Source organism: Adiantum capillus-veneris, chromosome 13 (genome assembly GCF_014529385.1).
Source record: "Adiantum capillus-veneris isolate H3 chromosome 13, ASM1452938v2, whole genome shotgun sequence".
In the NCBI taxonomy this organism is placed as follows: Eukaryota; Viridiplantae; Streptophyta; class Polypodiopsida; order Polypodiales; family Pteridaceae; genus Adiantum; species Adiantum capillus-veneris.
This window is the reverse complement of record NC_140943.1, coordinates 153,424,457-153,478,608: the sequence shown is the minus strand read 5'-3', so window position 1 is coordinate 153,478,608 and position 54,152 is coordinate 153,424,457. Positions and strand designations below refer to the sequence as shown.

The 54,152-nt window shown below is 41.6% G+C and overlaps 1 protein-coding gene across 6 annotated transcripts; it reads left to right on the top strand.

The window, feature by feature from the left end:
• Positions 1–25,701: 25,701 nt before the first annotated feature.
• On the top strand, positions 25,702–46,225 carry LOC147445112 (uncharacterized). 6 transcript variants are annotated; one of them, XM_086527590.1, is made up of 10 exons: positions 25,702–26,104; positions 26,184–26,296; positions 35,452–35,620; positions 36,284–36,894; positions 37,032–37,111; positions 44,943–45,036; positions 45,186–45,209; positions 45,575–45,611; positions 45,682–45,722; positions 45,795–46,225. In XM_086527590.1, the coding sequence occupies exons 1-10, from the start codon at positions 25,795–25,797 to the stop codon at positions 45,927–45,929; spliced, it is 1,614 nt and encodes a 537-aa protein (XP_086383716.1). In that variant the 5' UTR covers positions 25,702–25,794; the 3' UTR covers positions 45,930–46,225. The 6 variants fall into 6 exon arrangements, 2 of the variants coding, with proteins under 2 accessions (XP_086383716.1, XP_086383715.1); XR_015190085.1 differs by having other exon boundaries at positions 25,707–26,104; positions 45,154–45,209; positions 45,575–45,722; positions 45,795–45,932; XR_015190087.1 differs by having other exon boundaries at positions 25,705–26,104; positions 44,952–45,036; positions 45,154–45,209; positions 45,575–45,932.
• The last annotated feature ends 7,927 nt before the right edge of the window (positions 46,226–54,152 follow it).

Sequence of the window (54,152 nt, the reverse complement as noted above, 5' to 3'; positions counted from 1 at the left end):
TGTGTGTGTGTGTGTGTGTGTGTGTGCGTGCATGATTTATGAAAGAATTGTGTAGGTTGTAGCTTAAGATTAAGTGTGCGCAAATGCATATCCTTCTCTTTGCTTGCTTTTTGAAGAAGATGAGAGGAGGATTAGAGTGAGCTTGGTTTCAAACATCAAGTGTGTGTGTGTGTGTGTGTGTGTGTGTGTGTGTGTGTAGAGTCTACCCAATACTTGGTTTCATGCATCAAGTGTGTGTGTGTGTGTAGAGTCTACCCGATACTTGGTTTCAAGCATCAAGTGTGTGTGTGTGTGTGTGTGTGTGTGTGTGTGTGTGTGGAGTCTACCCGATACTTGTGGTATGGTGCCTCCATGCCCTAGTTGAACGATGTGCTCCATGGAATGACATTCATGGTGTCAATCTTGTGTGTATAAGTCACCACTACACTGCATTTGGCTACACAATTGTAAGGGGGTTGTCACACATGTGGCACTCATTGAAATCATGCAAATCTAACGATATTTGTTAGTGTGAGGTTAGCAACCCAAAGACTAGTAAACCTAAGTCCTCTTCTCTAGAATGAAGGGAAGGATACAAAGTGAAGCTCTACATACATAATACTCAACATTATCCCGCTATCTGTGTGTCACTAAAGCATGGATTTCCCTTGTCTACCTATCTTTCCCACACAAGTATAGCATGTGAGAGGGAAAGAATGCTTCAATCCTAGATTCTTTTAAGTGATGTAGCACCAACCTCAACCCTAGAGAAGCACTCAAAGCACTCAAAGAAAGTAGATTCTTTGAATGATGTAGCACCAACCTCAACCCACTTCTTGCACTCAAAGCACTCAAAGAAACTTTACACACAAGAGAAAGTCTTTAGGAATCACTTAATTAATAAAAATAAAAGAGGTATTACTTTCAAAACTTAACCCATCAAGCCAAAGGACTCCACCTGAGAAGAAGAAGCCAGAGAATGGACCTCCAAAGCTTGTTGCTTATCTTTCCCTTTAGCCATAGCGTAACACACGCAAAGTATAGTCACTCAAACAACGCTACCTCACCACAACAACTATTGTGGTAGAATGTACATAAGCCTGCTAAGTGAGGGAAACCCTCACCTTTATATAGGATTGAATGATCAAGGCGAGAGTAAACCACAACTCATACATCCGAAATGCAGCTCCACCGCTCTTCCATGGACAATCATCAGTCGAAAGGTGTTTTGCAATAAATGGGGCCATGTGTAATGCCATTAGAAGAACTCTAGAATAGGGCGGAATCAACCCACTTGCAGATCCACCTCATTGCGCATAAATATGCAAGCCAGTAACACTACCAGCTTCGACAAACTAACACTACTTCTACACAGAGCCATAAGTTAAAACCAATTAAGTGAGGTCAACATAATGTAAACCCAAAAAGGACCATACACATGTGGCCATGAAAAAGGTCCAAGGCAAGCCACAAACTCAATGTAATTACAAGCTGCTCTAGATGTGAACTAAGCAACCCCATGAATAAGATAAGGCTAAAAATTTCTCCCATCCAGACATTTGTGTGTGTGTGTGTGTAGAGTCTACCCGATACTTGGTGTATGGTGCCTCCATGCCCTAGTTGAACGATGTGCTCCATGGAATGACATTCATGGTGTCAATCATGTGTGTATAGCTCACCACTACATTGCATTTGGCTACACAATTGTAAGGGGGTTGTCACACATGTGACACTCATTGAAATCATGCAAATCTAATGACATTTGTTAGTGTGGGGTTAGCAACCCAAAGACTAGTAAACATAAGTCATCTTCTCTAGAATGAAGGGAAGGATATGAAGTGAAGCTCTGCATACATCATAACATTATTCCGCTATCTGTGTGTCACTAAAGCATGGATTTCCCTTGTCTACCTATCTTTCCCACACAAGTATAGCATGTGAGAGGGAAAGAATGCTTCAATCCTATATTATTTTAAGTGATGCAGCACCAACCTCAACCCTAGAGAAGCATTGTCCCCACTTCTTGCACTCAAAGCACTCAAAGAACCTTTACCATTAATCTACACACAAGAGAAAGTCTTTAGGAATCACTTAATTAATAAAAATAAAAGATTAAACACTTCAAGGCTAAAACATAATTCACAATTTAAGCATGCATACTCAATGTATGACAAGAGAGAAGAATAAGGGAGAGATGAAAATTGTTCCATTAAAAACCACCGTCTCTCAAGCTCAAATGGTTGGGAGTAAGCATGTGTATAAAAGCTTCTTTTTTGTTATGTGTTTGAAGACGTTAAAAGATCCATCTCAAGTGCTAGCACCTTGAAATGACAAGAGGGAACCCTAATCTCCTATTGTACTTTTCCCTATCATATATGCATAGAATCGTCCATTAAAATTCACATTTGGCAGAATAACATACATTCACCAGATAATGAGCTACAAGGGGTAAGCTTGGGGTGGGAAAACCATTTTCCACTATTTTCCTAGAATTATAATGTAAAAACATGGGGGAAATTCTTCTTAGATTAATTCTCAACGGAAAAAAATTAATTTCGTAAATATTGTCAATTCTAATGAATAATCTTACGAAAAATTTGGGGGCATCCAGTACATAACTATAGCTCCAGAGACCTTGATAGCTCCTGTATGTCTTGAGATTGCACAATCCTTGGATGGTTCAGGTAGCCATTGTTAAGATGTTGGTCAACCTTGTCTAAGCTATTAGCCCCTATGTTCATCTGGCATGTATACTGGTCGTTGGGAGTCCACATGATCCACCCAATAGTCATAGATTTCTTTCCTTATACTTTCTTCATTTTTCTAATTTAATATTGCATTTCCAAATCCATGTAACATTATCAAGCTTATTTTCTTGCTACTAGGATTGGCCACTGTTGGATAAATTATTTCTTGCATTTTCTTTCTGGTCTTACAAGCTTACTATTCATGCTCCCTTTTCTTATTAAGGTGTTTAGTTTGATCTTTAGACAAAGAGCTACACCTAGCTCATTTTATCTTAGCTCTAATTGGTTTAAATTCTTGTTTGATTGTAGCTATAAGAGCGTGGAATCCTAATGAAGTATTTATTGCCTGTGTGGATGCATAGTTGCATTTATTTCCCAACTTCTCTACATCTCTATAATGGCTATTATGTTTTCATCTTCAAGAGGGAGCTCAATGATTAACCTTTGTATTTGTGGTAGTAGAGGGGTTGCCTCTTGAGCTTCATGTATCCTCCACATAGGGGGTCATACCCTAAAGAGTGATTTCAGGACTAGATTTTTCCTTCAATATATCCTAATGTGGTTTCTTTGTGTCTATATTTTCCTTTTAATGTTGTTTCTTGTCCCTTGGCCTCTTGGATCTTCTTGTCTAGGCATAAAGGCTCATTGCATGTTCTATTCCTTCTTTAGCTAAAGCCTTCCACTCAATTTGTATCATCAAGCATAAGTTAACCCTAAACTTACATAAAATAGAGAACCTTTTATTTTGCTTAAGTTCTTCCATGTTCACATTCCAATATTCAAGTGTTTAAAATTCAAGGAATCAAAAAACAAGATACTGTCTTATTGCATGTTGCAAGTACTACAAGAGAAAGCGCGCATAGATAGGTGATTGAATTCTCTTGCATTCAATTTTGAATACGATGACCACAACCTTTCTAGGACATAAATACATTTGACATGTAGGTTCCATGTCACAAAATTTAACCTTTGGTCTACTTGAATGATTTTCTCTCTCTAGATTGTCATTCTACTAAGAGAAAATAAGTAGAGTGGAAGGGATGCGGTAAAGATTATGCAAGAATGGTGCACCTTAGGACCTTATAGTTCCAAAAGTTGATGCTACCTGGAGAATTGTGTAAGGGTTCATACACATTTTTACATGACCAAACGAGTACACTAGAGAGAGAAAGCATGTGTTGAACGACAATGAGGCATGCAAAGAATTGCACCCATGCCTAAGGAAGTACCAAATGATGAATGCCACTTTATAAATGAATGATAAATTTTCATAAGATCTTATTTGAATTGTATGAGGTTCAAAACAACAAAATACTCCTTATTGAGTGTGGGAACGAAAGGCACAATGTGTAAAAGGGCATGTAAAAGGGCAAGGGGGCTAGAAAATTCATTTTCTTCTTCAAAAGTTCCGAAAGAGGCCAGATCCACATGTTCATACTCTCACAATTTGGACTGTTCCACCTCCTCCAAAAAATTCAAAGTTACTATTTTTGAAAGGGAGGTAAAAACAGTTTTCATTAAATCGGACAAAACTCGCTAATGCAAGGTGTACAAATTCATCAAAATTTGTCTCTTTTCAAGCTCTACAACTTTGTAGAAGAAGTCAAAATCTAATTCAAAATTACAGAGGTCATCCAACAGGATTATCAGAGATTGTTTGAAATTTCAAGAATCTTTGATAGTATTCCATATACTAATACACTATGGAGCTTCTTCTTTTAAAAATCATAACCAAAAGCCCTAAGAATTCCTCTCATTTTCTTTATAATACACTTGTATTGATTATTCATTGATGTTTGGAAGAAGACGAGAATGACATATGATGATCAAAGAAGCGGCTAAGTTGCTTGGGTCATGGAGATTTTAGCTTTCACGGTCCTATGTATACTCAAGATTCTCTTTGTTTTGAAGAGCTCCAAGAGAAATATAAAAAATGAAAAGCCTTTTGATGGGGGATCGATCTTATAAAATTTGGCCCTTAATCTTGTGTCACTTCATGTTGATAATCATCTCCTTAATTTTGATTATAAGCATGCTAATTTGAATATATATGTGTAAATGATGTTTACTCATGCACCTAAAAATTTACCCTCTACTAAGGTGAGTTTATGCATAAAGCAAGCTAAAACTAATTGAGATTTCATTCGTATCAGAGCACAAGGATGACCTCTTCTTCTATTGAGCGGCCCGCTCTAAGAGACTTTACTATCACAAGGCAAGAATAAAAAATGTCAATGGTTTCTCCCTTTCTCAATCAATAGACTATTTGATATAAGAAAGAAAGAAAAATATGTAAGATTTTATTCTCTAGTGATTCTTAATAGAGAAGGAGAGTTCTTACTTTTATATTTCTCAAGTAGTCTAGATAGCATGAGTAGCTCAAATAACACTATGGGTTTTTGTCAAGGAGAGGAAAGAGATTCCCAAGAGTTGTTATGAAATAGGGAAAGAGATTCACACACTGCATGTTTTCATGAATCTCTTCCCAAAAAGAGCACTCATTTTCCTCTTTGGATGTTATGTTTAAGCAAGCAAAGATGAGAGTCGCAAAGTAAACATTAAGGGAGTGCAATGCAAAGTATCCATAGTCACAAGATGGAATTCAAAGGAGAGAACTCTAAGCACAACCTTGAACATCTCATCAAGGAGTTGATCATAAAGAGCTAGAATTTCTCTATGCACGAAGATTAAAATCAAGGAGACAATTCAAGCCATGATACTTGCTCTTCTTTCAAAGAAGGAAGAATTTTTGGGGAAATATTTGCTTCTACTCAAAAAAGTATGCTCATTTTTTTAAATAATGTATTTATTTTTTCATGTTGCTTACATTTTGGGCAAGCAAAGCTATGTAAGTTATGCTTTTTCATAATGCACAAGGATCCAAATCATTTCAATAGCATATCTCCATGGCTACATAGCATGGTAGATGAGATGCTACTATTATAGTTGACACGCAAGGTTTCATATTGCATGAATGATGAGAGAGACAATTGTGCTTTAAGCCCATCTCTCTCGCTAAAGGACATTGTGGCATTTAAGCTCCATTTGATGTTGCGATGACAAGGTTTCAACATATAACACTTGAGAACAAGACATATTCTTGATTATGTTTCTTAATATTTCAAGTAATTAGATGTTATTGTAATGGGTTTATTTAGCCTTTGAGTTTACTAAGAAATTTTTCTTTTATGGTTCATGAAAGAAGTTATTACATTTAGTAGACCAAGAATATCTCTACTATAAATTATTGTTTTGACTCCTCTCATGGGTATCAAAATTTTTGCCCAAGTTAAGGATATATTGTACAATGTTTGCTGCAAAAGAAAGTGTGGGTGATATATTTTGACTTGATGTAATAAATATAAGAGGCACCATCACAAATTGGAAGCAAAAGAGTAAGTAACAAGCTTACAGATTGGACACTTTTCAAAGTTTAAGATGATGATTGGCTACTACTTTTGACAAATAAGTGTATAATCTTCAATATGTTATCTAGATGTGTGATCTTTTAGTTATTCTAAAGATAAAAGCACACCATACTACATGGTATCAAGAACAAAATCTTTAGCTAATTGATTAAAGACCTTTTAAGATTCATTCAACCAATGTTCGTTATGCTATGTCCAATAAGGCTTGTAAATATTTCAACCAGAGCAAGGATGGCAAGCGTGAGAAATGCCTACATCATCAACCTCATGCAAAGTTAATGGTCAAAAAAGAAGCTAAAGATAATTCCTTGTATCTCCTTTGCTTCATGGAGATGTAATTCTAGGAGTACCGTGGTTTCATCGTATGGCTTCTTAACTTAAGTTTCATGATAGAGTCACATGTTTTCATCATAGAGTTGGAGCTATGAGTCTTAGTAATGAGAGGAAGGAAAGTACAATTCCAATGGTGTCACATGTATCTCTTAAAATACCAAATTCTTCTCTTTTCTCATCAATGGCTTTTGTTAAAGATGTTACCATATACATGTGGCAGTGATGTGTGTGAACACATTAGGACTGCCGAGGTATTTTTTCCCTCTTTAGGAGGTTTTTTCCCCCGAGCATTGTATATACGCCCATCACTCTAGGGCTATCAATCTTTCCATTGCACACTAAGTAACACACTCTCTATTGTGTGCCTTGAGCTTCCTTCGTCTTCTCCAAGTTGTGTGTGTTTCTTTGCAACCCTAATTCCAACAATTGGTATCAGAGCAGGTTGCGTCCTCCCGGGCTTAGTCACCAGCTACTCCAGCACACGCCTGCTCACTTTCTCTGATTTCAGTGAGGTTTGGCAAGCGTTCCCATGTTGACAAAAATTTCGGGAATGCTCATAGAGCTACGTCTGCTCAGATTTTCGATTCGGGCTGATTTCGGCCTCCATTTCCACTACAGACAGTACTGCAAAGGCTATTTCGTCATTTTGTGCTGAATTTTTGTCAATGCCGTTTTTTGCATAATAGGTGCCTCATAGTCTTCTACGGTTTGTGCTATATAGCACGTGTTGTGTTTTCGGGCAGTTTTCACATCAGGTGCATCATTTACCATGGCTGACAACAACACAAATGTGTTCAAGATGTTTGCTCTGCTAAGGACAGCTTGGATGGGGACAACTACCCTATGTGGGCTTATATGATGCAACATGTTCTTGTGTCAAAGGGCGTCTGGAACATTGTGCAGGGCATTGATGTACATCTTGGTTCTAAGGATGTAGGTGATGTTGAGGATGTTGCAGGTCTCGCTGCAAGGATTGGTGCTATTAGAGTTGTTTTGCCTACAGCAGAACAAGCTTGTTGGGATGTAAAGGATGCGCAGGCTCATGCATTGATTGCATTGTCTGTGAAGCACACCATTGTTCCCCCCATCCGTTCAGCAAAATCTGCAGAACATGCTTGGGATATTTTGACTGGTCTTTATGCAAGTCGCAATGAGGCTAAAATTGCTTTGGTGTGTAAAGAGTTGGAGTCAAAGATTATGCATGAGGAAGATGATATGGACACTTTCCTTGCGAGTGTCAAGGATATCAATGAGCAACTTATTTTTGCAGGTGAAGTCATTTCAGACAGTTCCCTTGTGCAGACTGTTCTTGATGCCTTACCAGATTCTTATCAGACTTTTGCTAGTACTTGGAGACTTATGACCCAAGGAAATCCAGAAGTTGTCAAGTTTGATGCATTATGCACATTGCTGTTGCAAGAGTCCCTTTCCAGAAAAAACAGGACTAGATAGCGTGCAGTTGAACAGGCTTTTATTGCTTCTCAAATAAAGGGTGGTAACAGCAATGCAGCCACTTCTTATGGTTCTACTGCGAGTGGCAAAACTTATGTTCCCAATGCTTCTGTTGGCAACACTTTGTCTGGCAATTCTGGTGATACAGGCAAAAAGAAGATGCATTGCCATTATTGTAAAGCTAATGATCACTTGATCAAGTCGTGTCCTAAGTTGAAGGCCAAAGAGGCTAAGAAGAAAGAGGGTGATTCCACTGCAAATGCTGGTTCCACTACAAATGCATCCATTGTTGAGTCTTCTATGAAAGGAGATTGTGTTGCTGATGTTGATGCAGAATGGGCTTTTAGTGTAGAGTGTACTTACAATCCTGTTGTCCATGATGCATGCTTGTAAGTTGTTGCAGATTCACATGTGTGGTATTTTGACAGTGGTGCTACAAAGCACATTACCTCACATCGTGAATTGTTCACGTCTCTCGAGTCTGTCCCTCATGGGAATTTAGTCACTTGTGCCAACAATGCCTCTTATCGGGTTCAGGGAGTTTTAAAGATTGTGCTTACTGCTGCTAATGGCAATTCCTTCACACTTGTTGATGCACTTTATGTACCTGGGATCAAGAAGAATCTCTTGTCGGTATCCGCACTCGCTAGACTTGGACTTGTAGTCAAATTTGTGGATGACAGATGTACAGTTCATGATCTCAGTTTTGGTGATGAAATTGTTGCATCTGGCCTTTTCTGTCGTGGGCTGTATAAGCTCACTTTGTATGACAAGTGTGGACAAAATTTTTCAAATATTGTTGCAGATTCAAAGGGCTATTTCAGATGCAAAACTTTGGCATGCACGTTTTGGTCATCTGAATTTTGCCAGTTTGCTGTGTTTGCAGAAATCTGATATGGGTTGCTTTTTGCCGCCTCTTGAAGCACCTGTCAAACATGTTTGTGAAGACTGTATTTTGGGTAAGATGCAGCGTTCTAAGTTTCCAAAGGATGGTTCAGTTCGAGCCACATGCAGGTTGCAGCTTGTGCATAGTGATGTTTGTGGGCCCATGCAAACTCCATCCTTGGGCAATTACCTTTACTTCGTGACTTTCATTGATGATTAATCCATGCATGCATGGGTATTTCCACTTAAAGCGAAGTCCAAAGTTTTTGTGTCCTTCAAACAATTTCTAGCTATGGCTGAAAATGTCTCGAAATGTACTATGGGCACCCTCCGTTCCGATCGAGGGGGGGAGTATATGTCTCATGAATTCAGTGCATTTCTGGCTAGTCCTGGGATAAAACACCAACGTACAGTGCCTTATACACCTCAGCAAAATGGTGTTGCTGAGAGGAAAAACATGTCACTGATGGAAATGGCACTATGTATGGTCAAAAGTCAAGCTTTGCCGCATTCTTTTTGGCTTGAGGCCATCATGTGTGCCACTTATGTACTAAACAGGTGTCCTACGAAAGCTTTGCAGTCTATTAATCCATATGAAGCATGGCATGATAGAAAGCCTTCTATTGAGCACATGCGTGTTTTTGGCTGTTTGGCATATACTTTGGTGCCACAAACACAACGCAGAAAATTGGATGATAAGGCTGTCAAATGTATTTTTGTTGGTTATAGTGTTGAAAGGAAAGGTTACAGGTTGTATCATCCGCTAACAAAACGTATTCTGGTTTCATGGGATGTAGTGTTTGTGGAAGATTTTGTTCAGCCCTTGCTGTCATGTACTAGAGACAGTAATGTAAGCTCACGGGACATTTATGACACTTTGTTGCCTTCTTTCAGTGGTGGAAATACAAATGCAAGTTTCAATGAGGCAAATGTACAACCTATGGGGGTTTTTGAAAATGTTACAGATCAGCCTATTACTGATGCAGATGTACATGATGTACTTGATGAGGAACGGGCTGAAAATGAGCAAGCTAGAGGTATGCCAAAATGGCTGCTGCACACTTTTACGTGACAGTAAATTGGATGCACCTTTGTCTAGTCGTACTCGTTCAGGCTCTCGCCATGCATCTTATGTATCAGATTGTTATGCTTTGGTTGTGTCTAGCTTACATGATGTTGAAGAGCCTCTATCTTTTGATGAAGCACAGAATTCATAAAATTGGATGGCTGCCATGCAATCATAATATGATGCACTTATAGAAAATGACACATAGACTTTAGCCATAAGGCTTGACTTGTTGCAAAGGGTTATGCATAGCAAAAAGACATAGATTATGAAGAGACTTTTGCTCCCACTTGTCGTATGACTACTGTGCACTTTCTATGTGCACTGGCAGCTCATTTTGGTTGGGATGTACATTAATTAGACATTGTTACATCTTTCTTGAATGGTGACATATTTGAGGATGTTTATGTAACATAGCCTCGCAGTTTTGTCATAAAAGGAAAAGAGGACAAAGTGTGCAGATGTAAGAAGGCTTTGTATGGGTTGAAGCAATCTCCTCATGCTTGGTATGAGAAAGCTGACACTCAGTTGGTTAACCGAGGCTTTACTAACAGTCCAACAGAAAGCACATTGTATGTAAAGCGTGATGGTGGTGAGAAGCTTGAAGCTTTCCACAAAGCTTTGGGCTTACTCCACTTTGTGGATTGATCATGTCCTTAGGGCATGGCACTTCCCTTTACTCATGTGCCAGCTCTCTCACTGCATCACTCCAGGGGGGATTTGTTACCATAAATATGTGGTAGTGATGTGTGTGAACACGTTAGGACCGCCGGGGCATTTTTTCCCTCTTTATGAGGTTTTTCCCCCCGAGCATTGTATATACGCCCATCACTCTAGGGCTATCAATCTTTCCATTGCACAGTAAGTAACACACTCTCTATTGTGTGCCTTGAGCTTCCTTCGTCTTCTCCAAGCTGTGTGTGTTTCTATGCAACCCTAATTCCAACAAAAGACTCCTCTCCCACCACCATGGGATCTAATACCAACTCATGTCTAATCATGAAATGAATCAAATGTCTTTCCTTCAATCATTTACTGATTGTTTCTTTGACTCTATCCCAAGTTCTAATAAAATCCCTTATCGTGTTTCTCGCTCAAAACAAGAGGAGATTATCTCCCAAGTTAATAAGCTCATAGAAAAGCCAATGATACATCCAAGTTCATTTTCTTTCTGCTCACTTGTGCTTTTAGCGCAAAAGAAAGATATATTCTACCATATGTGTGGGTTTGCGTCATGAAGTACTTGAGACTTTGGTGGTCTGTTCGTAAAATGAATGGAGTCCCCAATAAATAGTGCTTCCATGTGTCTAGGCCATGTAGAACAGCTAAAAGCTCTTCCTCATAAATGCCCGAGACCAGTTCATCCGTATTGAGCCTTTGGCTCTCATATGCTATGGCATGCCCTTCTTGAAGCAAGACTACTCCAAAGTAATCACCACAAGCATCACATTGGACTTCAAATGGCTTTGAGAGATCCGGAAGCATGAGGACTGGTTGAGAGGTAAGCTTCTCTTTGAGATTGTCAAAAGCTTTGTGCTCCTTATCAGTCCATGAATACTTAACATTCTTCCTTGTTAAGTCATGTAACGGTCCCGCTATTTGAGAAAATTTTGCTATGAAGCGTCTATAGTATGCACACATACCAATAAAGCTTCTTAGCTCATGTAGATTCCTTGGATTAAGCCATGCTTTTATTACCTCTAATTTCGATGGATCCATACGAATACCATCTTGAGAGACAATATGACCTGAGTATTGAATCTCTTGAAGGAAAAATTTGCTTTTCTTATGGTTGAGAAAAAGCTTGTTCTCCCTCAATGCTTGAAAAATCACTTGGAGATGTTGCTTGTGTTCCTCCAAGGACTTGGAGTAGATGATGTTATCATCAAAGAACACTCCAGTGAACTTGCAGTAGGGTTTAAATATTTTCTCCGTCAAACGATTGAATGTGGCTGGTGCATTGGTCAAGCCAAAAGGCATGACTAGATATTCATAAAGACCAAATGTTGTACGAAACGCGATCTTTAGGATGTCTTCATCCATTATCCTTATTTGATGATAGCCACTTTTTAGGTCGATCCTACTAAAGTAGGTAGAGCCTTGTAGCTTATCAAACAGATCTTCTACCCGAGGCACAAGAAATCTTTTTTTGATAGTGATATGGTTTAGTGCTCGATAGTCCACACACATACGGTATGTACCATCTTTCTTTTGCACTAAAAGGATTAGAGAACAAAAGGGAGAGGAGCTAGGCCTCACCATCCCTTTGTCTACCAATTATTGTACTTGCCTCATAATCTCCTCTTGTTGAGCTTGGGAACTCGATAAGGAGGCTTGTTAGGTGGTGAGCTCCCTGGTAGGAGCTCAATTCGATGGTCATCATCCCCTCGTTTTGGAGGTAAGTCCATAGGTATATCATCAATGAAAACATCTTGGAATCCATTTAGAAAAGTAGACAAGTCTAACTCTTCTTGATTCCTACCATTTTCATTTGATAATTCATTAGCGTCATTAGTGGATTCTTTGACAAAAATCATGTACGCAAAAATCGAGCTTTTCTTTGACTTATCAAAAGCTGGTGAATTTACAAGTGGTATAGTACAAACAGACTCATTAGCATTTATACACACGTTCTTTTCCTTGTAGGTGAAGTAGATTCTCCTTTCAGGGAACTTCATGTTGGCAACCATGCGATCAAACTATGGCCCCCCCATGATAGCATCCTCATGTTGGAGAGGGGAGATGAAAAAGTCTTCTTTGTCAACATAGCTTTGGACATGAAGCCTCAACTTCCCAATCAAGGGAGTAACGGAGGCTTGTTGTCTCTTGAAACCTGTGTCAGCCATTACAATATCGCCCATCTCGAAAGCTTGAATGCCCAACTTGGTGGCCAACTCCGTTGATATGAAGTTGTGAGTAGAGCCAGGGTCAAACAAGATGAAGGAATCATGCTCCCTTACCTTTCCCCAAGCATTTTTCTTGGGACAAGAACGATAGCCATGTCCTTGCTCCCCACACTTAAAACGCTTATGGTCCTTGCAAAAATCTTCAAGCTCTTCATGAGAGAGTTTGTTTTCACCTTTGTAAACTCCCTTCTCCTTGAACCTATTGTTGTTGTAGGAAGTGCCTTAGGAAGAATTTTGGGCATTGGTTTTCCCCTTTGCATCATTTTTGTCTTTGTTTTCCATGGGTTTGACATTACGTCTAGCCCCTTTTTGGAAATTGATGCGGGAAGCAACCATGGTGTGGTGGATTACTTCGGTGATAGAACCAGGCTGTTGGGAGTTGACATACTCGGTCATTTCTTCAGGTAATCTTGCACAAAATTATTGCTTTTTATCGGCAAAGTCTACCTTTTGGAAGACAGTAGCCTTGAGATTTAAATCCCAAAACTTTTTGATATATTTGTGAATAGACTCATGTGAGAGAAGCTTCAAACTTCACCATTCAATAAGTACTTTGTCCTTTGCATCACTTGCAAGGAATTGCTTCATGATGGAAACTCGTAGAGTTTTCCATGTCTTTGGGGATTCACCGTTGCCACGAAGGCTAGCCCATCATTGACGAGCCGATTTCTAGAAGTGCATAGCTACATGGCGTAGCTTGGAGGACTCTGTGACGCCCTCCTCTCCAAAGGCCACATCAAATTGTTGGATGAAGGCCAATACTTTGTTGGTGGTACCAAAGGTGCCATCATAGGTGAGAAAAGAGATACTTTTTCCTCCCTCTTTGAACTTCTTGAGCTTTTGTGATCTTGGCCATGCAGGGAATGATTTGCGATGTCCTCCCCTCTCGTATTCTCTAGGAGAATAGCCATAGCTTTCATCGGGAGAGGAGGAAGGTGAAGAAGAAGGAGAAGAGAGTGACCTCTTTCTTGACCTTTTCTTCCTTTGTTTTCTCTCTTCCCTTTCGGAGTGATGAGGAGAAGGACTATGTTGATTGTTTCCTTATGGGAGGAGTTGGCGATCGTCTAGACCACCGTCTTCATGGAGCCACATCTTCAAAGGAACTTAGGGATTCATTGCTTTCTTGCTCTTTAGATTCCTCCTCTCGTATGGGAGAGAGTCTTCTTTTGGGGGTCTCATCAAAAGGCCTCCTAAGCTCTCTCTCCTCTTGGAGAGGAAGGGAAATTCCATAAGCACGAAGTTGTTGAGTAACTTCGACTTGCAAAGTAGGGTTGCCCATAGCTTGATGCAACCTAGTAACAAGATAATTGGTAAACATGAGGGCATCATCATTAGCACCTTCATGTGCAAAATCAAAGTTATCAACGTTCATTCTACTCTCTTGGTTATTGTCAGCCATGCTAATTATACGTATGTGTTTACTTAGTGTATTCTTCGGCAAATCAAAACCTTAGTTGCTACTTCTCTTAGCCTTTGAAAATAAGCACTTAAGTATCTACACCCACGGCTTGAATTGCTTAATTATAGAGAGTAGTGGGGTGGGTCTAACATAGCAGAATTGCCGAGGGATATCTCCTTTCGGACTTTTTATGGCTCAATAATGGTAAAGCCTTAGGCAAGTCTAAAAAGACCCCATTATTAAGACCAAAGCTCCCGAGGTGTGCACCATATCCCACATAGTGGGCTCAACAAAACCGATAATAGATTCCAGTCCCACTTACCCTAATATAATTAACAAAATCAACCATTAATAGGCTACTTAAGGACCTCTGTTCTTAAGCAAGAAAAGAGAAACCAAAGGCTTTGATACCAATGTAATGGAAATGGCCTATGAAGATGGCAAGCTTAAGCATTGAAGCATGGCTCTTGGTTGGATTTGCATTTCATAGCCAAGAGTGTTGGTGTAGGCTCTCCACTTCTCAACAAGCTTGGAGAAGGAGATGGAGCTCTTGCACTTTGCACTCCACACAATGAGAGAATGTGTGTGTGTGGGGGGGGGGGGGGGGGGGGGAGTATACCCCCCTCTCATGCTTGGTCCACACCTCTCTCTCTCTCTCTCTCTCTCTCTCTCTCTCTCTCTCTCTCTCGTATTATTTAATTAATTCATTTGGACATGTGTCCTCTTTTTCCTCTTTCAGCGAAAGAACTTAATTATTTATTTTTATGTATCTAAATTCTCATTGGACCCCTTTAAAACCTATCCAATAGCATTCAAGCACATCATGATGGCCACATGTGGAGGATCATTTGAACATGTGTCTTTTTATGCTTATTAAGTCATCTGCTTTGAATTGAATACTTCAAGCACTTAGTCAATCAAGCATGGAAACTTTGATGCCTCTTGAGAGTTTATCTTTGAATTGAACACTTCAAGAACGTTAGTCATTTAAGCATGTGAGAAGCACCTCAAGCTTTTGGGCAAGGTTCCCACTAACACTTAGCAAGCCGACAAGCACCTCATGCTTGGGTAGGATTCCCACCTCAAGGTTAGTCCTAGCTTGTTGGAATTAGGGTTGCAGAGAAACACGCACAACTTGGAGAAGACGAAGGAATCTCAAGGCACACAATAGAGAGTGTGTTACTTAGTGTGCAATGGAAAGATAGATAGCCCTAGAGTGATGGGCATATATACAATGCACGGGGGGAAAAACCTACTAAAGAGGGGAAAAATGCCCCGGCGGTCCTAGTGTGTTCACACACATCACTACCACATGTATATGGTAACAAATCCCCCCTAGAGTGATGCGGTGAACGAGAGCTGGCACATGAGTAAAGGGAAGTGCCATGCCCTGAGGACATGATCAGTCCACAAAGGGGAGTAAGACCAAAGCTTTGCAGAAAGATTCAAGCTTCTCACGAGACAATGCCTTTGTGAAAAGATCTGCAAGGTTGTCATGTGTTGGCACATAAGCCAAGCTGATCTCTCCTGCTCTGAGAGCCTCTCCCTGACATAGTGATAATGCACCTCGATGTGCTTTGTGCCAGCATGAAAAACTGGGTTCCTCGCAACTTCCAATGCGCTCTGACTGTCAGTGTAAATAGTGTTGGCAGTGTCATGTCCAACACCCAAATCATCCATAAGGCGTCTGAGCCATACACACTCAACAGTAGCTGTGAATACTGCCCTGTACTCAGCCTCACAACTCGAAGTGGCCACAGTAGGTTGCTTCTTGCTCAACCATGATATACATGAACTGCCAAGCATGAAACAAAAACCACTTGTGGACACTCGCGTGTCAAAACAACCAGCCCAATTTGAGTTCGAAAAAGCATGTAAGTTTGGCGGCAATGATCCCCCCTTGGGATAAAACAAGCCAAGATGTAAAGTGCCACTAAGGTAGCGGAAAATCCTCTTGACAGCCTGCCAATGCTTAGACCCTGGGCTATGCATAAATCTGCTGACCTGTGAGACTGCAAACTGAATATCCGGCCTAGTGTTGCATACATAAATGAGGCAGCCAACAACAGTTTGGTAAAGAGTGACATCAGCAGGATCATCAGCATCATGTAGACTGAACTTCAAACCTGTTTCCATGGGAGTGGCAATAGGTTCGCAACCCTCAAATCCAAACTTACATAGCAATGTCTCTATGTAACTTTTCTGACACAAGGCAATACCACCATCACACTACTTAAACTGTATACCCAAGTAATGATGCAATAGCCCCAAATCTTTTATCTTGAAAGTAGCATTCAAATCAGCCTTAAATTCAACAATATGTCACTCATTTGGTCCAGTGATCAGCAAATCATCAACATAAAGAACCACAATGAGAAGTGCATCACCCTCACGCTTTACATACAATGTGCTTTCTGTTGGACTATTAGGAAAGCCCCGTATAACCAAATGAGTGTCAGCTTTCTCATACCAAGCACGAGGAGATTGCTTGAATCCATACAAAGCCTTCTTACATCTGCACACTTTGTCCTCTTGTCCTTTTATGACAAAACCGCGAGGCTGCGTTACATAAACTTCCTCAAATATGTCACCATTCAAGAAAGCAGTAACAAAGTCTGATTGATGTACATCCCAACCAAAATGAGCTGCCAATGCACATAGAAAACGCACAGTAGTCATACGACAGTGGAAGCAAAAGTCTCTTCATAATCTATGCCTTTTCGCTATGCATAACCTTTTGCAACAAGTCGAGCCTTATGGCGATTGATCTCGCCATCCGGCTTGCGTTTCAACTTGTAAACCCACTTCGTACCAATGGCCTTTTTGCCAGGAGGCAAATCACATAAAGTCCATGTGTCATTTTCTATAAGTGCATCATATTCTGATTGCATGGCAGCCATCCAATTTTATGAATTCTGTGCTTCATCAAAAGACAGAGGCTCCTCAACATCATGTAAGCTAGACACAGCCAAAGCATAACAATCTGATGCATAAGATGCATGGCGAGAGCCTGAACGAGTACGACTAGACAAAGGTGCATCCAATTTACTGTCACGCAAAGTGTGCACCAGCCATTTTGGCATACCTCTAGCCTGCTCATTTTCAGCCCTTTCCTCATCAAGTACATCATGTACATCTGCATCAGTAATAGGCTGATCTAAAACATTTTCAGAAACCCCCATAGGATGTACATTTGCCTCATTGGAACTTACATTCGTATTTCCACCACTGAAAAGAGGCAACAAAGTGTCATAAATGTCCCGTGAGCTTACATTACTGTCTCTAGTACATGACAGCAAGGGCTGAACAGAATCTTCCACAAACACTACATCCTGAGAAACCAGAATACGTTTTGTTTGCGGATGATACAACCTGTAACCTTTGCTTTTAGCACTATAACCAACAAAAATACATTTGATAGACTTATCATCCAATTTTCAGCGCTGCAATTGTGGCACCAAAGCATTTGCCAAACAGCCAAAAACACGCATGTGCTCAATAGAAGGCTTTCTATCATGCCATGCTTCATATGGAGTAATAGACTGCAAAGCTTTCGTAGGACACCTGTTTAGTACATAAGTGGCACACACGATGGCCTCAAGCCAAAAAGAATGCGGCAAAGCTTGACTTTTGACCATACATCGTGCCATTTCCATCAGTGACATGTTTTTCCTCTCAGCAACACCATTTTGTTGAGGTGTATAAGGCACTGTACATTGGTGTTTTATCCCACGACTAGCCAGAAATGCATTAAATTCATGAGACATATACTCCCCCCCTCGATCGGAACGGAGGGTGCCCATAGTACATTTCGAGACATTTTCAGCCATAGCCAAAAATTGTTTGAAGCACATAAAAACTTCGAACTTCGCTTTAAGCGGAAATACCCATGCATGCCTGGAGTAATCATTAATGAAAGTCATGAAGTACAGGTAATTTCCCAAGGACGGAGTTTGCATGGGCCCACAAACATCACTATGCACAAGCTGCAACCTGCATGTGGCCCGAACTGAACCATCCTTTGGAAATTTAGAACGTTGCATCTTACCCAAAATAAAGTCTTCATCAACATGTTTGACGGGTGCTTCAAGAGGCGGCAAAGAAGCAACCATATCAAATTTCTGCAAACGCAACAAACTGGCAAAATTTAGATGACCAAAACGTGCATGCCAAAGTTTTGCATCTGAAATAGCCCTTGAATCTGCAACAGCATTTGCAAAATTTTTTCCACGCTTGTCATACAAAGTGAGCTTATACAGTCCACAACACAAAAGCCCAGATGCAACAATTTCATCACCAAAACTGAGATCGTGAACTGTACATCTGTCATCCACAAATTTGACTACAAGTCCAAGTCTAGCAAGTGCGGATACAGACAAAACGTGCATGCCAAAGTTTTGCCTCTGAAATAGCCCTTGAATCTGCAACAACATTTGCAAAATTTTTTCCACGCTTGTCATACAAAGTGAGCTTATACAGTCCACAACACAAAAACGTGCATGCAACAATTTCATCACCAAAACTGAGATCGTGAACTGTACATCTTTCATCCACAAATTTGACTACAAGTCCAAGTCTAGCAAGTGCGGATACAGACAAGAGATGCTTCTTGATCCCAGGTACATAAAGTGCATTAACAAGTGTGAAGGAACTGCCATTAGCAGCAGTGAGCACAATCTTTCCAACTCCCTGAACTGGATAAGAGGCGTTGTTGGCACAAGTGACTGAATTCCCATGAGGGACAGACTCGAGAGAGGTAAACAATTCACGATGTGAGGTAATGTGCTTTGTAGCACCACTGTCGAAATACCACACATGTGAATCTGCAGCAACTGACAAGCATGCATCATGGACAGCAGGATTGTAAGTGCACTCTGCGCTAAAAGCCCATTTTGCATCAACATCAACAACACAGTCTCCTTTCACAGAAGACTCAACAATGGCTGCATTTGAGTGGAACCACCCTCTTTCTTCTTAGCCTCTTTGGCCTTCAACTTAGGACACAACTTCATCAAGTGATCATAGGCTTTACAATAATGGCAACGCATCTTCTTTTTGCCCTTATCACCAGAACTTCCCGACGAATTGCTGCCAACAGAAGCATTAGGAACAAAATTTTTGCCACTCGCAGTAGAACCATGAGAAGTGGTTGCATTGCTGTTACCACCCTTTCTTTGAGAAGCAATAAAAGCCTGTTCAATTGCACATTGTCTAGTCCTGTTTTTTTCTGGAAAGTGACTCTTGCAACAGCAATGTGCATAATGCATCAAACTTGACAACTTCTGGATTTCCTTGGGTCATAAGTCTCCAAGTACTAGCAAAAGTCTGGTAAGAATCTGGTAAGGCATCAAGAACACTCTGCACAAGGGAACTGTCTGAAATAACTTCACCTCTGTAGAAATAAGTTGCTCATTGATATCCTTGACAGCAAGGAAAGTGTCCGTATCATCTTCCTTGTGCATAATCTTCGACTCCAGCTCTTTACGCAACAAAGCAATTTTAGCCTCATTGCGGCTTGCATAAAGACCTGCTAGAATATCCCAAGCCTGTTTTGCAGATTTTGCTGAACGGATGTGAGAAACAATGGTGCACTTCACAAAAAACACAATCAATGCATGAGCCTGTGCATCCTTAACATCCCAATGAGCTTGTTCTGCCGTAGGCAAAACAACTCTAACAGCTGCAATCCTTGCAGCAAGACCTGCAACATTCTCAACATCGCCTACATCCTCAGAACCAGGACGTACATCAATGCCCTGCACAATGTTCCAAACACCCTTTGACACAAGAACATGTTGCATCATATAAGCCCACATAGGGTAGTTGTGGCCATCCAGCCTGTCCTCAGTAGCAAACATCTTGAACACATCTATGTTGTTGTCAGCCATGGTAAATGCTGCACCTGATGTGAAAACTGCCCGAAAATAGGAGAAACGGAGCGGGATCAACATGTGCTATATAGCACAAACCGTAGAAGACTATAAGGCACCCGTTATGCAGAAAATGACATTGATAAAAATCCTGCACAAAATGACGAAATAGCTTGTGCAGTATTGCGTGTAGTGGAAACGGAGGCTGAAATGAGCCCAAATCAAAATTCTGAGCAGACCATGCTCTACGAGCTCTCCCAAAATATTTGTCGACCTGCGAACGCTTGCCAAAGCTCACTGAAATCGGAGAAAGTGAGCAGGCCTGTGCTGGAGCAGCTGGCGACTAAGCCCGGGAGGACGTGACCTACTCTGATACCAATTGTTGGAATTAGGGTTGTAGAGAAACACACACAGCTTGGAGAAGATGAAGGAAGCTCAAGGCACGCAATCGAGAATGTGTTACTTAGTGTGCAATGGAAAGATAGATAGCCCTAGAGTGATGGGCGTATATACAATGCACGGGGGGGAAAACCTCCTAAAGAGGGAAAAAATGCCCCGGCGGTCCTAGTGTGTTCACACATATCACTACCACATGTATATGGTAACATAGCTTGCCTAAGATCAAAGGACTTTTTAGCACTAACGTTTAGGGGTCTTTAATGAAGATAACCCTAAGGTCTTTAAGCTCCATTAGGTAGCATTGCTCTTTAATAGACCATCTCTCATTTGGACCCCTTTAACCTTGGCCCCGTGTTGAGACAGATCCTTAAGCACATGTCTATATTCTAACCCTTGTTCCCGTTTATTCTCCCACATTAAATGATCAGTTTAATAACAAAAAATCATTTGGATTGGTTAGATATTAGATTTTATGACATGTCTTGCTTGGTCTCTATTGCTAAGGCTTCTATTTTGATACAATTTGCTTGATTGAAAATACATGAAGAAAACAAAGCTTACTAAACCTTGACCTTTTACCTTTTATGGTGTATTTAGTCTTTTGACCAAAGGTGTACACCTCCACGAAACTTTGATCCGCTGAACCTGTTCAAAATTCACTTGGTGGCGATAACCTTACAACTGCTGGGTTAGTCAAAATCTACAGAAGTCAAAATTTTATCAAACTTTTGATCCAACTCCTATTTTGCTTGCAATTTGCACAATACAATTCCAAACTGGATTTAGAAAAGACCACTGTGCTTACCAAGACTAGGGCTTGCTCTGGTATTAATCTGCGAATTTTCTGTGTCAGGGGATCATGGATCAAGATCCATGTACCCCAGGAAAGGATTACTTGAATTTTGATACACAGGGTTCCCACAGTATCTTGGCAATTGCTAGGTGACTTTTAGATGATTTGATGACCTTTAGCTCCCCCAAAAGTCTCTTGATTAGTTTATTTTGTGGATTTTGGAATTGATTATCTCTGGCTTGTTTTGAGCCTCCTTTGAGTGTTTCTTGCTATCCTTGTTTTGGAAAAAGCGTTTATTTTGGTCACTGCTACAAATCTGTGAAGTTACAGTCCCAAAATCTAGTAGGGGGTCATGGATCGCGATCCATGTTCCTCCATGTCTGGACCCAAAACTTGGTCAGATGATTACTTGAAGTAGGTGGGATTCACCTATCTACATCTTTTTGGATTTAACTTTTACCTTGATAGAGGTCAAGTTTTGAGTCTACTTGCGGTTTCTGACTTACAACTTGTTTTTGGGTGTTTTGGTCAACTTTTAATGGTTTTGTGCTATGAAGGTTTTCACAACAGTTGGTCCAAATGGTATCAACTTCTCAATGGTCAATTCTCAGTGTCAGATGTCACAAGGGGTCATGGATCGCGATCCATGTTTCATTGCATTTGGACATGAAATTTTGTCAGTTGTATATCCAGACCATGTATAAGTCAGATTTTCACTTCTTTTTGAATTTGGATACTCAAAAGTTAAAAAACCCCAATTTTAGTCTATTTCTAAGGTTTTTGTGTTTTGGCCCAATTGCTTGGATTGGTTGAGTTTTTTGTGTCAATTTTTTCACCAAAAGTGTATAGGTGAAGCTTTGGAATCACTTTGGACCAAGTGGTATCAGTTCCTGCAAAAATGTTACAAGGGGTCATGGATCACGATACATGTTCCTCCACCGCATGGAACTTTCCAGATTCACTCTCTGTGGTTTAGTCATGATTTTTTTGCACTTCTTTTTTAGTTTTTATTAGCTTTGGAGTTCTGACCATCAAATTTTCAGTAGTTCAAAGTTTATGGTCGTATCGGCTAAAATATGGTTTTCGACAGTTTTTGCCCTGGTCTTTCAGCCCAAATTCGATGGTGATAGTTTCTGCTTACCCGACTCCTAAGTACTAAAATGAAACATGAAAGAAAAACAAACAAAACGATACAATTTAAATTTGAAACAGAAAACAATACAACACTCTGTAAGTAAGAGAAAATCGGAGAATGAGATGCTTTTGGCTATCTCACTCACAACCCTCTTACCTCTCGAGAATAGATCTAGTGAGTCCTCGACTCCTAGACTCTACCAAGCATTAAACCCCATGTTTAGCTACCTGACTGCTAAAGTGTAAATGTAGTGGAAATCAAAATCAAAGTTTCTAAGTAAAGCTGCGACTCGATCGCTCACCACCTAAGGATCACTTTCCTCGATAGTGATGGACGTCTATAGTATAGCTTTCTGACGGTAGCATAATGTCAATACTAAGGGAATCGACTCGTATGGGGCACAAAGACTCTTCAAGGGTGTCAATCTCGAGAAGGGAATGACTCTATCTCTAACACATGCAAATCTCTTGCTCTCAATCTTGGCAATGTACTTATGTCCTACGTCACCGCACTCGGTCATCAATCCGTTTCGGCACTCGAACGAAGTCCAAATGGTACAAAACTTTAGGAGGAGGTTAAGGATACTTAGGACACTAACCTACCAAATTTGATCGCATTTTGAGGAGGTACCAAAATAACGATCCATCATAATCAAGGTCTCAAAAACTACAGCAAAACACATCAAAAACGTCGCCCTAGGGTCTAGGAACACTCTCCTATAGTTGTAATGTCATAAAACACTTATTAATGCACTCAAATTAGTAGATTTAACCTACTAACTTGTAGTCAAAAATCATAGCAGAATCGACAATGAGAATACTTGAATGAAAGAGCATCGAACAAGGAACACATTGCAAGTTTCAGAATTGAAATGTCATTACCAGAGCTCAAGATATGAGGATTACAAGTTGCAGGAAAGAAGTCACTCTTAGCCATACGCTTCAAACTCTTCAAAATTTGATAACGATAATAATGTGTTTTCCCATTTTACAACTTAGGCTTTATACCTAGGGCTCTCTTGGCCAATGGCCGACTATAGACTCTATAACTCAGATTCTCAGAGCTTGTCCATCTTGAGTCAGAGATAATCAAAATAATTACAAGACTTCCAAAAAAAGAACGGGAATACATCAAAATTTTAGGCTTAAGGAAGAAGGGGTCGACTTGAAGGGCGCTCTTCTGGCTTGTTTGCTAATAGCGTGTGCACTTTAATTGAGTGTGTGTGCACTAATTTGTCTTTGTGTGTGCCCAAAAAATTAATGTGTAATTAAGGATTTGACAAATGTGATTGTTGGCTTGTGATATGAACATGACCAATTAGACATTTGTATGCTTAATTTGCAATTTTGACACGATTAACACTTCTTTGTGCACACCTAAAAATTGGTAAAAAAATTGTCAATCATTAGCATGTATGTGTGCATAAAAAGTGATTAATGTGCATACTTAATTGGATGTTTGACAAATTCAATGTGTGTAATGACTAATTGATGTGTATTCAAGCTCAAAACTAGATTTACACACTCTAATCGCATCAAGTTTTGACCTAATTTTGTTGATTTTACTTGCTTAGTTTTGATTTTCATTGGTTAAATTAATTGGAAATCGAATCGATGTGCTAATTGAGATTTGGTTCAGTTGTACCATTCACCTATGTGTGTGAATTTTTTTTTAAAAAAAGGATAATTTTTTGCTAATTTTTATATCAATTTATAATTAATTTTGTAAAAAGTTGATAAATTGTGATTTTGACAAGCTATTTTCAATGTGCAATTATGGCATGATTTGGAACGCTTTTTGTGCCCTCGTTGGTGCGTTTTGCTATTTTTGAGGATCAATTTAATGATTTTGTTGTAATGGGTATTTTCGATAAAAACTTTGGCTTGCCAGACCTCTTGGGACAGATCTGAAGTCTTGTTCCTACTTCTCTGCCTCTGGTACTGCGTTCCAATGGACGTCTTGTTTTGCAAATGCAGCTAACAAGACGTTCTAAGGTAAGGGGGCCGGTATTAGAGCGGCCCTCAAGTGTGTTTCATATTATCTTCAATAGTAATACATTTCGGGTATGTATCGTGTGGTTGAGGTAGGCAGACTAGTAAGTGCCTTGGCTAGCCGTCGCGAGATTGTGAGTTTGATAATGTATTATGACTGGCTCTCGCTTGTTGTAGTATTTTATTGTTGTAATTTTGCAAAGGAGGTTTGCACTCGTAGGGAATGTGAGAGGAGATCTTTTTGTTGATGGTTTACCACATCGGTAACTTTTATGTTTATTCGTTTTTTGAACAGATTCGAAGAAATTCCTCCACACCTACGAGCATTGTGTAGTACTCATTACAAAAGTATGATCACAATTACGAACCTCTACCGCTCATCACAATAGAGATAACAGTTCTCGCCCTAAACCAGCAATGCAAGATCTCACTGTGTACAAAACGTCGCTCGTAATAGTTTAAAAAAAAAACATTCTGCTTGCACTCCTCCATCATCTGTGATGATAGACCTGCGCAACGGCTCCTCTCCTCCTCGTTTTGCCCTGCTCTGTGACCCTTGCTCGACGATGGCCTTACTTTTTTGCTTAAGGGACTGCGAGTCTTTTCGACAATAATTAATAATGGAGTGCACATCCTCTAAGATTCCTCCCAATTCAGGATTTTTTAAAAATCGTGCGGACATTTTGGAGTGAAGGTGAAAACGTAGGAGATTGGCCTCGTCACTCTATGGCACAGCTCCAGTCTCGGGGGGGATCTATAGTGGGAAAGAGAAGCGAAAATCGTAATGCAATCTTAGCCGTCCGTCAACTTGGTGAACTAGGGAGTGAACTCGGGGCAAAAATGGCGCCCCTAGTTCACCCCCCTAGTTCACCCATCTCGTAGGATGTGGATCGAACCCGAGACGTCTCGATTGCCACACGAATGTCCTACCACCACACTAGCACGCGTCGCTACCCATGTTGGCATGTCACATGATCACACCTTAGTTTACTCGTCCCTAGTTCACCCCTAGTTCACCCGCCTCACGGGGTGTGGGTTGAACCCGAGATGTCTTGGTTGCCACACAAATGTCCTCCCACCACGATAGCGAGCGTCATTGTCCATGTTGACATGACACATGATCACACCTTAGTTTACCCGCCCCAGTTCACCCTTAGTTCAAATTTAGATCCCCTCTGAACGCCATATAGTGACAAAAACGTCTTCCTTCGGTTTCTCGGGACATAGTCCTGGTCGTTCTTCTTGTTCACTTTTTACGGTGGATAAGGGAAGCGGCCGGACTTGCCTCGCCCGACTCCGAAAACAAAAGAAGTGACGAGGGGAGATTGGCAGGTCGAAGTATCCAGTACGATGCCCTAGTATTGGCCCCTCTACCTTAGACTGACCTCCATTGCAAGACTGCAACAAGAAAATGGCCTCGCGAGGGTACGAAAGGGACTACAGTGTGTTTGGCGAAGAGGAAGGCGGCATGGAGCAGAGCCAGGTGGAAGAGGAGGAGGACGATTGGGGTCTCTTCTCTTCCTCCTCCCCGTCGTCTTCGTCGCCAGCCCTTCCCCCCCCCTCAACCTCCAAGCTCAGGCCTCCCACCACAACTATGCCAAGCTCTCCAGAGTGCAGTATGGACGATGACTCCTCCACAGATGGCGAAGGCTTGGAAACTTCCCATGCCAAGAGGCGCGCGACCACGCTCCAACAGCATGCTGACCTTCATGAATCTCAAGGTTAGTCTATGAGACACCAAATCCGTTCTTCTTCACGCAGTTTCTCATGGCTTATGTATCGGGGCTGTGACTATTCCAGCCACAACAGCTCAACAAAGGAGAATTATGATCAAGGAGCTGCAATTGAAGACCCAGCAGGAGTGCTTGGCACTTTGCCGTTCACTGCTGCCTCTGCAGAGACAGTGGCGTCAGGTTTGTGCTTGCTTGACCCTTGTCCCTTGTCCCTTGTTAACACTCACATGAAAAAATGCGGAAGGAAAGTGCAAAGCTTCAAAAGTAATCAGATTACTCAGAAGTAGAAGGCCCTTATCTAGAACATAAATCTAGCATCTTTTGAAGGGTCCCTTACCAAGCAACATTCTCCTTGTGACTTAGATGGCACCATTTTATTAGAGGTCACCTTTTACACGCCGACTCTACTGGATTTTTGGATTGGAAGGATTGTTCTCTGCTTGAGAATGCATGTAGAACTGTAGTGAGTATCTGCCACAGTAGGAATAGTGAGAACAATGTGCACAGTGAGAACAATATGCACAACTGTTGAAAGTGAACTTGAATAGCTGAAAGAGATGGTTAGAGAATTTGATCAGAGAGCTAGATTGCTACTAGTCAAAGGGAGATAGGTGGCCTTGAATCCCTAGTGTCTGCACATCACATGTATTTAAAATTGCAGGGCAAGGTGATGCAAGTATCGAGGTTCCAACTAGGCGCCTCCCTATGAGTGTGCGATGCTCTCATCCTGTAGGCCTTTTCTTACAGGTTTCAAAATTACGACTATGAGAAAGATGCAATGGAAAATAAAGCAAAGCTCAGCTTGGGCACGGGCAAGAAACCAAAGTGGTGTCAATGACATTGAGAAAAGAGAAGTTTACTTTTGAAGGAGAATGAATCAGAGAAGTGAGAGGAAAACTAATATGTCAGTAAACTGTAATGTGCTAGCACCACGAGGTTGAAAAGATCTTCCAGGAATGCATTAAACATCAGTAAGTGACTTTTAATGATTTATCTTATAAGTCATGTCAAAGTCACTTTTGCCTGACCCAGGGTCAAATGAGTACATAAGATGTGAGTGTGAGTATAAAGGGCACATATTGGTTTCTCTGTCAACAGATTAATTTTGCGCCCTACATCTGCCTCCATTTGCATTCTCCACAGAGATCGCCCATCCTCATCTGGCGTTTTTGGGCAGCCTGTGACCACCTCCTTTTGGCAGTGGTTTTGCTCCATTGTGCTCTCACATCTGCAAGCGCTACCATGGTTGCAAAGAAACTCGTTTCTTCAGCTAAGAAACTTCAGAAAACCTTTTAACAGCAGCGGTTTTGCTCCATTTTTCTCTTCCATCTGCAAGCGCTACCATAGTTGCAAAGAAACTTGTTTCTTCAACTAAGAAACTTCAGGAAACGTTTCAAACGTTCGAGACTTCTCTTGGACGTTTCAAAGGCCAATGTTTCTACTACATCCCAAAGCATATGTTATGATATTACTCTGGTTTAAGTTTTGAACTTCAAATTGCCCTTTTGCTCTTAGTCTTTCACGACGGGTGCGTGTGCGGCCAATGGGTAATATTGTGAGCTCTACTTATATGATCTTGTAAATGTACGACCACCTTCTTTTGGCAACGGTTTTACTCCATTTTGCTCTCCCATCTGCAAGCGCTACCATAGTTGCAAAGAAACTCGTTTCTTCAACTAAGAAACTTCAGGAAACGTTTCAAACGTTCGAGACTTCTCTTGGACATTTCACCAATTCTTCTACTACATCCCAAAGCATATGTTATGATATTACTTCGGTTTAAGTTTTGAACTTCAAAGCGTCCTTTAGTCTTTCACGATGGGTGCGTGTGCGGCCAATGGGTAATATTGTAAGCTCTACTTATATGGGTAATATTGTGAGCTCTACTTATATGATCTTGTAAACGTTTCAAACGACCACCTTCTTTTGGCAACGGTTTTACTCCATTTTGCTCTCCCATCTGCAAGCGCTACCATAGTTGCAAAGAAACTTGTTTCTTCAACTAAGAAACTTCAGGAAACGTTTCAAACGTTCGAGACTTCTCTTGGACATTTCACCAATTCTTCTACTACATCCCAAAGCATATGTTATGATATTACTTTGGTTTAAGTTTTGAACTTCAAAGTGTCCTTTAGTCTTTCACGATGGGTGCGTGTGCAGCCAATGGGTAATATTGTAAGCTCTACTTATATGATCATGGTTTGTTATTTATGGTTGGTGGCAGAACTTTTGTAGTGGTGTTTATAGTCTAGCAAAACCGTTTTGAAATTTTTGAAACTTGTCTCATACAGAACGTTTCAAAACTTAATGGCTACTATGAGCGCTACTGCCAGCCATTGCAGTGTCATAGTCGACGATGCGGAAGCGTACACAAGCGGGGACAAAGAGAGAGAGAGAGAGAGAGAGAGAGAGAGAGAGAGAGAGAGAGAGAGAGAGAGAGAGAGAGAGAGAGAGAGAGAGAGAGAGAGAGTATTGAACCATTTAACCTTGCCAATGAATTGATACTAATACAATGGGGGCTATGTGTGCTTATATAGCCACCTCAGAAAATTGCTTGGCGACCACAGGCATCACAGTATACCTCAAATGGGTTTTGCAAGTCCGACAAAACCAACAATGGACCAGTTGTCAAACTTCTCTTTGAGAGTCTTGAAGGCTGCAATCTCAGGCGGTTCCCATGTGAAAGGAACTCCTTTCTACGTCAAAACATGTAGAGGAGAAGCAATCTCTACAAATTTTCGAATGAACTGCCGGTAGTAAGAGCACAAACCCAGAAAGCTTCAACCTCATGAACATTCTTCAAATCTGGCCAATCTTGAATGGTCTCACCCTTGGCTGGAACCATTTTGACACCCTCCGCAGAGATGATGTGTCCCAACAAGTGGATCTCCGGTAAGAAAAACTCGCTCTTCTCCTCATTAACCACCAAGCAATGTTGCCGTAGTGCCTGAAAAACCTATAAAAGATGGTCGTCGATGCTTTGCCTCATTCTTGGAGAATACGATAATATCATCGAAAAGGTGCCCACAAATGACCTTTTACTCTCGAAAAACCCTATTCATCATCTTGTTGGAACGTTGCAAGAGCATTTTTGAGACCTAAAGGCAACGAGGATCACCAAATACTTGAACAATCCAAAGGACGTCTTGAACGCGGTCTTGTATACATCTCCAGGAGCGATCTTGATTTGATAATAGCCACTTTTCAAGTCGAGACTCGATTCTACTGAAATAAGTAGAACCTTGTAGCTTGTCCAATATATCATCGATCCTGGGTATTGGAAACGTGTTCTTGATGGTGATTTTATTGAGAGCCCTGTAGTCGATGTACATTCTCCAAGATCCATCTTTCTTTAAAACCAACAACACTGGCGAATAGTAAGGTGATGTACTAGGTTGAATGAGACCCTTCTTTAAGAGTTCTTTCACTTGGTTCATAATTTCTTCATTTTGGGCTCTGCTTACTCTGTAAGGTGGTTGGTTCGGTGGTGTGCTGCCCGGAATCAAATCAATGGTGTGATCTTCAAGGCGCTGAGGAGGTAACTCTCCTGGTAATCCTCGAAAAAACAATCAGCCCGAGCTTGCAAAAAGTCTTGTCGTTGCTTCTCAAGGTCGGACAAATTTGACATTTTCTTGTCATCTATCTCATGTAAGAAGATCGAGTAAACAAACAGAGCAGATTTCATTAATCTGGAATGGCCGAAGGCAATACAAGTGGGATTGACTCACCCTTCAATTTTTCAATTTTATATATCTACCCTTTTTATTCCTCAAAGTTACTTTCTCGCCTTGTAGTCGACCACCACATTGTTCTTATGGAACCAAGGGATTCCCAAAATGACGCCACACCCCTCCAAGGGCATGATGTAAAAGTCCTTGTGCCCTAGATACCCCTGACAATGCAATCGAAGTTTGTATATGAAAGATGTAATGGCAACATTCTGTTCTGGTGTCGCTAGAATTGCCTCAATTGGTGGTCCCATTTCATTTGGCGTAATCTTGAGTCAAGCTGCCAATTCAATTGAAATGAAGTTGGCCTTGGCTCCTTCGTTGAAGAAGATGAGGGCTTCTTGATCTCGTACTTTGTCCCACGCTCTGCAGAGCTCTGTACTTTCAGCCATTTGTTCGGGTCAGTCCCCACAAAATCTGCTACCAATCTTGCTTTTGTCTTTCCTTTCTTTGCTCGCTCCTCCGCTGCTTTCGAACTCTCTGGCTTGTCCTCTGATTGTTCTTTTGGTGCTTTGTTAGGGCACCTAGCAAACACATGCCCTTGTTTCCCACAACCGTAACATTTACCCTCTTTGAAGTATTCATCCATTTGTTCGGGGTCAGTCCCCACAAAATCTGCTACCAATCTTGCTTTTGTCTTTCCTTTCTTTGCTCGCTCCTCCACTGCTTTCGAACTCTCTGGCTTGTCCTCTGACTGTTCTTTTGGTGCTTTGTTAGGGCACCTAGCAAACACATGCCCTTGTTCCCCACAACCGTAACATTTACCCTCTTTGAAGTATTCAGCGCGTTGCTCCGTTGACAATTGAGGGCTTGAAGGTTTCTTTTTTTACTGTTTTCCCTTCCTTTTGTTACTGTTGTTCGTATCTTGTTCAATCTAAACTGTGACCAATCTATCTGTAGGGTACGTAAGGAAGAGTGCCCCCATGCATTGCAAACCCTTGCTTTGCGTGTCAAAATGTTGGATAAAAGCGAGGGCCTTGTGGTTATTCTTAAAACCAGAAGTATCGAACTTTATTGCTTGCCCACCCTCCTTGAAATCCATGGGCTTCTTTGTAACAAACTGTTGACGTGTCAAAGCCTAAAGAATGGAAACCCTAATTTCTGCCAGAAACCCTAACTGTTGAAACCCTAATTTTGGAAACCCTGACCCTAAAACCTGCAAACCCTAATTTTGGAAACCCTAACCCTAAAAACTGTAGAAACCCTAAACCTAACCCTAAGGGCAGCGTGGCAGATGCCTGTACGGATTTCCGTGATTTACGTTGGCAGCTTTTTGGCTTTGCTTTTGGACCAGAAGCTTTTAAGTTTGAAGGCTTTTTACTGTAAACTGCTTTTTAGGCCAAGGGCCTTTAAATATGAGGTTAGGGCTCATTCTTTGGCATGCTTCAGTACGGAGGTGCAGAGTCTCGAGTACTGGCTTGTACTATGTTGTTGCAATATAAAGAAATACTGAAAGGGGCGCCAAGGTTTGGGGCCAATACTCTCTGGGGTGGAATTCCGCCACTCAGTGTCGCATGTGGTCTCTCTCTTTCAATTTAGTTGTTATTGAAGTGCTAAAAGTCTTTTAAGTCTGCTCTTTTCTATTGGCACGTGGTGCCCGTGTTGTGACAGTGGTATCAGAGCATCAGGCATGTGCTTTTCTGAAAGCATAGCGGTCCTACAAAAGAGCAGACAAAGCTATTGGAAGTATATTCGCCCTCCAACCCGGACCTATCAGCCACTCCCACCCTTACTTCATTGCGCATCGGGCGCGCTCTCGTCTTCACTGCAGTGTCTTACAGGGCATAAGCCAATTTAGAACCCAATACTTGGAATTCATGGATTCTGCAGAATATTTGCAATTTCTGCTCAACGAGCTTCACGACATTCTTTCGCGGCATCGTCAGGAGAATCTTTCGATGCTGCCAAGTTTTCAACAATTTTTGAACTACATGTTACCCCCTCTGATGCCCCAGGTGGTACCTCCTCCTCCGGTACCAGAAAGTACGAGAGCTTCCAATCGGCAACCTTCTCAGCCGTCTGTTCCGAACGGGGGAGTCTTCAGGAATATGGTGCAGCCATCTTCCGCCACCACCGCCACCAGGCTACAATGTTTGGAGCCCATATGGATATCCTTATTATCCATACCCGGGACATGTGCCTAACCAACCCAAAGATTTCAAAGATGGTGGCACGACAGTCAAATTTTTCACTTTTTCCGGGGTGAAAGATTGCAAGAAAGCATTGCAGTTCCTACAGCAATTCGACAACATCTATGCTTTGGGGAACTATACAGAACAATTTAAGATTTCTCGAGCAGCGGGATTTCTTAAAGATAATGCTATGCAATGGTGGAGTTCAATCGCGACACAACCGCATGCTCCAAGGACTTGGCAAGCTCTCAAGACAGTTTTTGCGCGTTGTTACATGACTTCAATGTTTGAAGTCCAGATTTTGGCAGAGTGGGGCAACTTGAAAATGCTTGCCACCGAAACCATGGACGACTATAACCAAAGGTTTCTCGACGTGTACCTTCCGGTGTCCTTCTTTAAGTTCATTCCCTTGGAGGACCTGTGCGAGCGCTACACCATTGGACTACCATCACCATTGCAGGAATATTGTCTCTCCAAGCAAGTCTCTACCATGCAAGAGCTTATGGACCATGCCGCGGTCGGCTACAAGCTCATGAAAGGAAAGTTGGAGTTTACCACCAAAGATCCTTCGGCCACTAACCAGAACTCCCGGCAACAACGAACAAATTCTCGAGAATCCCGTGAAAACCAATCTCAACGGCCTCGTTTGACACAACTTCAACGAGAGGCCTTGTTACAAGAAGGCCGATGCTTCGAATGTTTCCAAACAGGGCATACGTTCAATACATGTCCTGAGTGAGCCTCGACGTCCTCAGTGTAACCTTCTGCTCTGGGAGACAGACAGATCCCCGCGGCCACCTCCAGCCAAGAAGCCTAGACCTGCTATTGGACTAGTACCCGATATTTATGGTATACACCTAGAGAGTTTTAATGAATTATGCAGAGCTTATGGAAAAGCCAATGGCTTGAAAGCCCTTATTTTCTTTGACCCCGGAGCTATGGAGAACTTCATCCATCCAGAATTCTTTAAGCAGATGCACTTTGATTATGATGCAGAGGGTGGAGAAATTGAAGCTGAGCTAGCCATGGGGCAAACTCAGAAAGTGGTACCGCTCATTGGTGCACTTCTAGTGACTATACAAGATTATCATGGAAAAGCCGATTTTCACCTTATGAAGTTGGGCAATTGCGACGTTCTCTTGGGCATGCCCTAGCACGACAAAAATGATGCAACTCTCTAGCTTCGGAACCGAACCATCACCGTGATGCAGAAGGGCAAGCCCGTTGTCCTCAAAGTTCGATTGTCCGAACAAAACCCCGAATGACCTCTCTAGTTGTTTTCTACTTAGATACTTTTGAACATTGTTTGGGAAAGTATTGTTTGAACTTTGTTTGAAATGGATGCTATCTGTTTTAAACCTGTCTTGGTGCCGATTTGAAATGTTTGACTCTGGTTTCAATATTGGTTTCATTGATTGGTCATTTTTACTCCCGAGTGGAGAAGTAAGTGCGTGTGGTGTGTGTTGTGTTGGGGAGCATATGTTAGTACCTAGTTCTACACCCACTATTGGGCACTGACGACGTTAGTGGGGATGTCGTGGTATTTAGTCAATACTATGCATGATGGAGCTGATGGTTATATTGTCTTGTGGGTGACTACCATGGGTCTATACCTTGCACTTTCGTTCAAGGGTGAATCTGGGCTTATCCTGGATTCATCTAGGTATATATTTTTACTCCCGAGTGGAGAAGTAAGAAATAGTGTCTTGATATTGTTTGAACCTCGGAACGATGTAGGCCGATGCCTGGGGAGTGTTTCGTTGTATGCTAGAAAACCTCCGAACTACGCAGGCCGATGCCCGGGGAGCGTTTGGTTGTATGCTTGAACCTCCGAGCGACGCAGACTGCGGTCTGGGAGCGTTTGGTTGTACAGTCCTCTGAGCTCATGGCCCAAACCTTTTTAGGTTATTTGCGGGGGGAGTGACTAGGTAGTCGTTGAGTAGCTTCATACCGCAGACCGTTTGTCTCGAGGGAGTGCTCAGCGGCGCTGTTTGTTGTGTCTTGTAACATGCATATGTGAGCATTTGTGTTTCTATTGGCACGTGGTGCCCGTGTTGTGACATTCTTGCCCTTGTCCTTGAGAAAACCATACTGGTTGGCTCTGTAAAAGTGCTTTCTTTTTGTTGAAAACATCGGCTCATTAGAATCCGAACTATCCGAGGAAGAAGAATCCTCGTCTGAACTGTCAAAATACTTTTGAGATCATCTATGGGATCCTCTCCTCTTTGCCTTCTTCTTGCCTTTGCTATGTTTCTCCTCTTCCTGCTCTTTCTTCCCTCGTCAGTGGATTCAAAGGTAGAAGAAGTGTTCGAGCTGTCAAAAGAGGATGAGGATGACCTGGAGACATAGTCTGCTGCTCGACCCTATTCCCGGGCCACTTCTTGGTCTTCATAAGCTTGTTGACTCGCCGTTCTAGTGCTTCATCGAATTCATCTTCTGAGTACACCTTTTTAGCGGGAGTCGTTGGGGTAGTCGTCTTCTTCAAGGCTGACTTCAGAGGTGAACGGATGGCGGTGCGCCATGTGGAATGCATCTCGTCAAGCGGGTGCTTGACCGAAAATTTTGCATACTGAGGATCCTTTTGAGTATTGAAGCTTGTGCTGGGCACAAGCATCAACCTGCTGTTGTTTGCATCTCCATCATTTCGTACTCAACAGGTGGGGACGACCCATACTCAGAATCGTCCGAAGATGGACGATGTCCATTGGAATCTACATTATTCTCTCCCGAACCAGAGTGGTCGGTTACCATAGTTTCCTCCTGGCGGGATTCATCTATTGAATCCATGTGTGCTGCAAGAAAAGGGATCGGATCCTTCGTAGAAGAAGAATGAACTGAGCTTTGATACCATTGTAACAGACTTGGTCACTTCAAGCCGAGAATCTACCACAACGCAACAAGGAAACTGAAAGAACTGAACAAAACTGAGCGGCACGGCGTAGCTCCGCGCGTAGAGAGACTGGCCTCAAAGATTGGTGCCCCTTTTGGTATATCTCTATTACTAATGCTTCCGAAGTACAATGTCCGAGGGTCCTCGTCTCAGCAGTGCTCCCAAGCTAATCTACCTGAAACTGAGGCCTTCGTACCCAATTTATAGGCCCTAGGCCTTCCAAAAGCAGTACACATGAAAATCTTCAAGTCTAAAAGCATCTGGGCCCAAAAGCTAGCGCTAGGGCTGCCAGCGCGAAATGTGGGAATCTGTACGGCCTGCCATGTCAGCAGCAGGATTTTTTCGTATGTATCGACCTTGGATGGGTAGTATTAATCTGCACAGAATATCTCTCTCTATGGGAAGTGTATTGATTCTTCTTGGCATAAAGGGAATGTAGTAGTCTGCTGTGCCTTGGCCCACATTGTACATTTAACATATAAGAGGCTTGGCGAACCATTGCAAGTGAACTAACTCTGATGAGTGCTTTGAGGTTGAAAAACTTGTAATAATTGTGCTTGGTGAACTAACTCTTTCAAGTGTCAGGAGTTGGCGGAGCCTATACCTGGGCTAGTCAGTTTCAACCACCTAAAGGAAGAAGAAAGGGTGAACCAAAAGGATATCCCATCCTTAAGATCAGAGACGCAACTACAGAGGTCTGCATCAAAAGCACCAGCATCAGCTGCTACAAATCTGAATAGCGCGGCCACTACAGGTAGACATTGCTGTTGAACCAACTAAAAAGTTTCCATAAATCAATGGGGGCTGTTAATTTGTGTGTGTATTATGATTGGTTTTTCGTCATTCATATTAATGATAGTGAACTAGACAATATCCTCCCAAGGTTTCTCAATTTGCTTTCTACCTATTGGGAGGGGTGTGGGCTTCACAGGTAATTCAGGGAATGCCTATGAGTTATTTAGAGACTTTCTAGAAGTTTATCTTCAATTCGCATGCATGTAAAGCTTACAATGATGATACAGTCAAGCAACGGTAACAGATGATATCTTACTGCTCAAGTTTGTCACTGGTTTAAAAGCTGTGGGGATTTTTTTCTTTCCTTTCAAGGAGCTGTTGCTTTATGAGTGAAACCTGCATGCAAGTATAAGACAGGGAATATGGATATTAGGAGAGTTGGTTTTAAATTTTTTCCTTCAGGTAGACCAAGGTTATATTTTTTGGTGCAAAATAATTGTCTCAGGGCTGCCACTAATGCTGTATGAGTAAATAGTTTAAGGACAGATTGACCATGTACATACCATCACACAGTTCTGTATACCTCTTCAATTGTGCTGTAATAGTACCTCTCATGAATTATCTAATTGTATCATTATGCCTAAGGAAACTGTGATTGATATTAATATAATCAATTTAACAGCTACTGAGAGCTCCCTGAGGAGGACTTCTAAAGCTCCTCTAAGAAGAAGGCTACCTTGGCGGGGCAATGAAAGGGAAGCAATCCGTCGTGGAATTTTAATGTTTGGTGTGGGAAGGTCAGAAAAAGTCCGTGGTGTGATCCGTAGCTCTGTGAAACATCTGCAGCATGGATTGGGGGATATTGCAGATTGTTGTTGGGAATTTGTCCATGCATGTTCTGCATATGCAGATGTGCGAGATCGTGCATTTGTAGAGAACCTGCTCTATAAAGCAAAAGGCCTAGGGATTGAATTGGGCTCTGAAGTCAGTGAACGTGTAGGTCAGTGGGAGAAGATGGAAAAATCAGGAGCAGTTTGGTTGAAGAGAATAAGGCTACTTGATAGCCTTGCTCATGTGATCAAACTTTGTGCGAATCCAAGAGCGCAAGAAACTGTATATAGTGCCATCGATTCTCTAGGTGATGCCACTGTGCCTTGTGATTGGTGGACCAGAGAGGCAGATCTGGCACTATTAGCTGGAGTCTACAGGCACGGTTTTGGAAACTATGAGGCCTTAAGGATGGATGACGAGTTTGTAGAAGCTTTTAAGCCTGCTTGGGAATCAAGGGAGATGGTGAGTGCTTTCTAGTTATTTTTGTATTGAAGGGTTGCTGGTCTAGAATCGAGTAAAATTGATAACACAGTGACTATCAAAGCAAGTTGTCTTTGTTTCTAAGTTTTATATGTGTGGCAAACATACTTGGTATGCAGGGGTTGATTTCAAATAATCATGAACACCACACTTCCAAATCCTTTTTTGAACATAACTCAGAAGCCGAACCGAGTGCCAGGTTATATTTTGAACCTCATTAATCTTGACTTGATGTGGTTTTAAGAGGAGTATGCACATTCGGTAGTCGTGGCTAGACATGAATGCTCCAGGGGTTTTATGTGATGCTTAGATAAAACAAGGTAGCTATAAAAGTCACAGAGCTTCTTATATTATCTTGTCTAGCAGCCTGCTATCCTTTATGTTGCAGTTGATAAGATTTCGTCTTTGAATGCTAGGGTGCGGTGCATTTCACAACATTCACCTGTTTGGTTTATAAGGTTTACTGCTTTTACGAATCAGCAGTTGTTATCAGTTGTGATGTTTGTCTTACTGCAGAATTGGCGAGATTCTTTACTGACATCCCTAGTGCAGGCTTTGAATTAAGCGATTGAGAATGGTGTACATCATATGGCACCATGCATAACAGGATTCTGAATTATCTAGGCTTATTTCACCTTGTATATGAAAGTAAGAAATGGATAGCTGGCCATGTCATTTAATGTCCAGCTTCTACTGTTGTCCACATATTGCATTGAAGATTCAAGCCTTGAGTTATCTGCATCTTCGAAGGTAACTTCGTGATTGCAAAGCTGCTCCTTCTATGGGGAGTGCTTGTGATCGTTTAAGAGACTCTCAGTCACAAACCCAATTCATCATTTTGGAGAGATACTGCTGCCCTAGCTCCAAATCCACGATGAAAGGTCCAAGCAGCACTCGTGTTTTTTTGCGTATGCACAAGGGATTTCGCATTTTCTTGAATGCATAAAGGCTAGAAGGTGGGCTACAATGTATGGATTTGTGTGTGATGGAGAACAGAACAATTGAAGACCAAAATGTTAACAATTAAAAAACACGAACTACGCTCTCAAGCCGTAGAAGGCCATAAGTCAGAGGTTTTAGGGAAATTTAGCTGAAGGACCTATGAAGTTAATTGGGTGAAGGTTATAGTTTTATCACTAATGATGAGCGAGGAGATAAGAAGATACGACCACAATTAGCAACACTTCATCAGTCAGTACTTTGCACGACTTAAACAAACTGAACTAAGCAACAAAGTGAAGGTAGAAAGAGAAAATCATGGTGAAGCAGGATGCCCCCTAGAACCGGCAAGCCACTATCAAGGCGGTGAATTAACAGTGGACACATGACTGAACTTGAAAACTGCAATCCCTTGAACTGATAAGAGCAATGGTTGTACTAAACCTCATCATATTTTTCATTCATATCACCTCACAGGTGAATTGAGACAAAGTGCTGCAGACATTTCACCTACATACTCGAACAATGACACGTTTGCAAGAATAAATTAATTGATCAGTTATAAGGAAGTCCAAGCATAACATCACATATCATTGCTAGCAATCTATTTACATATTATAGCAGTCGCTAGGTAGAGCATTGTCGGCACATCAGTACCTCCACCGACAATATCACAAGCAAAGTTGCTGATACAAAGGCTAAATGCTGAGATGCTGACGGGAACTTGATGCATGTGCTTGGTACTGATGGTTCTAGATGCTGTAGGTACTTGGTACTGTGATGATGCTAGTGGACTTGGCCGAAATCTACGACGGCGGGATGCTGTAAAGTGAAAAATGCTGCGGCTAATACTGAGACTGAAACTGGAAATGCTGGCGTTTGTGGGCTGAAAACGCTGGAGTTGACGGGCAGCTGAAAACGCTGGAGTTCATAGGCTGAAAACGCTGGGGTTCTGATGCTGCGGGTACTGAGTACTGCGGGTGCTGCGTGCTGGTACTTCCTTCTTCAGCTTCCTGCCTTTCCAAGCACCCCCCATGGCTGCCTAAATAGCCCCTATAAGTTGGGTCGAGCAACCTTCTCTTCAGCCCCACGATCTTGACAAAAAATGCCTAAAAGTCACTTATTAATAAAATGACTTAAGGGACTGCTCATGCCACAGGAGCAGAGAGAGAAATGAAATGAAATGTTATATTAACGTCTTCAGAAGGCCAGAATGACCTATGAGACCAGAAAGTTACAATGTGGTGGATCTGATACAAAGTCAGAGTAACTAAAATGACAATGACAAAATAAAATGACGGAATAAAATGCTATGGAATTTGAAACAGCTAGGTGCGATCTAAGCAGATAGGTGGGATAGCTAAATTATAGATCACAAAAGATCCAGCTAGGTGGGATAGCTAAGTCACAGATCACAAAAGATCCAGCATCGGTCTTCGCGGATCTTGCCTTCCCACTGAGATGTGTCATCTCTGTCAGATTCTTCACCAGAACCCATGTGTAATCTTGGATTTTTAATGGCTTTATGCCCTATAAGACAGAGCGATGAAGACAGGAGCGCGCCCGATGCGTTTGTATGAAGGGTGGGAGTGGCTAATAAGTCCAGGGTCGAGGCACGAAGATTCTTTCCCGAAAGTTGTTTGCGTTGTAAAAAGGATCGGATCCTTCGTAGAAGAAGAATCTTTCTGCGCTCTGCTACCACTGTAACAAACTTGGACACTGCAAGTCAAGATTCTACCACGACATACCAGAGATTCACTTCAAAACAATTCACAGTTCACAATTGATTTGACACGGCCTCGCGGAGTTCCATGCGTAGAGATATTGGCCCCAAAGACTTGCGCCCCTTTCGGTATTTCTTTTTGTATTAATCTGTGCTTAAAGACAAAGAGTGGGAGGGGTCTCACTCTCAGACTCTGCCTCTAGATGCTCTGAGTTGTGAGGCCCTGCGCACCAATTTAAAGATTACAAGGGATGCCCAAAAGCAGAGCCCCAAAAGCTGTCACTTTTAAAAGCTCTTAAATAAAGCAACTTTTCCCAAAAAGCCTTTCAAAATTTTGTGTAGATTTCAGCTAGCGCAAAAAGCAATTTCCGTACAGCTGCCCGTAATTCACGAAAATCCGTACGCTCAGCCACGTCAGCACTGTCAATGGAAATTGCCTCGTAATTCTCGGGGGTCCGTACAGTGCCACGTTAGCAATTTCAGCGGGCTGTTTTCTTGCCTGTTTTCTTGCTGCCCTGCTCTGGAAGTGTGTTGCCATGTCACCAGTTTGTGACAGGAGGCGCCTCTTTCTCCTCCCCGTTCCACACAAATGCACGGGCTTCATCCCGAGGGTTCTTCTCTCTCATGCTACTATGAAGTCTTAGACTTCCGCATTATGGGCTTTGAGCATGTAGATGTTATTTTAGGCATGCCATGGTTTTTTGATAAGACAACTTCTCTGTCTATTGATTATGCATCACATACAATTTATTTTGAACTTAGTGGTGTGTACCATGTGGTCGAGGGAACTCCTTCCCTGACCGCCGATTATGATGTAAATTTGCTTTCAGCTAATGAATTCAATGCGTTTTTTGATGATTCCAGTGTGCAACTTGCAGTTTGTTGGGTTAAAGGTTCTATTGTTAATTTCTTGTCTCAATGTCAATCTCTTTTATCAAAAAGTGATGTTATTGCATTGGAAGTTCCCAAGTCTTTGTTTGATCATGGTGTAACTATTAAGCGCTATTTGGATTCTGTATTGGTTGAATTTGTGGACGTTTTTCCGCGAGATTTACCAGATGGGCTTCCACCGTCTTGTGGGCGTGACCTCGATCAAAAGATAGAGCTTTTGCCCGGTAGCCATCCCGTCTCTTGACAACCTTATTTCTAGAGAAAGCGAGTCTGGGGCGGGCCAAACAAAGGCATCGATCTGATGTGTCAATGACCTTGGCACAGAAACATTAACCCTAAAACCCGTCATAATTTTTTTTTCCTGTAAAAGATTCTTGGCTTTCTTCTTCTCTTCTGAAGAGTTTTTCTCCGCAGCTTTGGACATTGGTTCGTCCGTAGCGTAAGTTAAGGAACTCCAGATTGTTGAGTAATTGTCCAAAGCATGATCCATAAGCTTTTAAAATTTAAATCCTAGAAGACTTCTGCTTCAGAGAGTAGCGTTGAATTTCTTTAGGTAGACCGCAACATCTTTCCTTCTGGTCCTTGAGAGACACCTTCAAAGAAGCTACAAGTAGAGAAGTATCACAAAATCTATGACTATAGATACCTTCCTTTTTCATTTGGAGTGATTCCATGACGTTAAGATGGCTTCTTCCATGACATCAAGATATCTGCTTCGTATTTAGGCGTCAACCAACTTAGAGGAAAACAACCTTTTGAACTTTATTCTCAGTTAGGTGGTGCTTTTTCGTGCAATAAAAGCTTTGACCACCACGTTTGTTCATACCTTTGAGATGGGATGCCACTTATGAAACCTTGGAAGCTTTTGTAAATTTGCCCTACCGAAAAGGCGGTGTCAAATTGCTTAATAAAAGATAAAGCTTGATGGGCATCTTTGTGGCTCGAAAATGTATGAAACTTGATGCTCTAGTCATTTTTTTAAAATTCCTTCTTTCTCTTTCTAGGTCTAACTTGTCATGCTTTATCTTTCGAATCGAATGGTTCTTCTTATCAACCTTGATGCTCTGGCCACTATCTTCATATTCCTTTTGACCCTCTATAGGTTCCAAATTGTTCTCCAAGAGCAATCATGATCTGATGATAGCCACTTTTCAGATCGATTCTATTGAAACAAGTAGAAGTCTGTAATCTATCAAGTATATCATCGATCTTGAATATTGGAAACCTGTTGTTGATGTAATGTTATTAAGAGCCCTGTAGTCTATGCACATCCTTCAAGATCTTTTTTTCTTCTACACAAGGAGTCGTGAACAAAAAGGTTAAGCACTTGGTTGGATCATGCCCTTTCCCATTAGATCGTTCACTTGGCTCATGAAACACTTCATGTTGAGCACTATTCACTCTATACGGTGGTCTGTTCAAAGGGGTACTACCTAGTATTTAGTCGATAGTATGATTCTTTGGCTGCTCTGGAGGTAGCTTCTTACGTTAGCCCTGTGGACAACAACGCGCATGAGGGCGAAGGCAATTGAGCCACTCCGACTTTAACCTTGACAAATTTGAATCCTCAGGTTCACTCATAGGTTTGACAAAGATTGAGTAACCAAAAATTCATGATTTAGTATGGCTGTAGTCAATACAATTGTAACTGATTGGCCCTTAAGTTTCACACCCAGAACTACCTTGGCTATTCTTCAACTCGAGCTTCCTAACTCGAGAATCCGCTAACACATTGTTCTTGTGGTGCCATGCCATCCCCAAGAGCACATCACACCCCTCAACAACGCGCATGAGGGCGAAGGCAATTGAGCCACTCCGACTTTAACCTTGACAAATTTGAATCCTCAGATTCACTCATAGGTTTGACAAAGATTGAGTAACCAAAAATTCATGATTTAGTATGGCTGTAGTCAATACAATTGTAACTGATTGGCCCTTAAGTTTCACACCCAGAACTACCTTGGCTATTCTTCAACTCGAGCTTCCTAACTCGAGAATCCGCTAACACATTGTTCTTGTGGTGCCATGCCATCCCCAAGAGCACATCACACCCCTCAACAACGCGCATGAGGGCGAAGGCAATTGAGCCACTCCGACTTTAATCTTGACAAATTTGAATCCTCAGATTCACTCATAGGTTTGACAAAGATTGAGTAACCAAAAATTCATGATTTATTATGGCTGTAGTCAATACAATTGTAACTGATTGGCCCTTAAGTTTCACACCCAGAACTACCTTGGCTATTCTTCAACTCGAGCTTCCTAACTCGAGAATCCGCGAACACATTGTTCTTGTGGTGCCATGCCATCCCCAAGAGCACATCACACCCCTCGAGAGACATGATGTGGAAGTCCTTGTGCGAAATGCAACCTTGACAATGAAGCGAGAATTGTTCTCATAAGAGAGGCAAGACGCATGTGAAAGAGAGATTTTCTCGACTTGGAAGGGATTTACGATCTCATAAAGAGAATTGTGCATCTTGGAATCTTTTAAGTTAATTCTTTATAGGTACTTGAAGGTGGGACTCAATGCGGATGCTCTATTTTTTATGGTAATGGAACTCGAAAGATTGCCCTCCCTACCTATAGTCTCGAGAGTTGGAGTTTTGAACTCCATGATCGCTCGACTTGATCTTATAGCAAACCTACTCTCTAAGCTAACTTGGATTTCCCTTGAGCAGGGGCCGTAGCCTTCTCTTGCTTCTTCCCTTTGGAGGAGATAGAGGTTATATACAACGAAACAGTTGTTACAATCACTATAGGAGATGCTCATAAGCGACCAACATCTCTCACTGTGTAAGCATCACAACGAAGGCCCCTTAACTTGTATGGATTTTGGACTCAGAAGGTACTCAAGCTTAGTTGTCAAAGTCTTCAAATGGTCCCTCCGTACAATCTTATTCAAAAGGGTAGGTAAAGGAAAACTATCGGATACTAGATAAATCTGTGCTATTTTGGGTGGTTCACTAAATGAGTTCATTAGACACAACAATTTCCAAACTCTGTTTTATTCTTAAGAGTGAGACATATTTACTTTGTCGGACACATCTTCATCTCATGCAACTAATAAAAAATGCACTTTATTGATTTCTCGTAGATGTGACTTTCTACCAAAGACTTGTCCTCTTCACTTAAATTTTAGGGCCATTTGTACAAAACTCACGATTTAGGGTAATTCCTGTTGCTCCAAAGCTTTCCCAGGGTACAGCACATTGTTCTATCAGAGGCCATAAAAAAGATCCTATGATGTTTCTTATCCCACTGTAAAGATTGGATCCCTCTTAGATTTGAGTGTACATCTTCAGCTTTCACTGCTGCTGACTCCATCTTCCGCAGCAAAGTATCTTGTGTTTATATCTTCATGCTTCTACGAAGTTGGGGTAAGAGTCCCGCTTTGAACTTCTTCATCTTTTTTGCATCGGAAATGTTCATGAATGGACTAAACTGATACCTGTTTACATAATCTGTGACGCCTTCGTGCTTCTCTCAGAAAACCCATCCCACTCTTTTGTTATGCCTTCCTCAAAGTGCAGAGGAAAAAATTGCTCTGTCTTGGACTCTTCTCGGAAATTGCTGTCAGCAAAGACAACTTCAAACTGTCGGATGAAAGAGAGAGCCTTTGAGACATCTCTGCTTCCATCAAAAGTATCAAACTTGGCTTGTTTCTGTGAAAAAGAGGTGAGATGTGATTGGAGATGATGAAGAGATTTCTTTTAAGCTTTGCCGAATAGAGAGAGGAGAATCTGGATTGTCATTGGTTCTGCGTAATCTTGAGCTTTCCGCTTGTCGAATTCTCGAAGTCCTCCAGCATCTAGCTCTTGTCACCTTCTTAGAGAATCCCAATGTCTTCTTGATTTGTTCTAGAAAGGAAAAATTCAACTCTGTGAGCTTTCTTTGCATGTCTTGAAGTGCATTGTGCTTGCTTCTCTCTTGACTTGGCATGGCTTCTTCCCGCATCTTCCTAGAGTCGTCCTGCTTTGCAGAGAAAGAGAGGACACCTTGCTCTGATACCACTGTCACAGACAGAGGCACATAACCACATTAAATAGACTCAAATAAAATAGACTTTATCACTTAGGAAGAGGGGGAGAGAGAGAGAAGATCAACACCGTATTGAGGGCCAGGAGATGGATGGTCCCAGTATCTTTAATTATTGGGCAGAAGTGTATACAAGCACATGAAGTGAGTGGTGGGGAACAATTCCCACATCCGTTCTCAAATCTCATCTTGATGGCCTTGAAAGCAATCTCAAGAATTTCAGCTCCTTGGAGTCCTTGAAAGCCGATGCTCTCAACTCTGGAAAAGTAAATCCTGTCAAAAAGGGAAAATGGTTACCCAGCAGATTGCCAGGGATTTCTGAATTATTGCTGTCTTTTATATTATGCATGGAAGCACCTTATACATTTAGGAGCAATTGCAGTTTTGTAATTTGACAATAAGAAATTAGAGATGATTATCTAAGGCTACATATTTGCAGAGAATACAGTGGCGAACCATCTTGGCCGGATTCCAATGTGCTGACTCGAAGGCTTAAGCGTTTGGTAGAGCATCTTGGGCGGATTAATGAACAGGTATTCAAGCAAAAAGGAGTTAAGATATTGGCATGTTTGGAACTTTTGTCAGCGGAGATGCCTCAAACTTCAAATCTTTTTAACTTGAAGATGACACGAAGAATTTTTTTCTGGCAGGTGTAAAATGACGTTGCGATAAGGCTGTGCAGCATCTTCCCCATTCTAATAGACAGGTATGCGGGTGGAAAAAGGGGTCCATTTTCTGTGCTGAGTCTGATCACCATACCCTCTGAAAAGTTGTCGAGTAAATGCAACTTCGTGTAATAGGAGAGTACAAATGAAACCAGCGGCTAGACAGACACATGCGGGTTCATCTATTTCCTTTCTGCTAATAGTTGCTAGAATCTTTATTCATGCGGTGAAGTCGTCGGGGCAATTTGAGCAAAGGCTGTTTGTAACAGAAAACATCAGAAAACAACTTGGCTCTATCTACCATAGTTTCTGTATTGCTGAGTACTTTTGCATAGCAGAAATTGTCAATTGGGTCAAACAATGATAATTAAAAAGCTCTCTGGTTTAATCTTTCATGTTGCTGTAGGCTTGCCGCTGTTTGGCTCAGCAAAGGACACTGACTGGTTCAGGCCATTTTTGTCTTTCGCAAAGGTTTAAGAACAGCAAAAGCATGTTATGTGTGTTTAAAGGCAGCCGGTCACTTTACAGAAGCTGATGTTGATGTTTCTCAAGTGGTGAGTTGATTTTGAGTGGTGTATCAAAAGGTCCTCAGGTGCAGCGACATCTTTTAAATGACGATAGTGCAGATTAAGGAGCTGGTTGAGTGCTTGCTCATATGCATAACTACGAGAGCTTGGGAGATTGCACATGTGGTGATTTGGGCGAGTGCTGTCCTCATGGAGATTGGGAGTGATCCACAAATGTGTTCATCTTTCACCTAAAGACATTTTGAGATCTTACATATAAGATTCTTTTCAGAAGTCTCATCTAAAAGGTTGTTTGAAGGGCCCTTTGCATCTCATTTGCCAGCACATGTGGAGATTGCCCTAGCATGAAAATTGGGAGCCCTCCACTATGTATCCTCTCCTGCTTTGAAGTATGTGGTGGCCCTTCTTTAATGCAATCCATGTACAAAATTCTTTTAGAAGTCATCGATTGATTGTGTTACTTTTTACTACGTATCCGGCTCATTGGTGATATAGAAGGATGAAATAATATACATCAAATTCTGTTTTTTCGACAATCTTATTGATTTTGCAAAGAAATTTAAGAGGAGGCAGCTGGCGATTGAGCTTTTGAGCTTAAAAGTGAGGCATATTTGCTGTCTACTCAAAGCCTGTTGGTCATGGTTTGGATCTTGAGAGTGAGGTGAGGTGTTCCACTCAAATACTTGCTATTTGCGGCGGGATCTGTTTACTTGATAACCTGCATTGCTTAATACATCCCATACTTCATTGGTTACCCGATTGGCCAAAGCAGCTGAATGTAATGTTAAGAACCACTCTACCTTCGATTAGCAAGGTAGAGTGATTGGTAGGCTTAGCACTGGCAGATGATATATTCATGTTTTTGAAAGCCTATGAAGATGCTGGCGAAATGCTGTTCTTATATGTCTGCACTGTTTATTGGTTTTATGAGAAAGTGCTCAGCTTATATGTGTGGCAGCTCATTAGAATGTTATTGTGCTTTCTTATTCCTTGCCTTTGCTTTGGTATCAAAGAAGCGAGACGTAGCATCTTGGGGTTTTATTTTGTTAAGAGACAGAACTCACTAATGTAGAATAGATCTTGGTTTTGCGGGGCAGCCTAACCGTGGGGAGGATAGTCACATATTTTAGGTTGGGAGGAGTGGTAGTACTACTGCTGATAAGTATTGCAGGTTGTGGACAGTCTTGGGCAAAGTTTTAATTTGAAAAATGGGTATCGTTCTAGGCATGAATCGTAGTCTCTTGGTTGGGGGTTTTCGTATGTTACACATTTAGAAATTCTGCCCTGCTTTGCATGACCAGCTTCAATGATCATGAGCTGATTATGATTAGCTTGTTTCATGCGGAGGATATGGTATGCGGATACATACTTGCACACAAATTGATGGTTGATAGTGATTGGGCTGCTTAGGGTATTGTAACATCAGCTAGAGATTGAGGTTGGACTTGCTAGAAGCCTTCCTTGTGAGGCTAGATTGAGTTTGGCATACAGGAATTTGTATACAGATCCAGATATAGCCCGAATTGAAAGATGCACTGTTGTTGTGGAACCTCCTACTACCCTCCATTGTGTTGCCTATAAAGAACACAGTAGATTGGATGCTCATCCTCTTCTGTGAGAAAAGGAGTAGATTTCAGCACGTGCAAAATTGATTTTGGGAAGAACACAAATAATGTAATTGTGCAAGTACAATCAATGCTATCTAGGCTTACAAATAACTTAGTTTTCATATTATCAAAATTACCATATTCAAGAGAACAAGAAGTGCTATGTCCAAGAGACCTTTTCTTGTTCAATGCTTCTGTACTAGACATGCTATCGATTGAGCGAATTGCTCCAATATCTATGACCATCGTGCTTCCGTATTACTGCAATGTGTCCATGGCATCGATTGAACCCACTTTGATGCACAACGACCTATGTGAACCAAGATTGTATACAAAGTAATTTCATTGCTCTAGTGCATGTATGATAGGGAGAAGTTCCTTATAGTAGACAATTTCTTTGAGGTTTGTCCAATTGATAAGCGAGAGTTGGCTTTGTAGCATTGCCTCAATGGCATTCTTGCGAGCAAGATCAACACATTTCTTTTAAAATCTCTTTCACATTTTGAATGGTTGCCCTTGTCCCCCCCCTGTTTGCCCCCTAGCGCACACCGGGGAGAATGGGATCGTGCTAGCTAGGGTGGATGGAAGAAAAACATAATGCACACAAGTGAGTGTGTAGGTTATATTGTTATTTAAGCGAATTAGGTTTCTAAGATAGATTAATTTGGACTCATAAATACGATCTTGAGTAGCTTGCTAAGCCATCACAAGCTCGCTATAAAAGAGAGATGTAATGCAAACTTGAAATGGTTTATTCACGAAACAAGCTTTAAGTAGCTCTACAACCTTGCACCACTATATGTGGGATAATTCTACCTCTTCTCTCATTGACTCATACTCTAGTGACTCAAGGATAAATCTCATACCTTACAATCCTCCCCTTGAGGTTTAGACTAGGACAGAATGTTGAAGCTTCTTTCGCCACTAAGGATGACACATGGTATCCACACTCGATGTCAATACATTTCCACAAAGGATGACTAATCCACAAAGGGTGACAATAATTCCTCCCCTTGAAAGTGAGAAGCTTCAATTTTCATAGTATGTCGTCACAATAGACAAGGTTGTTCTGGCCTTGGTCTTCGTCGTATTCTTCGTACTACACCACATGAGCTGATCCTCATACAAGTTTCTTATCTTTGTATTTTTTGTTGCTGTTGCTTTCTCCACCAATGTTGTTGCCTCCACTGGAGTAGCATCAAGAAGGAGGATGTCCCTTCTTACCACATTTGTTGCAAGACTTGGTGGTGTAGCAATCCTTCGCTACATCTCTTATTCTCCCACAATCATAACACTTCTTTGCACTTAATGATGATGTTAAATATCCTTCCCTTGGTGATGATACAACAAAAGCTCCTCCTAATGATGTCGATGAGCCCTTTTGCTTCTTCTCTTCTGCTTGAAGAGAATTGATGACGTCTTGTAATGCTGGACCCGGTTCTTTTTCTTCAAGGATGGTGACTAAGTGGTCATAAAATGGTATAGGTGCACTTAAAAGCACGGCCACTTTGTCATCTTTTGGTACATCACACTTTATGTAAGTAAGCTGGGTTATGATGCTTTTAAGTCTATTCACAAAGCTAGCTATGTCCTCTCCTTCATACATTGTGGTTTTGTAAAGTTGTCTTTTAAAACTCACTTTACTTCTTTTAGCTCTAGTCCCAAAGTTTTCTTCAAGAACAACCCATGCTTTTTGTGCACTTGTATAATTATCAATAAAGTGGACACAAATGTCATGAAGTGTGATGATGATAATCCCAAGTGTTTGTTCGTCCTTTTCTAAAGCTTGTACACTAAATGCCTAGGTATGCACTCCCTCTTGTTCATCTAGTAGCGCTTTGACCACTCCCCATAATGTCTTCTTCATCAAGTAGTCCCTTAGCTTTGCGTGCCATGTATGGAACCCTTCCCTATTATATTTCTCAACACCCTTCTCACTCATTGTGCCAATAGAGGGGTCCAAGGTCAGTGTCTGTCTCTTTACACAAACATAATTATGACAGTATTACATGGAGTATTTCGCTTGGTTTCAAAATTTTGAAGTTAATTGTGATAGAGGGAGAGAGCGAGAGAGAGAGAGAATTCCCATTTTTGAAGCTCCTCGTCACGATGGCAAAGCCCCTCTTTACTATAGAGATCTTTGCTTTGCTTAAAAAAATTTGAAGCCTTGAAGATGCCTTTGTTTGTACGTTATGGGCTTTGGATACGTTCCATGGAATGGCAAGCTTGTTAAGGGCCAAGGTTGGTGCTTTAAGCCTTGGGGTGTGAAGGCTTTTGAAGCTTTGCAAAATTTGTTGCTTTTTTGCCCGCAGGAACTGCCCCCTTTGGACCCCCTTTAGGATGCTCATGCTGACAGTGGGTGAGAATCTAGGTGCTTGCACGTGGCCATGGGAGCACCCCCTTTGTGTGGAGCAATTTTTGCAGGTTGTAGCCGCGAGACACGGGGCCTTTATGGTGTAGGGAATGGCCCTGCAGTGGCCATTCCTTGAAATAATGGGCGACCCCATGGCGACCGGCGGAGGCCGGGAGCCATGGTGGGAGCGCATTATTTCAGGAATGGCCACTGCATGGCCCTTCCCAGCCGTCAATAGTCTAGGGGAGGAGGGCCATCAACAATGCAGGTTACAGTGCCGTCAACAGTGACTGTTGCCCGTGCTTTGCGTAGCATTTAACAATAATGTAGGTCGTTCACACTGCAAGTGACATTGTCGTCAAATAGGACAGGTGACAGTGCCGTCAACGGGCCGGCATGCAATGCAGATTGCCCCATCTTGGACAAAATTCTGGATGTAGACATGGCATGCAACGATTGCTTCATTTTGCAGAAAAACTACCGCGTGTTGCTTTCCACATTGTGCCCTCCGCTGATGTGTCCGCACCACAAAACATTCCATGGGCTGATGTGTTCGCAGAGGATAGAGGTTGCAGACAATATTGGCTTCTAAGTGTTCCGGCTGCTGAGTTGGCAAGCATCCACAGCATGCAACGTGAAATTACTCTTTTTAATCGGCAGTAGATGGACAGTTGTAGGTTGCTGCCCTCCGACCCTGGACTTTGACGGGCCAGACCCGAAAACACTGTTCAAGCTGGCTAATCGCGTGAGTGAGGACCGCAATCGGACAAAGGGAATATCGGTTGCGGTCTTTTGTGTTTGGAGTGCATGCAGAGAACCACCGAATGGCAGGTATTAAGACGTTGTTAGCTGGCTGGTAGCAAATGTTCACTGACCCGACCTTGGCATTAAGCTGCAGCTTGAATTGTTTGTTGAAGTCCACCCAGTGGGCGCCGTGGGGTCTTCTTGGTGTCTAGTGTGTGCCCCCTTAAAAGAGATGGTCAAATCCTATAAAAAAGGGTATTCCCACCACGGGTAGGACCAACCTTAGAGCTAGTTAGATCTTCTTTTCCACAATGACATTGTGGACATTGAATGCACACACGCGCACACAAACACAATTTTTGAATTTTAGGATCTGTAGACAGGAAATCCAGAGAGCAAGTTTGATTAAGCAAAACTCAGTTTGAACATTAATCCTTGAGATTTAGCTCAAATTTGGCATACATAGGCTCAAATGAAAGCTCTCGAAACGAGCTAGGCACACACATCGATGAATCAATACAAATTTGCTCAAGTGAGGAGTAGTTATTGATGCAAGATGAGTAGAAATAGACTTAATGCAATCACTTATAATGAAAATTAAATAAATCAATTACATATGTACATAAATTCACTAATCATTGTCGATTATCAAGAAGGGTAGTGGCCCAAGGACTTAATCCAAGAACGTGCCCAATGCTTGGTAATAAAGCAATGATTAGAAGGATTAGAAATACTAATCACCCTAATGGAGATGCTAACCACTAACACACAAATGCATAAGAAGAAACCTAGCTAGCACACCATAGCTCTGATACCATCTGATGAGAATGGGATTGTGGTAGCTAGGGTGGATGGAAGACAAATATAATGCACACAAGTGAGTATGTGTAGGCTAGATTGTTACTCAAGCGAATTAGGTTCCAAGATAGATTAACTTGGACTCATAAACACGATCTTCAATAGTTTGCAAACCCATCACAAGCTCACCATAAACAAGAGAGATGTAATGCAAACTTGGAAGGTTGTGAACTTACTTTATTGTCTCTAGTACATGACATCATGGGCTGAACAGAATCTTCCACAAACACAACATCTCGTGAAACCAAAATACGCTGCGTTTGTGGCACCAAAGCATATGCCTAACATTCAAAAACACGCATGCGCTCAATAGAAGGCTTCCTATCATGCCATGCTTCATATGGAGTCATAGACTGCAAAGCTTTCGTCGAACACTTGTTAAGTACATAAGTGGCACACATGATAGCCTCAAGCCAAAATGAATGTGACAAAGCTTGACTTGTGACCATACATCTTGCCATTTTTGTGAGACCTGTTCTTCCTCTCAGCAACACCATTTTGTTGAGGTGTATATAAAACTGTACATTGGTGTTTTATCCCACGACTAGCCAAAAAATGCAATAATTTCAGGAGACATATACTCCCCCCTCGATCTAAATGAAGGGTGCCCATAGTACATTTCGAGACATTTTTAGCCATAGTCAGAAATTGTTTGAAGCACATAAACACTTTGGACTTCGCTTTAAGCGGATACACCCATGCATACTTGGAGTAATCATCAATGAAAGTCATGAAGTAAAGGAAATTGCCCAAGGACGAGTTTGCATGGGCCCACAAACATCACTATGCACAAGCTGAAACCTGTATGTGGCCCTAATTGAACCATCCTTTGGAAACTTTGAACGCTGCATTTTATCCAAAATAGAGCCTTCACAAACATGTTTGGCAGGTGCTTCAAGAGGCGGCAAAGAAGCAACCATATCAGATTTTTGTAAGCGTAGCAAACTAGCAAAATTCAGATGTCCAAAACGTGCATGCTTTGCAAAGTTTTTCTTCTGAGAAAGCCTTTGTATTCGCAACAGCATTTGCAAAATTCTGCCCACACTTCATACAAAGTGAGTTTACACAGCCCATGGCATAAAAAGCCACATGCAACAATTTCATAGCCAAAACTAAAATCATGTATTGGACATCTATTGTCCACAAATTTGACTACAAGACCAAGTCTAGCAAGTGCAGATACAGACAAAAGATTCTTCTTTTGTCCCAAGTACATACAATGCATCAACAAGTATAAAAGAACTGCCATTTGCAGTAGCAAGCACAATCTTTCCAACTACTTGAACCGGATAAGAGACATTGTTGGCACAAGTGGCTGAATTCCCATGGGGGACAGACTCAAGAGAGACATAAATAAATCATGATGTGAGGTAATGTGCTTTGTAGCACTACTGTCAAAATGTCACACATGTGAATCTACAACAACTTACAAACATGCATGATGGACTGAAGGATCATAAGTGCAGTCTGCATTAAAATCCTATTCTGCATTAACATCAGCATCACAATCTCCTCTCACAGAAGACTCAATAATAATAGCTTTTGTAGTGGAGCCAGCATTTGTAGTGGAACCAGTCTCTTTCTTCTTAGCCTCTTTTGCCTTCAACTTAGGACAGTGCTTGATCAAGTGATCATTAGCTTTACAACAATGGCAACACATTTTCTTTTTGCCCATTTCACTAGAATTCCCAGACAAATTGTTGCTAGTAGAAGCATTTGGAACATGTGATTTACCACTCGTAAAAGAACCATGAGAGGTGGATACATTTCTGTTACCACCTTTAGTAACAATAAAGGCATGTTCAAATGCACGTTGTCTAGTCCTGTTCTTTCTGGAAGGTGGCTCTTGCAACAGGAAGGTGCATAATGCATCAAACTTGACAACTTCTGGATTTCCTTGGGTCATAACCCTCCAAGTACTAGCAAAAGTCTGGTAAGAATCTCGCAAAGCATTACGAACAGTTTCCACAAGGGAACTGTCAGAAATGACTTCACCTAGCTGCAGAAATAAGTTGCTCATTGATATCCTTGACACCAGCAAGCAAAGTGTCCGTATCATCTTCCTCATGCATAATCTTCGACTCCAGCTCTTTACGCAGCAATGCAATTTTTGGCTCATTGCGACTTGCATAAAGACCAGTTAGAATATCGGGCAAGCCTGTTTTGCAAATTTTGATGAATGAATGTGAGGAGTAATAGTGCGCTTCACAGACAACACAATCTTTGCATGAGCCTGCGCATCTTTTACATCCCAACAAGCTTGCTTAGCAGTAGGCAAAACAGCTCTGGCAACAGCAATCCTCCCACTAAAACCTGCAACATCCTCAACATTGCCTACATCCTCAGAACCAGGACATACATCAATACCTGCACAATATTCCAGACATTGTTTGACACAAGGACATGTTGCATCATGTAAGCCCACATAGGGTAATTGTCCCCATCCAATCTGTCCTCATCAAAAAACATCTTGAACACATCTATGTTGTTGTCAACCATGGCAAATGTTGCACATGATGTGAAAACTGCCCTAAAAGATGAGAAACAAAGCGGGAACAACACGCGCTATATAGCACAAACCATACAAGACTATATAAGGGACCTGTTATGCAAAAAAATGGCACTGATAAAATTTTTGCACAAAATGACAAAATAGCGTACGCAATAGTGCCTGTAGTGGAAACGGAGGTTGAAATGAGCTCAAATGATAATTTAGAGCATGCCAAGATCTACGAGCAGACCCAAAATAGTTGTCGACATGGTGACGCTTGTCAAAGCTCACAAAAATCGGAGAAAGTGAGTAGGTGTACACTGGAGCTGCTGGTGACTAAGCCCGGGAGGACGCAACCTTCTCTGATACCAATCGTTGGAATTAGGGTCGCTGGAAAACACACA

What these genes read in the sequence shown, in the direction of transcription:
- LOC147445112 (XM_086527590.1), top strand. Translation starts at nt 25,795, where the DNA reads ATGGCCTCGCGAGGGTACGAAAGGGACTACAGTGTGTTTGGCGAAGAG. An exon ending in GAATAGCGCGGCCACTACAG is followed by an intron (nt 35,621 to 36,283) that starts GTAGACATTGCT and finishes TCAATTTAACAG; the next exon opens with CTACTGAGAGCTCCCTGAGG. An exon ending in TTGGGCGGATTAATGAACAG is followed by an intron (nt 45,037 to 45,185) that starts GTATTCAAGCAA and finishes AAGGCTGTGCAG; the next exon opens with CATCTTCCCCATTCTAATAG.